Here is a 61,989-nt window from a genome sequence, read left to right on the forward strand (position 1 = left end):
TTTGGTGACATGATCACTGAGCTGGGCCTGTCCGCTGAAATGAGAGCAGACGCTGAGTACACTTTGCTGGCTCCTCTCAATGCTGCCTTTACTGGTGAGTCACAAACAGCTTGCTATACCATGTATGGCATCTCTTTTCTGCAGTTCTTAAAAGGTCTAAAGTGACAACTCCTCCTTCAGCAACAGTGTTTTCTTTCTTGCATTCTTCCTCCTAGTTTGTTGATCATTTTTAATTGGATATGGAGACATGTCCATAGAAATGTTCTTGAAGCGAGAGAATGTATAGTTCAGACGCACAATATAGGACAGCAAACAGTGGAAGTAGTCAATCATTTTTAATCAGAAAACTCTTTGCAATGACTCTACTTGGAAAGATTTTAAATCAAATTATACACATCACTCAAGAGTCCTAAGATACATTACATATGTCACTCCAGGCAAAATGAGGTTTCTGTCAAAGACAATCTCTCAGTGAATCGAGTCTTCAACAGAAGCAAATAAGGGTCTTTAAAATTAAAGCAAACAGACTAATTGTTAGATTTTCAGGAAATCAAGTTAATTCAAAGTATAAATAAATGTGTAGGTTACTGCTACATGTTTTGGCTACTGACCCATGAAGTTAGTGAAAGCTGTGGTGATGATGAGCAAATTTAGCAAAAATATCCCTTGCAATTGTGAATTGTGTTTATTTACACACGGGAAAATGTCTTTTAATTGCAGACGAAGTGATGTCCATGGATCAAAGCGAGCTTAAGATCATCCTGGAGAACCACGTCCTAAAGAATAAGTTTGGTCTTGGACAACTGTATAATGGCCAGCAGCTGGAGACTATTGGAGGAAAGACCCTCAGGGTCTTCATTTACCGCACGGTGCGTCATCTTCACCAAAGTCCTCCCCAAAAATGAGAGCTTTAGACCACTAGGCAAACACATCATCCTTTATGTCATACTTCCATTAATCACAGTATTTTAGAGAAACCCCATCAATCCTTTGGTTTTATCCTGTGGATTTTCTCTGCAGGCTGTGTGCATTGAAAATTCCTGCCTGATAAGAGGCAGCAAAGAAGGGAGCAACGGAGCCCTTCATCTCATGAGGACTATGTTGATGCCTGCAGAAAAATCTATGTTCGAGATTCTGACTGAAAACGGAAATTTTAAGTAAGTCCTGGCCAATTTTGGTAGAAGTGGATATTGGTGTTAAAATTAAGCATTTTCTCAACCACTTTTTATTTTCCGTTTAATTCACTAAGCACTCTTGGAAAAGAAAATAGTGCTGTCAGTGCAATTCATCAGCCCTCTGTGGTTTCTACACCAGCCAACTTTTTTCTTCTTTGTGCTGCAGAGTCTTTTTGTCTCTAATGGAAGCAGCTGGGTTGACAGACCTGCTCAGACAAGAGGGAGGTTTTACGTTGTTTGCCCCCAGTGATAAGGCGTTTGCTGCTTTGACTGAAAGAGAGTTGAACATGTTGAAAGGTACATCTGCTGTAATGACTCTACCGTTTATTATACCTCCCTCCAGCACATATGTTGGCAGTTGAAAATCACATAAATCCCTCAACAAATAATGTTTTGCCGTTGTTTATTTCAGGTGACATGAATGCACTCCAGACAATTCTTCTGTATCACTTAAGTAATGGTATCGTCATTGGAGGTGGCTTGGAGGGCGGCGTGACAAATCTTCTAAAATCTCTCCAGGGAAGCAATCTTCAACTAAAATTTGTAGGTATTTGGCGCTGAACCATTTTACCAAAGAAAATTCGACCTTTATGTATAGTTTTAAGGACAGCATATCTTAATAGTGTTCTGAATATTTAGCAGTTGTTGGTTTTGGTTTTGTTTTTTGTCGTTGTGGAAATTTCCATATTTTAGAAAATCTCATTTTAAATTGTGCTAAATTTTGATTAAATTGTGCCAACAGCAAGCTACTGACTTACTGTGGTGATTAGTGTTACTTTCTGTCAATCATACCACAACCTTCTCGTTTATGTATGCTTCAACTGTTTGTCTCAGGTGAATAATGCTGTGCAAGTGAATTCCGTGCTTCTCCCAGAAACCGATCAGATGGCCACAAATGGTGTTATTCATTTTGTCGACCAAATTTTATACCCCGAAGGTGAGATCTTTGTCTATTCAGCTTTATTAACATTCCCTTCCATTAATTTATATGTCAAGACATGCACATTTTTTTTTTTTTTTTGTTTTTTTTATTTTCTCCAAAAGCTTAATTGTGGTTAACGACCCCTGCTGTCTTCCAGACATCCCTGTGGGGAATCAGGAACTCCTTTCCATACTCAGGAAGCTCATCACTTACATACAAATCAAGGTGAATTAAGTTTTTTATCACAGCTTTAGTGTTTAAATAAGACAGTATGTTGGTTTTTGTGATGAAAACATGTGCCTTGAAGCTTTATAATGTACTGAACCTCTTTACTTAATTTCTCTTAGGATTGATTGTTTTTATATTATTCTGATACAACTGTTGTATCATATTTTTACAGTTTGTTTCAGGATACAGATATCAGGAAATACCTCTTACATTTATGAGTAGGTGATAATATTTACATATTATAGTACTATTTACATTTTTGAATTTTCAATGTCTTTTTTTAATAAATATTTTCTTTATTTCTTGTTTTAGAGAAGATCATCACACGTGTTGTCCAACAATGTAATTATGATTTAAAACCCTTTTATTGTCATGTAATTCATTTTTGTTTAAGGAGAAACCTATAATGCAACTAGAAAGGAAAGTAATCTTTAATTCCAAAATATTTTTTTTACTAAATAGCGATATTTTAATTTTGGTTAGAATTTTTTTGGCCATAATACTAATCCAACAGATATTTGGGCTTAACCTATTTTTCTTCAAGTTAGCCTAAATATTCTCCTCCAACACTAGTTAACACACTAGTGGTGTGTTAAATTTAGTACATTATTTACATTATTTACTCTCTGTTTTGATATGACTTGTTGATACAGAAGTTCTTAACACAGGAAGAAGAGGCAAACTATCTTGCCATCAATGTTATTACACAGGGTAAAAAATAAAAAAAAAGAATGTTAAAGAAGAGCTTGTGGTCTATAGCACAGGTTTTAAACCATGCTCATTGCAATGTGGACACATGGGTCAGTGTGTTTTTCTCTTGATGAAATCACTGACAGTATACATACAACAGACAAATGTGATTAAAAAAAACAGTCTTGAATCATTGAGTGAATACGATCAAGACGTCTCTAAGTCACATCACAAAGTATGTATGTTTAAAATTTTGTGGAAAGTAATCGGTGGAGATAATATGGTAAGAATTTGTGATGCCAAAGTTTAGCTAAGGTAATAGTTCTGATACAATGTCATGGCACTCAAACAAGCATAAATATATTTTCATCAAAGTTTATTGTAATCAAACAATCTCTTTTTTTGCAGCTCCTGAAGAGAAAAAAGTGATAAGGGTTATTGACAAGCCCACCACTACAATTACCAGGGTTATTGAGAGGCCCACCACTACAATTACCAGGGTCATTGAACCTTCTGTCCGCAAAATCACCAGGGTTACCAGTTCAGGCTCCAGGGTTACCAGTTCAGGCTCCACAAACATTGGCCTGGAAGGTAAATGGAACGTAGATGTTCAAGGACATTTACTGTAATTTTTAGCCTTTATCTTTGCAACAACGTGATAGTTAGAAAGTAGAGGAGTGTGACTGTTAAACATTAGATTTGTGACTTGTTAAGTGGTGTAATTACTCAAATTAAATAAAAATATATTTTTTTCCAACAGGAGTTGACCGTTCAGGGATTATTACCTTTGAAGGGAACCCAGACCTTGATGCTGAGCAACTTGCTGGACTGATCCAAAGTGAGTTTTATTATCATCTATAACTCACTAACTCAGAAAACTTGTTATTTATTAATATGGAGTGTGTATGCTTGCTTCCCTTTCATAGGAAGACCTAATGCAAGAAGAGTTGTAGGTAAAATAAATACAAATAATAAGGAAAAAAACAGATTTTACCCAATCTAAATGGAATCCCCAACATCGTCTTTGAGTTAATGTTGACTGTAATGTCATGTTTGTTCCTGCATCTGTGTCACATGATTGTATTGCCCTGCATCATATTTGTACTCTGTCCCATCAGTCCTTCTGGGTGTTTTTTATGGAATGGTTTGACTTTTTGAGAAATCAACTCAAAGTGCTTACTTTTTCCTTAAAATTACTTGGGGGAAAAATCATTTGTGCATGATAAATGTGAAGCATAGAATAGAAAATAAAGCAAAACAAGAATATTTAGTTGTTTAGGAGCAGGCAGATTAACTTTTTATATCACCCTATGTTGACTTGTAACTTCACTGGGAAAAGCAGTTAAAGCTAAATAGTAAGACCTACTGCCAAGCCTTTTTTTTTTTTTTTTTTTAAGACCTACTGCCAAGCCTTTTTTTTTTTGTTAGTCTACACAAATTGAATAAATACTAAATAAAGTCAGGGTTTACTGGTAGGTGCTTTCTGATGTGCACCCTGGCTGATTCCATCACTTTCCAGTTCATGAGCTAAGTTAAGCCAGTGGAGTACTGAATCACATTTTCCATGCAGATGCAGGGATCATATCAGTCTTTTTTTTTTTTTTTTTTGCTTTTCCTTAAACTCGGTGAGGAAGCACATGAGCATATTTCCAAAAAAAGTCAAACAATTTCTAATGTCATCTTTGGCTTCTTGCTTATTTCAACATGCTTGCCTGCACATTGCTTACCTAAATGTTAAGCTGACATTTACTATGTCTGTGCAGCTGCATTTTGTGCAACTTTTTTGTGAGGTCTGTCTGAGGTCCATAATTCATACAGGTTTTGAGGTTCTGCGGGGGCAGCTATACTCCCACCTTCTTGCTGTGCTGAGCTTGGTTCTGTCATGTGGAAAGAACTGAGATCAGACTATAAAGATTTCTGAGCTGCGACGCAATACTTACTGTGTTTCCCAGTTAAGCAAAGTTAAGTTCAAAGCAACGAACATTAATTCATTTTTTCCATTTATTCTGTTAGGTGATAACAGGAGGAGGGGAAGAAACTGAGAGTGGTCGGATGAGGATATCTTCCTGGTGAAGTTATACATGGAGGCTGAAACTGGTGTTTTACAGACGTTACATCTAGAGTGTTGTTTCCTGAATATATTGTGATAGCACTTGCTAAACACAAAGAACTGTTTTCATAAACTCTCAAAGTTTAAGGTGCTTTATTTGTACATAGATTGAATTTTTAAATTCATTGTATGTTAGCAGTTAAAATGAACTGAAATGAGGAAGGTTGTAGTAGTGAAAATCAAGTCAGTATAAAGGGACAAAAATATTGTTTCTAACTGTTTTGACTTTGATTGAGGTAAATGTTCGAGCAAGAGTGCTTAATGAGGGGCTTTGAGAAATATCTCAGTACGAAAATGGCCTAAACTATTTTCTCTTACTTCACCTGCTATGTAACTTTAACATCTCTGACTTTAAGTGGTTTAAGGTTTCATGTACATTTGGTTAGTGGATTGTGTCATTTGTAATGTTATGGATAAATCCAGGTATGCTCTCTTTTTGTTTTCCAAAAATCCTACAATAAAGTGCTTCTGTTGAGATAACTGCATTACCATAAAAGGTCATTTTTGTTTCCTTGCACAGTTCCTCAATTTGTTAATGTTATATAAAAGATAGCTTAGATCTAAATATTATGTCTGTCATTTGTATTTGTAAGAGCAAGGTCCTCTAAAGTTTAAAAGCGTTCCTGTTCACTGGACCAATTGTTCATTTATAGGTTTATGGGAGATTTCACCCACCCGTTTATCTAAATATTACAAACAGATGTAACACAGGGTGAAGTCGAGCTCCAAGAAAGAATGTTTCTTGAGAGTGGTATGCTTTTCCATGTGGTGTAACATATAAAAATTACATTCAGAGCTAAATTTATGGGTTGAAAGGAACATTCCTCTCCGTAAGCTCAAACAAGTAGAAGTTGCATCAAAAGACAAATTCATATGTTAAAACCATAAAATTCAAACAGTTCCTCAAATCTTGTCATTAATGTTAGCATTAGTAATTGTAAAGTAAACAACAAAACCACTTATGCTTATTTGCTTGTACAGTGGTAAAATCTTACTTAACAGCAGACCAGGTTTCATAGCAATTTTTTAAACTTGCAGACATTTGGATCTGGCCCAGTTCCTGTACCGTTTGGCTCACAAGCAGAATTCTTCAACTCAGTTTATGGTTCCTTGGATTGACTAGAATGGATAAAAACCTGAACAACTGCCAAAGGAAAAACAAGAAACATTTGGAAGGTACTGAAAAACAATTTTGCACACTGGATGCCTTATTTCTAGAGGATCAAAGCAGAATTGTAATTGTTCGATGCACTGAGCACATAGTTTAATGCAATCTCACTTGAAGAAGTTATAAAACCATTCACTAATGTGTTCTTGCTTATGTAACTTAATTTAAACAAATTCTTAAGTAAACTAGGTTTCTGTTTCTATGGACAGTGGTATAAGAATAATTTGCTTGTCAATAAATTAGCAACATATATAGTTTTAGCATTTTTGTATGCAAGACGAAGTACCATAACTTTTATTAAAAGACCACAATTCTGTAATTTGTTGAAAAACTACTTTGCATTTGAGGTTGTGCTCTTTCAGCTGTTAAGTTGTAAAGTAAAACCTCACTTGCTTCAAAATTTCCAGTGAATACTACCACATCGTGTTCCAGTGACACAGAGCTCACAGGCAACATTGCTGAATGTTTATATGACAATATACACAGCAAAGGTTGTTAAGTTTTATGCTATGTCATGCTATATTTGCTTGCCAAACAAACAAATTTGCTACATTTATTTTAAAAAGACAGAAATCATATATCCGCTAGAAGATTGGCAGTCATCTTCTTTTCAAAAGAAAAAATGTCTCTATTAAGTCTCTATTAATAAATAATTAGGAAATAAACTTCTTTTTCCCCCCTTTCTGAGGGTTTGATATGATATCGTTCCAACTCATTAAGCTGTCATCAACCTTTCTGGGAAGGCTTTCCAAGTTGTTTAAAAGTGTGTTTCTAGGAACATTTGACCAGGCTTCAAGCAGTGCATCTGGGAAATCACACAATGATGTTGGACGAGAAAACATGGCTCTCAATCCCCACTCTAATTTGTGTGAGTCACACTGTTGGGCCGAGGTCAGGAGTCTCTGTGTGGGTTAATCGAGTTCCTCCGCAGTAAGCATTCACATCCAACTCTTTGTGGATCTTGACTTGGGCACTGGAGGACAGTCATGTAGAAACAGAAAAGGGGCCAACCCCAAAATGTTTCCACAAACTTGTGAGCATAAGATTGTCAAAAAGGTCTTGGTATAATAAAAACAATAAACGCTGTTTTCACTGGAACTAAGGAAAATAGAGTCACACCATAATCCTTTTTGAGTCAAATTTTATGTTTGACACAATGAGGTTAGTGAAGTACCATTCCCCTGATAACTGGCAAACCCAGGCTCATCCATTGGATTGCTTTGCATCTAGTGGTGGACCTAAAGTGGTGTGGCACCCCAACATTTGTGTCACACTTTTTGATGTAAGGTTTGGATTCAGCTGATCTGACTCTGATTTCACACGACCTACCACTAAGACTGATCTGATGTTGTTTCCAATTAATTTCACTTTGTGAAAGTACCACTACTATGGAATACTTTGTAGAGTGAAAATTTCACAACTGTACTTATTACATAAATGGTATTTGAGTTTTAATGGTGCAGAATACCTTCACCCTATGAGTGATCTGTGGTTTCCTAAGTCGGTGTTAAAGAGATTATCTTGGATAGAGTTATTGGTGACCTGCCATATGGATATAAAAAAAAATAAAAAAAACTCTTGGCTCCTAAATGCAAACATGTACCGACAACGGTTTTGTGCCCAAGGAAGGAGGATTTTTTTTTTTTTTTTCTGCAGGGCTCTACTAAAATATAACTGAAAAATGCCAATAAAATAAAAGCGGATTTCACTCACTACACAGAAAGCTTGGAGATGAACATTATGAACTCAAAGGACCTGGCAGTTTTAAGTCAGAAGGATTTATTAACCTTGTATAGTTGCATAGCAAGTCCAAACAATTCACAGAGAACTCAAACTTTAAGCATAAACCACTGATTATATAAGAGATTGAATCTCTGAATTCACTGTACACAAAATGATAAGAAAGCATCTCCTGGACTATTTACATTACAATTGATGTGATCTGTGTTCTCAGTGTGTTTATTCTAGGTTTTCTGTGTTTATTTAGATCTGTGTTCCTGTGAGTCCCTGTGTTGTCCGGTCTCTTCCTCCCTTGATTATTTCCCTGGTGTGTCTCGTTCCCTGATTACCCTCCCTGTGGATTTAAACCCACCTGTGTCCTTTGTTCCTCGTCGGATCCTTGTTGTGACTTGTCTTTCACAGTCGTTGCGTCGCATTTCAGTCATCTCAGTAGAACTGTGAAGTCCTGAGTGTCTGTTCAGTTTAGTTAGTCGTCATAGTTGAACTGTAAGTCCTGAGTCGAAGCCAGCTCTCGTTCCAGCTGTTATGTTGCTACCGGTGCTGAGCTCTAGCTTCCCGCTCTGCCGTGCTGCCAGCTTCCTGGACTGCATGTGAGCTGAATTATCAATAAATCTTCACCTACCATCTACTACCTGGGTCCTTGGCGTACATCCCCACCGCACCCTCAACCACACATCATGACAACAATTCTACAGTTATTTAAGTTTTGCATACTTCTAGCATTTTATGTGTGATAAACACTGCTTTAATAAAGCAATTACACAAATGCACTATACATAATGCTTGGCTTTAAGCAGGCGTTGGGCTTTGGACATAGATTTTCCTTTTTACTCTATCACTATACCTACAAAACTAAATATGTTTTGGTAGATTTCCATTACACACGTCAACCAAAAATTATACATTATTTTTATATGTTTGTTTTTTTTATCTGAGGAACTCTTTACCTAATACCAGATGTTTGGACTTAAGTCATGTGACTAACAATTGAGAAAGTTTTGAGTCACAATTGTTGTGACTTGAGACTCAACTTTAGAATATCATTAAATACTTTGGACTTAACGGATTTTCACACCAAAGACTTGTGACTTCATTTCATTTTGAACCATTTTGCTTGCTTGCTATCTTGACGTGCTATCTTACCCCAAGAAGAAAGTGTTTTGTAATGGAACTGCCTACTCTGCAATTATGGTCATTTTGTGTTTTGGTGATTTACACGGTCTTTTCAGAGATTAAGAACTCTTTGGAGTCCTGCCAAGCTCGGTAACGACAGTGTTGTGAATAAGATTTTAAAACTCAATACTCTTTCCTGATTAAATGAAGTGTAAATAAGATTTGAAAAAAAAATGCTCACCAGCTGTTCTGTACAGTTCTTCAAAAGAGCCCAATGTTTGTCAGCACAAGACTTCCTTTACTCCCTGGAAGAGTTTACAAACTATGTCACAGCTGATATTTACCGAAGTGACCTCTGCAGGTGAAGCTTTCCTTTAGTCAAACACGTCATCAATAAAATCAAGTGTGTATAAGCAGTCATAAACAACATTCAAATATTTACCAAGTGCAGATTTAGACTTGCTTGCAAGAGAAATAGGACTCTTTTAAATGCAGGCCCTTAATGGATTTAACACTTTCCCATTTAAGGAGGAAGTTTCAGAACTCGGTAGACTTTGTGCTTTCTTTTCACATTTTATTTTAGTGAATTCAAGTCCCTGCTTAAAACTGCTTTTCCAACTCTCTGCTATGAGTAATGTGTCCTTTAAACATCCAGCCAAATTCAGTCAATCAGTCCAACACTTCAAAGTCCAAAAATGTACTTTCTCGCTTTTGTCTTTGTTAATAACTATCATTAGAAATCATTTTCCATCCATCCACCCATTATCTCACACACTTATCCCTAATAGGGTTGCGAGGGGTGCTGGTGCCTATCTTCGGCAGTCAACAGGCGAGAGGCCGAATACACCCTGGACAGTTTATGGCAGAGAAATCACTTCTTTAAAAAAAATGAAAGATAGTAGAACAGTGTTTTGTATTTCAGCTAGAAAACATGTCCTTAACAGATACTAACATGGCAAAAGTAAGCTGGTTTTTAGTTTAAACATTAGCTTGCTAGCTAACAGTTTCTTTGTTTTATAAAACTGAGCTGTCAGTGTGGGTAGACAGGATTTTTGACAGCAGGTGAAACTATAGATACTGTAAAAATGTGAATTTGCATTCTGCATCTTCAGCAATGTATCCATTACGCCTTTAATTTAGCAAAAACAAGCATACAAATTCACATAATTTCATTGTATTAATGCGTATTTTAAAAACTTATATACAGGACTAAAATAATATTTGATTTGACAATAGATATTTTAATGAATATATATTCATCTCTTTTGATTTGCTACATGTTTTAACATGGTGACAGAAGAATTTCATACTTGCAGCACCCTAAACCAATCACTTTGAAAATTTTTGTGAAGATTAAGAGACTCTGAATCTACATTGCTGCTCAATTTGGTTGAACCCAATCTTCTTTGTCACAAACATTTTTATAGATTGTTAAAAATTTATTAATTTCTTTAACCATTATTTTTACCAGGAAGTCCTTGAGCTAAATGTTGGTCAACAGGAAAACTGGTATATAGAGTACAAATTGTTAATAATGTGAGTCTGACATAAATCTATTGTAAAAACTATCTCACATCAGCATAAAAAACAAAATAATACATTTGGAAGTTTTATCGCTTTCAGCTGCAGTGTCAGAGGAATTAATGACATGTATCTGTATTCCCTGTATTTCTCAAACAAATACAGGAACATTTTTTCAATTTTCATAACAAACACTCTTGCAAAAGTGCACATTGCAAAGCACCTGTATAACAAAACTTTGGAAAAGTTTTTTTTTTTTCTTTTTTTTTTTCATTTCCATCATAGCCGTTCTGAACACATACAACATTTCATTGGACCTGACAACTTATTTTGATTTATAATCTATCAGAAGACTACTCCTGATGGAAGGACACCTGAGGATACAACATCTCTTCCTTCTTCAGTCATATATCACACTCAGGTTTAACATCTTTCATTATCTGGGCCAACCCAAATGCTCTGAAACATTATATAAGCCCTGGCTTGCAGGGCAGCTTGCGTGACATCATGAAAATTTAACCATTTCAGACCTTGCCTAGTCTTTCGTTCTACTTTGGTATTTTGAATGTATTTTTCTTCATTTTATCAGTGACATAATTATAGATTTCCTTCACTTTTAAGGCTGCCTTTTTTTCCCCTTGATGTAAAATCCTCACGCACCTGGCAGGTGATTTTCATGAGGGGTTTAAATCCAACAGAAAATTAGTTTCTTGTCTAAGCAGGAATTTAGAAAGTCAAGCAGTAAAATTCAAAGTGGACCATCATTTTCTGATTACAAGGCAGGAAGACAGCTGGGTGTTTGCATCTGGAATCAGATGGTGTGCCAATGAGTTGTCCACAGGTTTCAGAGACATTTATAGCCCGTCTCTTGGGGTATCAGGTGTTTAAGAGAGCAGTTGCTACCGATTTGCAAACAATGTCCCTGAATCAATTCCTGCTTGGATACGGAACACCTAGTTCTTTCCCTCTACATATGCACATTTTTTTCCATCTCTGCCATTACACCAATAAATCTGGACAATAAACGTCTTGGACTAGAATTTACAAAAACTATAAATCGATCTTTGAGTTTTATTATTGATATGGCACAGTGGAAAATACAAAATTAAATAAAATGTTTGTAAGCAATAAGTCACAATCATATTTTGATCAAATTTTCATGAAACAGCAATGTCTTACTCAATAACTATGTTTTTAAATTCAAAAAAGGATTCTGGGAAAATCCAACCCCCTTCAATTTTCTGACGATGATTTTTGTTAGGCTTCCGCGCATGAAAAGAGATGTTCATTGACCAGGTCAGGGTGGAGGTGATGTGGATGCCCAGGATGTTGTCCACATCTTCCGCCACCTCCTCCTGAATGAAGAGAGGTGGGTGGTCTGACCTCGTGGACCTTCCTCACATCTTCTATGACCTCTTTAGTCTTGTTAGTGTTGAATACCAGATTGTTAGACTAATACCACCTGGGCAGCCGCTGAATCTCTTTTCTGTGGTGGGTCTCGTCATTGTTTGTTGCAAAATTTGTTCAGAAGTGTGTTTGTGTGGATAATGTGAAACAGCGTACACAGCCCTGCGGTGTGCCTGTGGTCAGGACCAGCGAGGATGATGTTTGGTTGGTGAGAAATTCACCGACACAGAAGCACTCTGATGTTAAACGTCCCAGGTTGTAGAGCTTTACTGTCAGGTTATATTGGGTTATAATGTTAGCCCACAGATAGTAGTCTAACTATAGTAATTGTCATAATTCTGTAAGTGTGTCAGGACTGTGTGTAGTGCAATGTAGGCGGCGTCCTCTTGTTTAGATGGATTAAGGTTGTACTGCATTTTTAAAGCACTGTTATACCAAATAGGTCCTGTAAATTTTTGCCATCACTGCTCAACTTTCAAAGCAACATCCCCACCATCTGAGGAAACTAAGAATGGTGAGATTAAATGACTCATTCTTTTAATGGATTATTTTTTCTATAATCAGTCACTCCACAAACACGGTGTTCTGACTATTCCAGCACTACTTCTCACCTAGCCTGGTCATTGCTGTGCTATGCAATTCCACTCCACTCTGGGATTTCTCTCAGGATGCATTTCATTTCATCCTGGCCAATCAGTGTACAAAAGCAGTAGTTGTGAACATTGACATCTAGTTTCTAATGTGTTTTTGAGTTGCAGTCTGATTATGACTGTAGTTTTGCAAAGGACATAAATTTGCCTCGCAAAACCTGCAGCTCCCTTAACAATGATCTTGTTTGGCTTGGCACTTGGATTTTTGGGGGGGCGGGGGTTAACAGTACATGCAATTTCCGGCAATCGTTTAAAACTTCAACAGATTCCATGCCTCCAGCAACCAATTATTTCTCAATACCCAAAGGTCCAGACCCTCTGTAAGAAGGAAAGGGCAGAACAAGGGACTGGGTTTTACCAGGCTACTTTTCCCCTAACAGAACCCAGTTAGTCAACAACTTTCAATTTAATTTTCTTTTTTGCCTCTATGGTTTTTAAAGGTATACTTTAGTAACGTTTGAGTTATTTTTGAAGTGCTAGTTGGGGTGCATTCCCTGCTTCGGTAGTAACACAGTTTCCCACCAAAGTCCTCAGTTCTATTGCCCTGCTTGGGTTTTATGTTTTCCTTCTGCAACCAAAGTGGATCAGTTCTTCGTTACTCCCATGACAAACACTGCACCCAACACATTTCTTACTTTGTGTTTCTGATTTGTCTATTTATAATTTAACTGGCATAGAGTTCTGCGGAGGACTTCGGGTCCTGAGAGGGTTAGCGACGTGACAAGAATAGCACATAGCTTCCTGGGTAAGTAAAGAGGAAGCTCCAAGTGCACAGTATATGCAGAGCTTCCATCACTGTGAATGCCTCCAATATGGCTGCACATCTGGGACTTTTAGAATTTGATGATGTCAGAGAAAACACCATGTAATGACCAAGCCTCATATAACACAGACTTATCCTCAGAGACATCTGGTGCACTTAAAACAACTTAACTCTCAATATCTCTATAACCAAGGAAACCACAATTTTCCCTAAAAACAGCACAGAAATTTATTAGCCTAGAACTTTCTGACTTGGCCAGAAAGTTCTGGCAAGCATGCAATGCTTATCTTTTTGGGTTGGATTGAAAATCATTAAAGAAACAGTTCCTGCTAATAACATTTTCTGCTCTCTACTACCATGCAAAGGGTTAAAAAAAAGCAACAGGTCCAGCTCCACGCAGTTCTGACTTAGTGTTTCCTCAGGCAGTGAGGAACTTCAACTTTCCTGAACCCTCATTATCTGCTTTCCTTCATAAGGTATGTCCCTCACAGGGTCTTTCTTCACATGCTGCATTTTGTCTTAGGAGTGCAGTACGTTGCTTAGACAACACTCTGCAGCTACAAAAGCACAAGTGCGACTGTTATTGTGCACATGGGAAATGCAGCGAAATAAAACTGCAGATGTCTGCCTCATGAAATATTTTAGTCAGATTAGTTGTCATGAGATCAATACTGTAATTCACTTTAGAAATAGCATCCTGGCTGAGGTTGAGCATTTCAGAAGTCAAGATGTTGCAAAGTTCACCACTCTGAATGAGTAAGTGAACAATTAATATATCCATATTAATAATAAACGTTTTTAACTAAACATTTGTGCGTGCTTTTGAAAAACAATTTTCAAATAGGAATTTGGCAGCTCATCCATCAAGTATGTTTAAATAAATCCACAAAAATAATTATGAAGAGTTGAAAAAGGAATCTAAGAATTCCAGTTTCCAGTGGTCAGAGTAATGTGTTCCAAATGCTTGAAGAGATTTTTTTTTTTATTCGAATGATTAAAGAAGTGGATTATGTCTTTTTCCATGACCTTTGCGAGCATCAAAAAGCAACATGAGAACACAATATCATTTCTTTGAACGTTTAAATATGTGTTTTTTATGCCACATAATTTTTTTATTAAATGCAGAATTTGAAACGATTTTCAATTGTTGAATTTTATTTTGAAACACGTTTTAACTTTAGGTCAAATCAAATACGCTGACACTCAATATTCTTGTCAAAACTCTTTTTGTCAATTTCTAAATTTCTTCATTGTCAATATTGTCAGTGTTGCTGAGCACGTAGGTGGAGAGAGACATCTTATTTTCCTTCAAGATCAGTGAAATGATGGCTAGTAAAACTCCCAGTCTCCTCTTCCATCATTCTCCCAGAGTCATCAGCCACGTAGATGGGATTCCCTGAGCTTTTCTGCTCCAGATCCCCAGTCTGCTTTTTCTTCCACTCTTCTTTCCCTCTTTCTTCCAGCCGGTGGTTTCCAAAAACACAGAGTTATTTGTGTTCCTTTCTGTTTTTTTTTTTTTTTTTGTTTTTTGTTTTTTCCAAAACAGTAAATGTTAAAACTGAGAAAAACCTTTGAACATATGTATTTAATCAGATAGTAAAATGTGGAAGAACACACACATGTGTAAGTTTACCAGATAAACCAGTGGTGAGACAGTGTATGTTTGTGAGAAAAGCCTATGAACACAGTACAGATTATGTTTGTGCGTGCGTGCGTGCGTGCGTGCGTGCGTGCGTGTGTATGTGTAATTCCAAGCAAAATCTAAATGCACTTCAATGGCTTTTGTAAGTCTTTAAAAAAAATACATGGCTGTACAAATGTGTTTGTCTTTTCTTTGTCCTGCAGAAACGTTTTCAGTTTCATTATAAATGTGTCAGTAATAGTTGAATTTTCCTTGCCTTAGGGGACTTTTCATAATATTACATCAGAATTTGCCCAATTGAAAATATGGCTTTGTAGATTCCTAAAATTCTACCCACTGGCAAAGTAAAGCTTTCAAAGATGGGGACAGGTTAAACTTCATTTGAACTGTGTTTTTTTGGAGTTTGATTGACATTAGTCACACCCCTGTTCTTTTTTTTTTTTTTTTTTTTTTTACATTTGTTATATATGGGATAAGCTTTAAAAAGCCTTCTGTCCTGTTGACTTATGCAACACAAAACCAGTGATCATCTCAGTTTGTGGAAAAATTGATAGCAGTTAAAAATTCTGTGGAGCAGCACACCAAGAGGGAGATTTGTTGACTTTACAAGCACAAGTCTTTGTAACTTATTTTCCCCTTAAATATGAAACGGTACCGTGATGAATAATTCTCAGATAGCGCGATGGCATTTTAAAAGTATGACTTAGTACTCAGGGGTTTAAAATGTGCCTGGAAAATATTCCCCACATCATTACACCACAAACAGCTATTGCTGGACTTATTGAAGACAGGACAGAGCCATGTTTTTATGTTGGTAAAAACCAATACATTAAAGTCCATGTTACTTTGGTGAGCCCTATTTATTGTAGCCTCAGTTTACAGCTTTTGACTAACAGGACTGGTACCCAGTTGGTCATCTGCCACAGTGGTTCATGTCCTTTCTGGTCCAAGGTGTTGTGTGTTCAGAGACAGTACTCTGCATACTTGGTTTTAATGAATGGTTTCTTGACCTGCTGCTGCCTTTTTCATCTAAGTCCAGTTTGTCATTTTTCTCTGACTTCTGATATGGAAAAGACAAGTTTATCCACTCAAACCTCTCTCTGACTTTATTTTTCTTTACACCTTTTCAAACTATTCTCTGTAAACTCATGAGATGGTGTAAATCTCAGTAGATCAACTGTGTTTGAAATACTTCCAATCCTGTCTGGCACCAACAAGCACACAATGTTCAAAGACACCTAAGTCCTATTCTTTTTTTCAACTGTAGCATGTCTTCTCCTTGTACAGATTCCTAAATGCATTGAGCTTCAGCTATGTGATTGGCGATACACGTTGCTGCTAAGTTTAGTTTTTCTACTCTAAAGTAGAAAAATGCCAGATACATTTAGTCCATGAGACACTAAGTAATAAAATTAAAGGACAGAAGCAAAAGTATTTGCAAAAGTTGTTTGCTTAAGCATGAGACAGCTCATAACCAAATGCTTCATGTTTTTGTTCTGCCTTTCTGTCAAATTTGAATATTGTGTCCTACTTGTATGCACATGCCTCAAACTCAAATATGAAATGCAAACAAAGAAAACTTCTCATCTTCACAATTAAGTTTCAAAAGACAGGTTTTGTGTCAAAGTTTGCACATACTTTCGTCTTCGTGGTAAAGGTCAAACACTCACCCGAGTTAACAAAAAAAGTAAAGTTTTTGCTGGAGGCCAAGAATTTAGGAAGATTTACACAAAAAGAACAAGAGTTTAACCAGGAACATAGTTATTTGTAGAGGGGTTTTTTTTTAGGTTTGAAAGAAACTTTAGGCAATCATATCTTTATTTAATTCTACAGCAAGACATTTTATGTTTATCAACCACAAAGTACATATAATTTTATTTACAAATAGCAGGTTGAATATTATAATGTAGTGAGCACAATGGGATTACAAATATCAAACAACACATATTCATCAAATTCATTATATTATTAATACTACGTTTTTTGGTTTTTTTGTTGTTGTTTTTTTCAAACTTTAGTGTGAAAACTGATTGTTTCAATCATTGCCTTCAGGTAAGACATTATAGTGAATCCACACCTTAATGCAGCTGATAAATTCCTCCATCTGTGCTGACATGTTGAGAACATCTTCCACAGATTTAGCCAAAAGGCTTGTATCTCATGATCTGTCAGAGCAAAGAACACAAGACAGCATTACCCTGCTAGGATATCGCAGTGCAAGTAAATATTATGCTTCACTGTGTTTAGCTTCTTTTTATTTAAATGCTTCTGATGGAGAATGACCACACATCTAAAAAAATATATTTAATAATAAATCAGGGTATATTTTAATTGACATTTACAAACTTTGATGCATTTCCTTAACAGCACCTAATTTTACTATGTTTTTATAATATCTCGCATGAATTATAAATACTTCTTCGAGTTAAAAGCTTAATTCTAGTAAAACACTCGCAATGTTTCTCATCTCTGTCTCTTAGATCAGTCGTTGGCTGTCTCTGTGTTGATGTAGCAGACCCAGTATCTTTGGCCTTCCTCCTACATTTTCCTGTCAGTAATATTTTATTGTCCTGGGAAACAGCCCCAGCGAACCTTGCGTGTGTTTGTGAGTCTTCCATTCCTGGCTTTGTCATTAGAATGGCTCATCCTTAAAAGTTCTTTACATTTCGATAGTTTCTGTGTTCATTTGCAACATGCGCGGTACGACATTATCTGAAAAGCATCAGGAGATAGAATAATTCATAATTATCATGAGTTCAGATTTGATGTATGAGATGAAAGCCTGGTTCACAATAAAGTTCTTTGTGTGTGTGTGTGTAAAGCTCTGCTAAAAAAAAAAAAAAAAAAGTTTACACATTAAGTTGACATCAATAAAACAAGGTTGTTTTTAAACTTTTTAGTAGTATTCCGCTTTGCTGAGTTTAATTAATCAGCAGGGTGGCTCATGTTATCTAAATATATTTTAGGCATATTTATTGCACAGAAGATGTGTGGTTCAGCATAAGAGCCTTTCTTAACCACATGACTGCAATTTAGCAGCTGAGCAAAANCATGACTGCAATTTAGCAGCTGAGCAAAACACAGCCAAAAATAAAACTGCCACTCCCTTTAATTGTAATTAAGTGACTAAAAAAAAAAAAAAAAATCTAAGGACAAGTAAACAAGAAGAGAAGCAAGTGGAATGGAACGGCATGCTAGGGCAAAGTTTTAACCTCCAACAATGGAACCACCGCTGTTAGGTCCAGACTTAATAGATAGCATGCCTTATTTCACTACACATTGCAAGAGTGTCTTCTTCTGTTATTGATTTTAATGTAAAACCCCATAATAATGGCTGTTGCTCTGAAAGGATGCGCCTCCAGTTCTGAGCAGTTCTCCTCACATTGCCTCTCAAATTCTTGGTGCATGTGTTTGTCATTATGGTAGTCGTATAACCTCTGCCTTTCATTCTTTCGTTCTGCAGGTGCTCTTGACTAACCGTTCTAGGGTTTGTCAACATCTCCGTCCTGACAACCAGCAAACACTGATTTTTGGCATATGAAGGTCTTTCCATTTTGAGAGTGGATTTCTCTCTTTTCAGGGCATCACCTAAAACTTTTAATATGTAATCCAAATTCAAAACCATTTCAAGAAAATGAGAACAGATTTTTTTTTTTTTTTTTTTTTTTTTAAGGGCTGAGTTTGGCCTTGACATTGCAACTCAAAACTTTGCAGCTTGTTGGACTTGAAATAAGTTAAATTCCTCGGCTCCATATTTCAGAAGGGATCAATGGTGACATCCTTTTTTTTTTGTTAACCTTTTTTAAATCCAACTTTGTTTAATTTATGTTGGTGATGGCAATAGATAATGCATGTTCTTAATAAAAAAGGAGTTTCTAAACACTCATCTCAGCGATTTATAGTTCATCTTTAGTCATAAACTGAGCCTTGGAGATATGCAAATTTGTTCCAATGCTCATCTGCTTTTCCTCTCTGTTGCCTCTGCGTTGTGATTTGACAGTGATAGAGAGCTCCAGGCAGAGGTGCTTCTGGCCTAGGCAAGGCTGTCCCTCTGCACCCCCGTTCTGCCCCCACAAAGATAAACACATTCTCCAGGCAAAGACCAGCCTGCAAAGAAGTCAACTTCTTTTTTTCCATGTAACTCACTAGAAGCTTTACAAACTCAAACACAAAGAACTTGTGATTTTCTTCTCATGACCAGCCCAAACTCACTGACACACCTGCTAACGGTACATTATGTCATAGAAAGCGTCGAATTTCTTTCACATCAGAACAAAAATGAGGTCTCAGTTATGGCACAGACATTCAACTCACATTCTGTGAGCTGTTCTTCCATTATGAATTTGAACAAATCTTTCATATTGTGGAAAAATATGATGTGTTGGCACATTCTGCTAGCACGTTAGCAGAATGTGTTATTTCGACATTCTCCTAATGTCTATATAACACAATTACTGTGTTTGTTTCCATTAAATAAGAAATTAAAATAAAATCACATGCTTGATCACTCAATAAGTCATTAAAAATCATGGCAGGCACAAATGTGAACGGTTACATGAAATATATTCAGAATTCAGCCATGGTGCTCGCACTCATCATCCATCAGCCGAATCAGAGGAGGTGTCAGTGTCGTATTTGACGTTGGAGCGACAAAGCTCTGATGCTTGGGAGCAGTGATGCATGCAGCATTTTGGGGAAATTGTAGTTGCCTGTTTCACAGAAGAGTTATGGATTCAACACGTTCAAATGTCACAAGACTTTTTATGAATTCTGCAATGCTGTGGGAGCTCTGGTGGAGCCAGCTGCACGTTGTCTTGAAAAAGTAAAAAGCCTCTTACTACTTCCTTTGTCTTTTTCGTCAATAGTAGCATCCAGCTGCTGATCACGTGACTCGGGTGATGAACAAAAAGTGTCTCCATTGAAGCTTTGCGAAATATATCTGAAAATCCGTCTCATCCTAGTGCAAAAACTTTTAGTCAAAAATGGAAATTTACTTTTGTAAATTAATTTAAGCAATTTTATGTGACCATTTCTCCTCCAGTCCTACGGAAAGATTTCAGTTTACGCTTTAAAAACCTGATGTTCCTAAAAGAACTTTAGCTGCATTATAGCTACTTCAGAACGGGGCTGCAAGAGTGCTCACAAGGATCAGAAAGTGAGCTCACGTCACACCAATTTTAAATTCTCTCCACTTGCTTCTTGTCCTCGTAAAATGTTAATTAAACTTAATTGTATTGCTTCAATTCCACTCACCCGGTTTGCCACAGTATTATTTGGAAATGAAAGCCTCTTTATCTCAGTTTGTCTCTTCAGTCAGACAGTTTACAATCATTAACAGAACTGAATGCTTTTTGACTGTGTCAGAATATTGGCACAGGGTTGCTAGAGCATCAGCAACACAAGACTGATCTTAGGTCTTGTGTTTTTCTTCTCATGACCTGAGAGCAGTGGATTGATCTCAGGTCATGAGACGAGTTGAAACTGTGATTTACTGCGTCTGGATGTCAAGCTGCTGTACCTCACATGGTGTTTGCTGTATCTTTGCATCTTAGGCTCAGACGAATCTGCTACAGGGGAACAAGTCTGCACAGTATATTTGTGAGGTTTCTTCTCTTTGAACACAGACTGAAAAGAAGTCTGTGGGAGAACAATGAGGTCTTGCATTAATCGGAATCATGTGTCCATTATTTACGTTCTCCTCTTTGTCTGGTGTGTATTCATCTCATTCTGTGTGTTGTAATGATAAGTCTCATTCACAAATATTGTGAATACAATTTTTTTCTTGCATGGCAGCAATTACACGGCATTTGTACTGCACTGCTCCGCCTTGCTGTCAGCACAATTAGATTGCTGTGTTAAATGTAATTATTCTGAACTTCTCTGACATAACTTGCTTGATACACTGCTACCTTGTTTAATGTCGTCCAAGGAGCTTTAAATAGATAACGTACCACAAAGTGTATGGGTGTACACATGAAGTTTAACGACCATTAAAGCTGCATATCGGCAGTCTTTGAACCTAATGGGTCTCTTTCATGTCTGATGACATTTGGAGTTACCCATGCAGAGTTTTAAGAGGGACTGCATAGAATTGAAGCGTTTGATTTTTGGCATGCAAGCTGGAGCTGGTCTACTCGGATGATCTTCCTGTGCTCTTCATTTTCTTCTGACCCGTACTGTACTCTGGTTTCAAAGAAATGGCAAACTTAAAGCTGTATGGTCTGGCAAATTAATCCATTAATCTTTTTTAAGATTTCACTCGAGATCATGCTATATTCATCCTATGTATACATAGGATGAATATAGCGTACAGAAGAAAAAAATAGCAAAGAAACTGCAAGAGGTTAATGGCATTATAATCCATCCAGCTAAATAAATAAGACAATGAAAGTGCACAAAAAATGAACACAACACAAGAATGAGAGAATACTGTCCTTGTTAAAATCATTTTATTTGAAAAGGCACCAAAATGAGGTTTTAGTTATATGGAAAAACAGAGTCAACAAAAGCAAGGCAGTGGCAAAAACAGTTTTATGAACTTTTTTATGGTACTAACTCGACACTGTAAAAGCTAACAGTAAACATACGGAGAGAATCATCAGAGCAGCTTATGAAAATGAGGACATTTTCAGTGTCATTGCAAGTTCATATTGGGTTTTTTGCATAAAATTATCCAAAAGTAAGTTAACAACATTATTGCAATTTTAATTATATCTTCATCTGTAACCCAGTGTACGTTCTGAAAAAGGTCGACTCTGAAACTCCTGACAAACAACCGAGCACCAGCAGTACACTGCCTGCTCATCATTTAAAATTGGCTGCGTTCCTCATTCCTCACTGGGTTTCATCATCTGTTTCAGTAGCAGGCATTAACTGGAACAATGAAATCAGTCTTTCTTTAAAATTTAAACAATTTGCAGAGAGAATAAAGAATTAAAAAAGAGAGAGGACAGATAAAATAAAAAAAAAAATAGAAAAAATTCACTAGCAACGGCCAGCTGCATCTTCTCCTGTAAAGAGATTAGTGTCCCAACTGGCTGAGCTGAACATATGGTGCTCATATGTCAACTAACAGCAAGAACACAGTACATGTATTAGCAGCTTGTTTCACTTACGCACATTAACCATTGTTCTACTCACCATGAGAAAATGTTGTAAATTTACAGCTTCCTTTAAGATTCTTTTAAAAAGTCTGTTAAAACAGCCAACAACAGGGAGACATGCCATCTACTTTCTGTACAACAGTTTAATTTCATGCACATCAGAGTTACCGTATGTATGTAAATTTTAGAGAAATAAAATTTTAGGAGCTGCCTATTTTATTCTAAGAATATTTAAATTAGAATGTCCAATATTTGGCCTAAGAGATTTAAACCGGACACAGAAGTGAACTAAGGTCCTTCTGTACTCCACATGTGTGAAGAGCGTGTCCAGTCCCAGCTCTGTGGTATCTGCGCATGATGGATGTTGGAAACCTGTCAAAGTGAAGGCGAGATGAGACTGATGTTTATCACATTGCCTTCAGGCTCAGAGTATCTATCACAGGAAAAATCTGGTAACGATGAGGAAAGTAAATCAGGCACTGGATCAATTACTTCTAACACTTCAGTGGTTAAATATTCATGCTGCTTTTATTATCCTGGTCAAATTGATGTCTATCTGCTTATGAAAAAGTCAGTTAGTAGTCATTGGAGATAGCATTATTTTATAAGCTTAGAGTAAATATATTGATGTAATTTCTCTAAAAGGTTTGGATTTACTCAAACCACAAGCCTTATGTTGCCCATGTTTGACTAGACATCCTGATTTAAGATAGGATTTGGCACCCTCTACAGATCTTGAAGGCAGTATACACAAAGCTTAATTGAGGTGAATTTCCACTCTGTGAGACAATAAATGCCATATTTGTCAAACTCAAGTTCTAAATCCCGCTCGCCAGTTTTCTTTTTTGTGTGGACCTGTAGAGTGATACAAAAACAACCTTCAAAAAACAGCTGTGTGTTTAAATACTATCAATCAAATTAAAACTGTTTTTTATCTGTACTGCCAAATTGCATCTATGTAAAAAGATGTTCAGTATTATTTATTTCGTGAGACACTCATTGAATGCAGAGGCAACAATTTATTAATATTTTAACAGTTTGTTCATGGGGTTCGTCAATACATTCTGTATATTTATGATCTTGATTGGTATGACCTAAAATGAAAATAAGTTTGACATCTCTGATAGACTATTTCTATTTTATATTTAAATATAATTTCAGTGTCTTCATGTGTTTGCCATTAGCACTCTGTAATAATGGCAAGAAGCAAATCTGTTAGAGATAACTCTGCTTCATTGAAATAACAAACGAATAGTGCTGCAGTTACATGTAAGACCGCAAGAGGGCAGTGATTGAATTCAGGTCAAAAGAGTACTTTAAGGCATAAAGCGATTTTATTTCCCGAAAAGCTCAGTTGTAAATGTTGAAGTGTCTAAAAATAACATTCATTACAGACCACAGAACAAATTTTAACTGAGTTATCTTCTGATTTGAAGTTTATTTGAAAATCTTTTCTGGTGTTCTCACGCAGCTAATGAATCGCTGTAATGTTGAAAGGCAATTTACAATCTAGTGTTTGACTGGCACTTCCTGTTTATGGAGAGCCATTTCAGATAGTCAGGACCTCTGGGAATCAGAATAAAAAGTCTTCGCAACCCGAGGATGTCCTAAAATGTACACCGTAATAGAGGTTTGACCACATTCAACTTAATTCCTGAATAACCAGCTTTGACATCAGTGAGGCATTCAATGATATTAAACCTGCAGGTCCATTCACTTCCGTCCATCTGCGTTTCAGGCATTTATTCTGAAAGTATTTCCCTAAAACAGCAAAACTAAAAAAAAAATAAAAAAAAATAAAACAAATGGTGTGTTGCAGTTAAGATAATGACCACAAGATGGCGGCAGGAATCAGAGACTAACACCCTTTACAAGTTAGCCACTTTTGCCACAACAAATTTTGTATAGAGTCGTAAAACCTTGTATAGTTAGTTTGCTTGCTATAATGGTTTGTGAGAGAGAAAAAGATGTCAGATGGCAATTCAACTCATAGTGTTACTTTTTGCTGCCTTTCAGTGGTCACAATGAAGAACTGCGAAAATAATCACTTCTCGATTCATGGGACTTCAAGTACTTCCTGGTAATACTTTCACAATAAAACCACAGTTCCACTAGAAAATGTAATGATAACGTCACTTTTCCAGTCACTGCAGTTTTGCTTCGAAGGGTCATGGGTACGTGTTGCCACATCAAAATACAGCTCTTTACTGGTGGGAGTCGTCAAACAGCAGAATCCACTTAACTTTAGCGACCAGGTGTGTCTGTTCGAGCTAATACTATTCAGTACCTGAAATAAAAGACAGATAAGACGACGGCTAGTTGCTAGTTGAGCTGTTCACAGATACTTGACCCGCTAAGGTAAGAAGCTGCGCATGCTAATGAAGTCACTCGGATATATTAGCTGTCAATGTCATGTAAACAGAGTAAGTGCTGACTTCTTAAATCCAGGCCTTAAAGCCTATTTTGTTTATACTGACATGTTAGTTGTAGTGGGCTTGAGTTTAACCACCAGGATTAGCATGTTGAGACCCTAATAAGAACATTTTAGACATTTATATAGCATGTGTCGCGTAGCTAGTACCAGTGAAGTATTGAGCAACTTGTTGCCTTAAAGTAAAGTTTAAAGGTTATCTCATTACCATTAGTGCTGTTGCTTGCTTGCTTGTTTATGCTTCTAAAATGTCTGAAATTCCTTGTGACAGAGGGTATGGAGAAGGCCAAACAAGATGCATTTGATAATGCCAGACTCCAAGTGATCAAAGATGGCTATGAAAGAGGGTTTGAGTGCATCAATAAAGGACTGTCGGCAGATGAAGCTGGGGAAAAGTCTCAGGCTCTGGAGTTCTACAAACGAGGCCGACAGCATCTTCTCAGGGGCATCAGCGTGCCTTCTCGGGGCGAGGAGTGTGTTGGCAGCTCCTGGGAATCGGCCCGGCGAATGCAGCAGAAGATGCAGGAAACGCTGAACAACATCACCACACGCCTTGCCATGCTGGAGACCAGTTCTGACCTCGAGTCTGCACCCACACAGAGTTCCAGTGGTGCACACGTGTCTTCTGGAGGTCTCTATCCAAAGCTCGACACCAAAGCAAAGCCAGAAAGACCAGCCCCGCCATGCCTAGCCACAGGAGCTGCAAGAGGCGTAGCTGCGAGCCATACTCCGGTGGTTCCAGCTGAGCAACCACCAGCTTACTCTCCTCAGGCTGCTGATGGCCATGTCTCTATCTCTTATGGCACAGAATCAGGAGAGATGTCAGTGGTCGGGGATGATTTCTATAGTCGTACGTCTACTTCCTCGTCATCTCCTCAGAGTGTGGGTGAGGACGGGGAAGAGCTGCTTTACATCCCTAATGGTGTTCAGATATTCTTTGTCACACCCGAGGGGCAAGTAAGCGCCCCATCATACCCCGGCTACCTGCGGCTGGTGAAGTTCACCAGTGATCCCTCGGACAGGATGCCCAGTAGACCGCCAGCATTTCTGCAGGTAGGACAGAACGCCATCTTTATACAGAGCCTCAGATAATGATGATTATAGGCCACCTTCGTAGACCTGTGTGATGCAACAGGTCTAAACGACTTACTGCTGTGTCACCGTCTGATTTTAGTCCATCTTGTGGCCTGTAATCTGACTTTAAGATGGACTCCAGATCTGTTTGACTGGGGTAGGACATTGGTTTGTTAATGATCAATATTCCTTGCCTTGTGTAAACAACCATGCGAGTACCTTAATCCCATTGACTATGATGTCATCCAGCAGAGAATACCAGGTCAGGATTAGACCCGTCGCACTGTTCCTAATCACTAAATGCTTTGAATCTGGGTTTTAGAGTTTTGATTACTGGTACATGGCATCCAGAGACAATGAAAAGGAATAATGCATTTAAGCAAAGCTTGGGCCTCTCGAGCCAACGTTATTGGTTTGTTTTAGTTGTTGTTTGGTCTGTCAACCACTATATTGATTTGTTTAACGTGGAGGCTGTGTGTACACACTACACCCTGATAAGACAAACTAATCAAAAGTATGTCAATAAATTAGTTTATAACTGAAAACACAGATTGAGCCAGGACAGAATAAATGTAATGTGTTAAATTATATTTTGCTGTTTTTTTTTTTTTTTTTTTTGTCTTCCTGCTGGGTCATGAGCCTGAAATTTTCCTCTTTACTGGGGAATTTCCCCGTTGTCCTTCTGTTACACTCTGACATCAGCGATTCACATGAGTGAGGGGGAATAAACCCTGCTTATCCTGTTATGCTGTAACCTTGTTAGACATGCAGCAATCAGAAGACAGCAGTGTTCTCTAAATCAAGTTTGAGTAAAGCCCTAAAAACAACCTCTCCCTGTTAATATTCTGTGTAAATTTGCCCTCCGTTGTGTTTTGTCATAAATGGAGGCAAACCACCATCTCTTGTGTCACTTCCAGGTGTTTTCCTAACTGTCCTTTTCGTCATGACAGGTGTGTGACTGGCTCTACCCTCTCATGTCTGTGAACTCTCCAGTGCTGGAGTGTAACACCGGAGTTTTTATGTTTCCGGACATGATGGCGCCGGCACCGGGTTACTATGTCGGGGTCGTGTTGTCATCTGAGCTCCCGGCAGCAGACCGAGCCTTGTTTAAGAACCTGCTCTCTCAGATGACAGACCTCAGGGTTCAGGTCAGTGTAATGGCTGCATCAACACCATTTGATTATTTAAAAATGTATACATATTTTCAAAATACATGCACAAATCTGGCAAGGTCGCATTTCTAGATGTGTATCACCAACTTGCTGTCATTTATTCCTGTTGTGCTTCTCGGTGTTGAAAGTCACCAGGGAACATTTACACAATTTGCTTTTAGCAAATCCTCTTGTGCTGCTGGGAGGCACAGAGAGCTATTCTAGGAAACTGACGCATAACTTGGACACACAACAGGATAACGGGCATTTAAAATGTTCTCATCTCTGTACTTTGAAAGTCAACACTTTGATCACTAGTTACAATTTCTAGCCCAACTCTGAGCTTTGTTTACCATGCATCTGCTCTAGCTCACTGGCAAGCTAAGTGTGTGATGGCAGGGAGGGAAGCACAACCTTAAATAGCTCATCATCAAAGATACCTCATCAATATACCAATGAAACCCTGCCAAAAACTGGCCAGCAGTTAAAAGAAGGGTTTTATTGTTGTAATGCTAATAAAGACTTTTTAATTGGGCATAAATATACTTGCAGATTTTTATAATGATGTAAATGAAAAACAGTACCTTTTGACATATGCCTTTTTCATTTTACAAACAACCTTCTTGTTCAAATACAAAATAAATTTCTAATGTTTTAGTCATTTTTTTTTTAACGTATCAGTATTGGTTCGATAAATAAAACCTGATTGCTGCTAACAACCAACATTTATTTTCATCTTGTTGCCATTTGTTTCTGAAGAGGGAGGGAAGGAGTTTGGTCATGTGACAGTGAGGCTACACAAGATTGATGGGAGTTTAACTGAAGCAGAGGAGCAGTGGTGTCAGCGACGTGGTCATTCCACCCCCCCCCCAAGTTGACGAAAGGATAATGAAATGTATAAGAACATTGGTTACCAGCCATAACGGCAATATTCATATAGGATGGTGACACTGAAGCAAATTTTCATAAACTTCTTCACCACTGTATCCCTGACCTGCCATGTTCCTGGGTTTTTATGACTTTGTTCACTCCGAGGTCTCTTCAGAACAGCTGGATCTGTACTGATATTAAATTACTCGCATTCGGACTCTATTTACTAATGAGGTTGTGACTTTTGAAGGCAGTTAATCTCTCTGGATTTTATTTAGGGTTTGGTTATACAAATACCACTATACAGATTGTCTGAGTATGCATCATTACTTTGCATTAGTTTATCACATAAAATCCTAATAAACATTAAAGCCTGAGGGTACTTTGGAAGGAACGTCATAAGACTATGAAATATTTGCATTTTTGGCATTTACTTGACTCTTAATGGAAAAGAGCAAAATATTTTTTTGTTGTACTCGGGACATGTAAAGTCTGCTGACCGAAGACGATTCCCAATTTTTCTGTAAATCACGTTAACCTAGCAAGAAACGCCTGGTCCTACTTACTTCTGATCTGGCGTCCCTCCTGAAGTTACCCCTGCCTCAGCAGAGAGGGGATTTGATACTGGCAGGTGAGGAGAATTAATCAGGCATAATGCTCTTATCTGCAGCACTTCAAACAAGCTTAGAGCCTCAGCTGAAAGACAAACGTCAGTTCAGTCTTTGTGGAAGGAGAGATGCCGCTTCAGAGTAATGCCAGACAAGGTCGTGTTCCTCGAATGCAGTCAGGGTAGATATCTTCTCTAATGGATGTGGTATCCTGTCAAAGAGTAAGCTCTTTTTATTATTTTTAGTACAAGCAGAAGACTTGAGATTTTCAGCTCCAACTTTGCTCTGCCTTTTTTTTGAAAACGGCCGTCTGTTTGGGGTGGACAGATGGCGCTTTGTGATGAGAACCCCAGAATGAGAGGAGCTGTTGTGTTCTGTGACGCTCTCTGTGTTCTATACTGGATTAACTGAGAGCCAGATTTCTTTTTCTTCCAACGAATTGGACTGAAAACAGATTATTTTCATACAGCGTTTGGTCGTTTTTCAGTTGCTTACTAATACATGTGTGTGTTTGGTCAGGCCCCAGATGAAGCTGCAGACTCTGTTAATCTCAGTCAGAAGGTATCCATTGCTGCACCTGAGGAGAGGGAGAGACCACCTGCAGCTGATGAGGCGGCGTCTGCAGAAACCGAGGAGGAGAAATCTTTGCCTGAGTGGAGTGAAAAAGTGGCGAGTGGGATCTTAACTGGTGAGGTCATGTTCTGTCCTTAAATTCCAGCATCTTTTATTTGTGTGAAATTTCAATGCTCAGAAGTGCATCGAGGCAGACCCTCTTTGATCTCCTTAGGTGCTTCCTGGTTAAGCTGGGGTTTGGTCAAAGGGGCTGAGTACACAGGCAAGGCTATACAGAAAGGGGCGTCTAAGCTCAGGGAACACATCACTCCAGAGGACAAGCCCACCGACGTGAGCCCCACCGTGACCAAAAGCCTCTACGTGGCCAAGCAAGCAACAGGAGGCGCTGTTAAAGTCAGCCAGTTTCTAGGTGACTGATACGACTTCCTGCCCGCATGTTTTTTATTACTGACCTTGTGTGACCGGTGGGTTTTGTGGTGAACCTCTAATTGAGTGGCGCTCTTCCTGTGCAGTGGACGGTGTGTGTACTGTGGCTAACTGTTGGTCGAGAGTTGGCTCCTCATGTGAAAAAGCACGGTGGCAAACTGATTCCCGAGTCCATGAAGAAGGACAAAGACGGGCGCTCGAACATGGACGGAGCCATGGTGGTGGCTGCCAGTGGAGTGCAAGGTAAGGTCCAACTACACTTCTGTTACCTCTAAGGAGTCTATAGAATATTCTTTGAAAGTATTAATTGCCTTTTAACTCATTCATAGATATTACTATGTAACATTTCAACAACAAACCTTATTGTCATTGTATTTTTTACTACAGGGAAATGCAAGATAGGACACTATTGTAAAGTAGAAGGAAAAGATGCATGATTTTTAAAGCTGTTTTATTTTTTGCTAATTAGTGTCATCTAAAGATTACTATAGTAATGCACCATTTTCTGTTACAGAAAAATGTAAAAAACATCAAAATGTAACAAACATCAGTACATTTACTATAACTGTACTGATGTTTGTGGTTGACAAAATGTTAGCAATAGGTTTCCCAGGCAGTGTTGGCGGATGAAGGCGTGTTTGCAGTGTTGTAGCTCCCATTTTCCTGTTCAGTTTTGAATTTAAACAATCAGAAGGTGAAGACTTACCGAGTCTTGCTGGTACAAAAAGATCCAATCGGCTCCATCTTTTTGTACCAAATAGTTCTATAACATTACGAAACCAGATTTAGGCTATTTATTTGGATCCAACCATTGTAAAGGTTTGTTTTTGCTTGGCTCATTAAAAAAAGCAAGAAAAGTGTCATTAAGAATATAAGAAAGGTTTTTTTTTTTTTCTTGTTACTAGGATTCGCAACTGTTTGGAATGGTTTGGAAGCAGCTGCTAAGGACATCACCACAAATGTTGCAGCAGAAACAGTCACCACCATAAAACATAAGTAAGTTTTTGTGAAAAGGATTTTCTCCACCATTCTCTCAGTTTACTAGACTTTTTTTTCCCTTTGTATGTTGCAAATGACCTCTTGCACAAGAGAAGCTAAATCAAACGCTCACTTGTATTCCTCCTCAATTTGCTTTACAGATATAGAGCTCTACAAAACGTCTTTGATGCATCTAATGAGAAGAACAGTAATTCTTTCTAACAATACACAGCTTTTTAACTTGTTCTGACACTAATTAAACATAGTTCCCCTTTCTTCCACAATCAACTTTGCAGTCCTTTTCAGCAGTGATTCACTTTACTTCCCTTCCACTTGTGCTTATTCTCCTCAGTATGCTGCTTCACTGATTTCTGGTTGACTGAAATCTCTCCATTCTCTATCAATTGAAGTTGGGTCTTATACAAATTAATTATAACCATTTCAAATTTCTGTTGTAAATTATGAATACACACTCGATACTGGAGTTTTGCTACATCCTTTCGGTAATACTTTATTTGATGGGGTGTGCATAAGACTGACATGACACTGTCATAAACATGAAATAACACCTGTCATGAACATGAAGGAGTCTTTATGAATGTTGTCATGAAGTGTCATTCAGTAAATGACACTTTTAGTGCAAAGTTGCTTTAAAAGTGCCAACTTTACATTAAAGTCATTATTTCCAAAATAATGCAAAGTTGGGACTTTTAATGGATTTTAAAGCAACTTTGCTTTAAAAGCGTCATTATTTACTGAATGACACTTTATGACAACAGTCATAGACATTCATAAAGACTCCTTCATATTCATGACAGGTGTTGTGTCTTGTCAGTCTTATGCACAGCCCGTCAAATAAAGTGTTACCCATCTTTCTACTTTGAATAATTTTGGTTGTATTAAACTATTCTAAGATTCATTAAGCAAGATGAGAATTTTAAAGAGCTTCAGCATTAATTTAAGTATTTGCCTAATTTCTTTTCTGCAGAAAACTTCTGCTAATAAAAATTTTTGGTTTGTGAACTTGCTTGGGTGTAATTGTAAAGTGGAACTCCTGCATGGCATATTTTCCTTGCACTCCATACTAATTAATTCTCTTATCTCTTACTCTGACCTCTCACCCAATTTGACTCTGCTGCCAACTTGGAAGGTACGGCACAGCAGCGGGACAAGCCACGGACAACGCTGTCAATTCTGCCATTAATGTCGGTATTACTGCCTTCAACATTGACAACCTGGGGATCAAAGCTGTGGTTAAAAGAACTGGGAAGCAAACGGCACAGGCTATTTTGGAAGACTACAAGCTTCAGGAAAAGCCACCAAACGGGAAGGAAGTGGAGAAACTCACCAAATAGCTGTTGATATCCTGCCTCGTTTTCTCAACAATGCCTTAAAACTTATTTACTAATCAGGTCTATACTTAATACTCATTATTTATAAGAACATGCTCTATATTTGCTAAGTAGCTACTGTGATGTGCATACTCTACACGATGGTATGGCTTTCATGCACTTTAAACATACAGCGGCTGGATCAACATCCAGAAAGTGGAAACCAAAACTTGAAGCACATTGATATGCTCTCCATATTTAAATTAAGGGCAATATTTTACAAATGGGGTAAATATTTAAAAACCTCGAGTATTTTTGTGTTATCAGATTAAATTGGTCTATAAAAAAAATTTGTTTAATTTTGATCACATATAATGGTTTTGTCTGTGGAGTTAACATTTTATCTCTTGGTGTGCTTAGAAACAATGTTAAGTCTAACATGCTGGATAAATTGTAACTTTAACATTTCTTTGTTTTCATTTGTCTTTATTTAATCATCCTTAAAGAAGATTCCTACATTCCACTAAGGAGATTAAAATATTGCCTAACCTGATAGTATGAAGTGTAACTATAAATTCTGATATTTGTATTAACCTGCAAGCTGTAATACTGCCTTTTGTTGTGCAATTTTACTGAAGAATTGTCTTAAAAATGTTACTTTAAATGATAATAAAGGTTTCTTCTGTGTGTGAGGTGAACAAAACGAGTAATAAATTGGAAATTAATTTGTGTGATCCTAACTTGGTATCATTCCCCCATTTTGTGAAACTGTATCATGTTGTCTCCCTTTATGGTCCAGTGTTGCTTTTGGCTGCCAGCTGATTAAAATCTTTAGATCAATAATGGCACTCTTACACTTTTCACCTGAAAAACCTCAATAAAAATATTTTGACAAATGAAAAGTATATTTCCACTTGCTACTTATTAGTCATTATCAAACAACTTTTCCTCAAAATGTTAATGATATTTAACATTTTAGGTGCTGAATCAATCAATGACCAATGAGGTCACTATGGTCTAAATCAACATTTCTCAAGGCACAGTTTAATTCTTGTGGAGTTTCATCACGACAATCAATTTGGTTAGAAGTCACCTCACAAGGCATTTGGCTTAAAGATGAGGGTGCTGGTACCACATGACTAAAAGATGACCCTCTAAAAGAGGGTCAGTTGAAATGAAGTCCTGAGATGCAGATGGTTTGTTTAGGAAATGGTCTTCCATGATTTGAAACGAGGCTGATAGAAATTGATCCTGGCGCACTGGTAGCATTTGTCCCCATGGAACAGTCGATTTGTCCAACAGTATTGGTTGGGCCTGCACTGGGTTGAGGCTACCAGCTTGAACCAAAAGTTTGATCCATCAGAGAACCAGTCAGTGTGGTAGATGGCCACTTTTCTTGCAGATTCACTGAGTCTTCCAGTGATGAGGGCTGAAAGAAAACACCAGGTTAAACATGGTATGTACAAAAACATTCCTCTGGACTGATGAAACTCATTTAATTAACCAAAAAATATGTTGCTTGATCTTGTTTTTCAAGGAGTGTAACATTCACTTTTTCATCTATAGATTTTAACATTGGTCAGCACTTTGTCAACTATGTTCTTCCTAGTGAAAATAGCCTTCCACAGCAGAACCTCAGTGCAGCTAACATTGCAATTTCCATAAGACAGATAAGACAGTAAGCACCTGCTGACTTTTTGACTGACAAAAAAAATAAATCACTCCAGTATCTCCGGCATCTTCATGCAAAGCATGAGAATACACACATAGTAATTAAATGTATTCCTAGTGCAGTGTTATGACTCTACTGCCTTGGTTAATCTCAGGATTACAATGATGACAGATAGTGTTGCTTAATTTTGTTTTAGAAACCAGGAAGAGTTAAACTTTTTGAATTGTAATAAAAACACATTCCTAGAACCTTAATAGACGTCTTGTTTGTGCTCAGTGTTGTAAGGCCTAAGCACTTCTGCAGAAACAATACTTTTCTGACAGCTACATTGAGATTCAGTTTAATTAATCCAAACATCCTTTCCTGGTGTGTCTAAAAGAAAGTCTGCTTCTTGCCCAATAAATACAATTGGAAGAGACTCTTAACCCAAACTCTTGGTTGAGTACACAGGCACTCTGAAGTCAGCTGCTGCTATAACAATGCAATGCAAGAATCAAAAGGCAAATTGCCTTTGCCTATTATTAGTGCTGTTAAGCTCAACAATTATCATTTCTGGATATTATAAACTTCATGAGTCAGTTTAGCCTGCCATACAAAAAGTAATGACAATAAAGAGAGAAAGAGAGAGAGAGACAGAGACATGATACTAATGTTCAAAGAAACAATCTCTTTTTTTTCCCCTTTGCTGTTGTTGGTTAATAACCTTTAGATGTTTCGCCTGATCAGCAATTTGCCGCCTTCAAGATTCCAAGGATTTATCAAGGCTCTTGAATTAAAGCCAAGTCCTAATGTTTGTGTTGGCATAGTTGAGCAAACAATATCACTAATAAAAGTGGAGCTGGATCCAAAATCTTCACCCTTTTGAAAAGGTTAATAAATATATATATTTTTAAAGTCCTAGTTACCCTTGAGAAAATCACTCACCCGGAGATAAGAGAGCCAGCCGTCACGTGCTTTTAACGTGACAAGAATCTGTCTGATGAAGTTAATTAAACACATCACCTACACCTGTGTGAAACAGGTAAAAGTGATTTGTAAATGGACGGTGAGTTTATGACATGCGCTCCAAATGGTAAGGATTTCAGAACTCCTCTTCAAATCTGAAGTATTACAGAGTGCGCTTAGCTTTAAATATTTACCCGAAGAGATGTCTGTCATCAATTCACAGACCCCTTTTAAAAACGAAGTACGAAGTCATAGCGAAAGCAGATGTTTGTGTAAAATGCCAACCTCATTCTCGGCTATCTTCGTCATTAATTTGACCTATACTTATCTTTGTTTTGTTACATACACAGATTGTCTGCAACTTTGGGAATAAATTGAACAGTTATTTATCATGTTTTTTTTTTTTCATCATTCATATGTTTGAGGAAGATGCATGGAGGAAAGTTGGACAATTTAAAAAAATATATAAATCAATTGAACACATAAAAAATATCAAATCGTATACTTTGAGAATATTTGCAATATATTAATTTGATGAATACGGCCATGAAAATGTTTTGCAGTTATTGAGAACGGTGTTTCCCTTTTCACTCGTGTATAGTACGTGTTGTGACTTAATGATGAAATTTGTTAAATCGAGATAAATTGATTATGAAATTATCAGAGCAACAAAAAAAAAAAAAAAAACGAAAAAGAAAAAAATGCGGGAAAGAGTGGATTTAATGGAAATCAGGTACACTAAACTGATTCCCAGTTTAGTCATTTACCCTAGTGTACCAGTTTAGGTACACTAAACTGTTTAGTGCACCTAAACTGGTACACTAGGGTAAATGACAATACCCTTGAGGGTAAATGACCTGTATTCTGTTACGCTTATGCTTCAACCAGTGTACCCCAAAACGCTTCATGCACAATCATGCACGCATGATTGTGCATGAAGCACATCATGACAGTTTTTCTTCTATGCATCAACTCACAATGTTAAGAAAAACGGAGGAGCGATTGGTATCCCTTTCTACTATCTTATCTACACAATGTTACTCTGTTTAATCCTCATTTTACTGTATGGCTTACGTGACCGCGCATCCTGCGTTTGCGCGCTCTGTCATAAACGTGCGCGGGCCATGCTGACGGCACGTTCTTGCAGCGGTCTGCTAAATCACCGCAATGGAATAAGAGCAGGGGAGGGTAGAGGACACCGGCTGCCCTGCCTCCAGTCTGCATGTGAGCACACACAACAGAACAGACACAGCGGGACGGCTAAGGACAATCACAGGCCAAACAAAGGGACGTATGCTTCCTCCAAGGCATCGCATAAATAAGAATATTTAAGACTTCCGCACAGACCCTTTTTGCCTACCTCTGTATCCTCACCTCCAAGGTAAGGGACTGCAATGGAATTAGATTTTTTTTTATTTATTTATTTTACCATTTATTTTCTATTCGTGTTTAGTTTACTATAATTTTTCTTCTGAAAAATAATTTGGGTAGTTATGTCCATTTAATAATTGTCTAAAATATGTATTCAATTTTAAACTGTTTATATTATGAGACACCAGGGAGCATTAGATGGGTGTGACATGCTTCTTTATGTTTACTAGGAACAGTTGCAGCATTAGAGCTTGCACAAATCGGAATGAGAATATAGCCTGTCACAAAACATGGTTCTAATGTGGTGGGTTTTAGTCAGTTTCAGATAAAGGATTTTTATTTTTTTTTTAAAGATTTTCTTTTTTTGTTTGTTTGTTCCTTTTTTATTTTAGGGTGTAATTCAGCAGTCATGGACCTGGAGCATTTTGATGAGCGGGACAAGTCTCAGAGATACACTCGAAGGGGCTCCAGAGGGAATGGTCTCCCTAGTCCAACTCATAGTGCTCACTGCAGCCTTTACAGAACCAGGACACTGCAAGCACTGAGCTTAGAAAAAAAGGCCAAGAAGATTCGTTTCTACCGCAACGGTGACCGCTACTTTAAAGGGATTGTGTATGCCATTTCTCAGGAGAGATTTAGATCACTAGATGCTCTCCTTGCAGATCTCACTAGATCTCTCTCAGATAATGTCAACTTGCCCCAAGGAGTGAGGACCATATATACTGTTGACGGAGTAACCAAGATTACCAACATAGAACAGCTGGTGGAAGGTGAGTTTGTGCCCTTTTGTTGTAACTTTGTTTAAAAATTTTAATTTATATTGAATCATAGGCAAGTTATGTCAGCTATCTTAAGTGCAAACATTATAGTCCAACCAAGTCGGAAAGTGCATGATGTAAACAAAATGGCACGGCCATCTAAGAACATGTGCTCATACTCGGCTCTTTATTCAATCATTGTCACATTTTAGCATTATGTTTCATACTTGTATTTTAGCTTTTCTATTCCAACTTTCTGCAGGAGAAAGCTATGTTTGTGCATCTATAGAGCCTTTCAAGAAACTAGACTATACGAAGAATGTGAATCCCAACTGGGCAGTTGGCGCCAGGACTGCAGCTTCTGTCCGCGATCCTTCTTCCCTTGGCAGCGCCATGGCTGGATCCCCAGAAACCAGGGAGACCAAAGACTTCATAAAGCCCAAACTGGTGACGATTGTCCGCAGTGGAGTCAAACCTCGCAAAGCTGTTCGGGTCTTGCTCAACAGGAAGACGGCACACTCCTTTGATCAAGTCATGAGTGACATCACAGATGCCATCAAGCTGGACTCTGGGGTCGTCAAAAGGCTATATACTGTTGATGGCAAAATGGTAGGTGTTAATTTTCTCTTGTTCTGTAAAACTCAAGTTTTGAGTTTGTTCATTTAGTTATTTTATATACATTTGCAAACTGGGTAAAACAGAGATATCTTTAATGTCACAAAAGCTTAGGAACCCTTTGGCATCAATGGAGTCATTCTTTTTTTTTTTTTTTCTTGTTTCCGAAAAAATATTTTACTTTATGACGGGTTGTGTTTGTACTCAGTTTTAGTGCTCTCCTTGCCTACAGTGGATATTCAAATATTTATGTTGCCATCATCTTCAAGATTGTAAAATGTTACTCAGAAATATGAGTCTGTCATTTCAAGTTGAAGAGGTTGCACATTGACCCTTCCGGTCACTGGAATCAATCGTCTATGAAACTTCAGTTTTGATGATCGACATTAATAGGATTATCAAAAACGTAAATTTCATTAAACTTTATCAATATTGTTATAAGTTCAGCTAGCTATATGTTAGTTCTGGATGTTTTGCATTTAAAGTCGTATAAGAAAGTCCAACAACTAAGTGCTCTGTATTGTAGAGTACTCTTATGCTTTTTTTTTTTTTTTTTTTCCATCTACCTTCTAAAAGATTAATTGCTTGAATGGGAGTAAATGGCCTATGTGCATTAGTTAGTTCCGCTTTTAGTTTTACCAAGGTATGATCTATGGGAAATTGATATTTACAGTACTTGAATGACGTGGGGATAAGCTTGATCCATTCTGATTTTCTGAATGGACCAGTAGTCCAAAGCTCAGTACAGCTTTGGACTACTGCTGTACTGAAGGTTTTCTGGATGTTTTTTTTTTTTTTTTTCCTGTCATCCCTCTTGCAGTTTCTTTCTTACTCAAAGACGGAGCACAGTACGTTAAAAATCACCTGGGAATAATTGCTAAATGTATTACCAGAAATGGGTTTCTAGGTCTCCATCCCATATCCCTACAACAACAGAACACTGTTAGATGGAACCATGCAATCTGATTTCAGATTAGTCTCCTAAATATTGAAGTATTTCCAGAAAAGTACTTTTTGCACAATGGTTATTGACATGTATTTACATTGCTTGATTAGCCAGCCACAGTATACCCAAATACTACTATTGAAAGCTCTTGAAATTATAATATTCCAGGAGGTTGCCTGTTTTTAAGGGAAAGGAATGTGGCAACTAATAAAAAGCTTGATTAAGCATCCCATAAAAATAGTAACTCCTTTAAAATTCACTTCAAAAACTCTGTCCTGTGTGCTTTCTGTTTTAGCTGTAACACTGGGATGAATGGTTTCTTGAAGTGGTTGCTAAGTAACAGTCTCTGCAGCAGAGCAGTGAGCATGTGAGTTAGTGGCAGGATTCATCTGCGTTTTACTTTCTGCCGTTTTGTACATATGGCAGCATGACTGTGTCTGACGTTAATGTGTTTAGTTTTTGTTTTGCAATGCCATAGAACATACTTGGGGACACATCTTTTTAAAGTCAGGAGTGAACTAAACCATTGAACTTTATTGTTGCCATTAACTTGAATGTCCCTGACATACACTTGTTCAATCTTTTGGAAACAGCAATTCAAAGCATTTATCATCTAAATGTGATGAAGACTCATTTCAGAAGTTCAAATGGAGCAGTGGGGTAACTCGACTTTGAATATGGATTGGTTGTTGATGCCAGATTGGCTAATATGAGCATTTAAAAAAACTGCTGAGCTATTGGATTTTTGACATACGACCATCTCTTAAGATGGTCAGTCAAGAGGGACTGACTGTAAATGGAGAAGATATCTAGTGAGCAATAGTTGTGTGCTCACTGGATGTTAGTGGCCAGAGGAAAATTTACTTTTTTCTTTTTTTTTGGACACATTTAAAAGGAAAATGTGGTTTAAATGATTACCTGTTCTAACCAAAGTAGAAAGAATACCATATTGGAGCACACAAAGTGGAACAGATGGGCTACAGTAGGTGATGGCTACTTTCAGTAAGATCAAGCACCATGTCACAAAGCTCAAATCATCTCAAACTGGTCTCCTTGTCATGAAAGGGAAGTAAGTGACCTTTACAGTCAGCTGATTTTAAACAGGTTACCTTTAGGTTGGAACAGCAGATTTTCATTATGGATATATAGTTGACTGCCACTCATTTTCAAGAAGGATGTTTCCAACATCTTTTATTTCCTAATCCATGCCAAGAAGAAAAAAAAAGGCAATTCTGAAGGCGATAAGGATTCCAACCAGGTACTAGCAGGTTGTACCTAGAGAAGTGGGTCATTCCCAAGAATCGCCCTCCTCAGTCCCAAAGAAACTACTTGTCTTGTATACAATTATGATTCTTTAAGATTTTTTTTCTAAGTTTCTCTAATGGTGTGAGTACTTTGTGGGTTTATTACACTGTTTAGTAAATTTGATCTCTGCCATTCTGTGCTCTTTATTCAGTGCTTGCTTTGTCATGTTGTGCCAACAGATGGCCAGATGATCACCCGCTGTCATCAAAGGGGGAGTTTTCATGGTTCTTTAACCTTTATTAAACAAACGGGTCATACTTTTGATGCATACNCCCCTTTGCTGTTGTTGGTTAATAACCTTTAGATGTTTCGCCTGATCAGCAATTTGCCGCCTTCAAGATTCCAAGGATTTATCAAGGCTCTTGAATTAAAGCCAAGTCCTAATGTTTGTGTTGGCATAGTTGAGCAAACAATATCACTAATAAAAGTGGAGCTGGATCCAAAATCTTCACCCTTTTGAAAAGGTTAATAAATATATATATTTTTAAAGTCCTAGTTACCCTTGAGAAAATCATTCACCCGGAGATAAGAGAGCCAGCCGTCACGTGCTTTTAACGTGACAAGAATCTGTCTGATGAAGTTAATTAAACACATCACCTACACCTGTGTGAAACAGGTAAAAGTGATTTGTAAATGGACGGTGAGTTTATGACATGCGCTCCAAATGGTAAGGATTTCAGAACTCCTCTTCAAATCTGAAGTATTACAGAGTGCGCTTAGCTTTAAATATTTACCCGAAGAGATGTCTGTCATCAATTCACAGACCCCTTTTAAAAACGAAGTACAAAGTCGTAGCCAAAGCAGATGTTTGTGTAAAATGCCAACCTCATTCTCGGCTATCTTCGTCATTAATTTGACCTATACTTATCTTTGTTTTGTTACATACACAGATTGTCTGCAACTTTGGGAATAAATTGAACAGTTATTTATCATGTTTTTTTTTTTTCATCATTCATATGTTTGAGGAAGATGCATGGAGGAAAGTTGGACAATTTAAAAAAATATATAAATCAATTGAACACACAAAAAATATCAAATCGTATACTTTGAGAATATTTGCAATATATTAATTTGATGAATACGGCCATGAAAATGTTTTGCAGTTATTGAGAACGGTGTTTCCCTTTTCACTCGTGTATAGTACGTGTTGTGACTTAATGATGAAATTTGTTAAATCGAGATAAATTGATTATGAAATTATCAGAGCAACAAAAAAAAAAAAAAAAACGAAAAAGAAAAAAATGCGGGAAAGAGTGGATTTAATGGAAATCAGGTACACTAAACTGATTCCCAGTTTAGTCATTTACCCTAGTGTACCAGTTTAGGTACACTAAACTGTTTAGTGCACCTAAACTGGTACACTAGGGTAAATGACAATACCCTTGAGGGTAAATGACCTGTATTCTGTTACGCTTATGCTTCAACCAGTGTACCCCAAAACGCTTCATGCACAATCATGCACGCATGATTGTGCATGAAGCACATCATGACAGTTTTTCTTCTATGCATCAACTCACAATGTTAAGAAAAACGGAGGAGCGATTGGTATCCCTTTCTACTCATATCTACACAATGTTACTCTGTTTAATCCTCATTTTACTGTATGGCTTACGTGACCGCGCATCCTGCGTTTGCGCGCTCCGTCATAAACGTGCGCGGGCCATGCTGACGGCACGTTCTTGCAGCGGTCTGCTAAATCACCGCAATGGAATAAGAGCAGGGGAGGGTAGAGGACACCGGCTGCCCTGCCTCCAGTCTGCATGTGAGCACACACAACAGAACAGACACAGCGGGACGGCTAAGGACAATCACAGGGCAACAAAGGGACGTATGCTTCCTCCAAGGCATCGCATAAATAAGAATATTTAAGACTTCTGCACAGACCCTTTTTGCCTACCTCTGTATCCTCACCTCCAAGGTAAGGGACTGCAATGGAATTAGATTTTTTTTTATTTATTTATTTTACCATTTATTTTCTATTCGTGTTTAGTTTACTATAATTTTTCTTCTGAAAAATAATTTGGGTAGTTATGTCCATTTAATAATTGTCTAAAATATGTATTTAATTTTACACTGTTTATATTATGAGACACCAGGGAGCATTAGATGGGTGTGACATGCTTCTTTATGTTTACTAGGAACAGTTGCAGCATTAGAGCTTGCACAAATCGGAATGAGAATATAGCCTGTCACAAAACATGGTTCTAATGTGGTGGGTTTTAGTCAGTTTCAGATAAAGGATTTTTATTTTTTTTTTAAAGATTTTCTTTTTTTGTTTGTTTGTTCCTTTTTTATTTTAGGGTGTAATTCAGCAGTCATGGACCTGGAGCATTTTGATGAGCGGGACAAGTCTCAGAGATACACTCGAAGGGGCTCCAGAGGGAATGGTCTCCCTAGTCCAACTCATAGTGCTCACTGCAGCCTTTACAGAACCAGGACACTGCAAGCACTGAGCTTAGAAAAAAAGGCCAAGAAGATTCGTTTCTACCGCAACGGTGACCGCTACTTTAAAGGGATTGTGTATGCCATTTCTCAGGAGAGATTTAGATCACTAGATGCTCTCCTTGCAGATCTCACTAGATCTCTCTCAGATAATGTCAACTTGCCCCAAGGAGTGAGGACCATATATACTGTTGACGGAGTAACCAAGATTACCAACATAGAACAGCTGGTGGAAGGTGAGTTTGTGCCCTTTTGTTGTAACTTTGTTTAAAAATTTTAATTTATATTGAATCATAGGCAAGTTATGTCAGCTATCTTAAGTGCAAACATTATAGTCCAACCAAGTCGGAAAGTGCATGATGTAAACAAAATGGCACGGCCATCTAAGAACATGTGCTCATACTCGGCTCTTTATTCAATCATTGTCACATTTTAGCATTATGTTTCATACTTGTATTTTAGCTTTTCTATTCCAACTTTCTGCAGGAGAAAGCTATGTTTGTGCATCTATAGAGCCTTTCAAGAAACTAGACTATACGAAGAATGTGAATCCCAACTGGGCAGTTGGCGCCAGGACTGCAGCTTCTGTCCGCGATCCTTCTTCCCTTGGCAGCGCCATGGCTGGATCCCCAGAAACCAGGGAGACCAAAGACTTCATAAAGCCCAAACTGGTGACGATTGTCCGCAGTGGAGTCAAACCTCGCAAAGCTGTTCGGGTCTTGCTCAACAGGAAGACGGCACACTCCTTTGATCAAGTCATGAGTGACATCACAGATGCCATCAAGCTGGACTCTGGGGTCGTCAAAAGGCTATATACTGTTGATGGCAAAATGGTAGGTGTTAATTTTCTCTTGTTCTGTAAAACTCAAGTTTTGAGTTTGTTCATTTAGTTATTTTATATACATTTGCAAACTGGGTAAAACAGAGATATCTTTAATGTCACAAAAGCTTAGGAACCCTTTGGCATCAATGGAGTCATTCTTTTTTTTTTTTTTTCTTGTTTCCGAAAAAATATTTTACTTTATGACGGGTTGTGTTTGTACTCAGTTTTAGTGCTCTCCTTGCCTACAGTGGATATTCAAATATTTATGTTGCCATCATCTTCAAGATTGTAAAATGTTACTCAGAAATATGAGTCTGTCATTTCAAGTTGAAGAGGTTGCACATTGACCCTTCCGGTCACTGGAATCAATCGTCTATGAAACTTCAGTTTTGATGATCGACATTAATAGGATTATCAAAAACGTAAATTTCATTAAACTTTATCAATATTGTTATAAGTTCAGCTAGCTATATGTTAGTTCTGGATGTTTTGCATTTAAAGTCGTATAAGAAAGTCCAACAACTAAGTGCTCTGTATTGTAGAGTACTCTTATGCTTTTTTTTTTTTTTTTTTTCCATCTACCTTCTAAAAGATTAATTGCTTGAATGGGAGTAAATGGCCTATGTGCATTAGTTAGTTCCGCTTTTAGTTTTACCAAGGTATGATCTATGGGAAATTGATATTTACAGTACTTGAATGACGTGGGGATAAGCTTGATCCATTCTGATTTTCTAAATGGACCAGTAGTCCAAAGCTCAGTACAGCTTTGGACTACTGCTGTACTGAAGGTTTTCTGGATGTTTTTTTTTTTTTTTTTCCTGTCATCCCTCTTGCAGTTTCTTTCTTACTCAAAGACGGAGCACAGTACGTTAAAAATCACCTGGGAATAATTGCTAAATGTATTACCAGAAATGGGTTTCTAGGTCTCCATCCCATATCCCTACAACAACAGAACACTGTTAGATGGAACCATGCAATCTGATTTCAGATTAGTCTCCTAAATATTGAAGTATTTCCAGAAAAGTACTTTTTGCACAATGGTTATTGACATGTATTTACATTGCTTGATTAGCCAGCCACAGTATACCCAAATACTACTATTGAAAGCTCTTGAAATTATAATATTCCAGGAGGTTGCCTGTTTTTAAGGGAAAGGAATGTGGCAACTAATAAAAAGCTTGATTAAGCATCCCATAAAAATAGTAACTCCTTTAAAATTCACTTCAAAAACTCTGTCCTGTGTGCTTTCTGTTTTAGCTGTAACACTGGGATGAATGGTTTCTTGAAGTGGTTGCTAAGTAACAGTCTCTGCAGCAGAGCAGTGAGCATGTGAGTTAGTGGCAGGATTCATCTGCGTTTTACTTTCTGCCGTTTTGTGCATATGGCAGCATGACTGTGTCTGACGTTAATGTGTTTAGTTTTTGTTTTGCAATGCCATAGAACATACTTGGGGACACATCTTTTTAAAGTCAGGAGTGAACTAAACCATTGAACTTTATTGTTGCCATTAACTTGAATGTCCCTGACATACACTTGTTCAATCTTTTGGAAACAGCAATTCAAAGCATTTATCATCTAAATGTGATGAAGCCTCATTTCAGAAGTTCAAATGGAGCAGTGGGGTAACTCGACTTTGAATATGGATTGGTTGTTGATGCCAGATTGGCTAATATGAGCATTTAAAAAAACTGCTGAGCTATTGGATTTTTGACATACGACCATCTCTTAAGATGGTCAGTCAAGAGGGACTGACTGTAAATGGAGAAGATATCTAGTGAGCAATAGTTGTGTGCTCACTGGATGTTAGTGGCCAGAGGAAAATTTACTTTTTTCTTTTTTTTTGGACACATTTAAAAGGAAAATGTGGTTTAAATGATTACCTGTTCTAACCAAAGTATAAAGAATACCATATTGGAGCACACAAAGTGGAACAGATGGGCTACAGTAGGTGATGGCTACTTTCAGTAAGATCAAGCACCATGTCACAAAGCTCAAATCATCTCAAACTGGTCTCCTTGTCATGAAAGGGAAGTAAGTGACCTTTACAGTCAGCTGATTTTAAACAGGTTACCTTTAGCAGATTTTCATTATGGATATATAGTTGACTGCCACTCATTTTCAAGAAGGATGTTTCCAACATCTTTTATTTCCTAATCCATGCCAAGAAGAAAACAAAAGGCAATTCTGAAGGCGATAAGGATTCCAACCAGGTACTAGCAGGTTGTACCTAGAGAAGTGGGTCATTCCCAAGAATCGCCCTCCTCAGTCCCAAAGAAACTACTTGTCTTGTATACAATTATGATTCTTTAAGATTTTTTTTCTAAGTTTCTCTAATGGTGTGAGTACTTTGTGGGTTTATTACACTGTTTAGTAAATTTGATCTCTGCCATTTTGTGTTCTTTATTCAGTGCTTGCTATGTCATGTTGTGCCAACAGATGGCCAGATGATCACCCGCTGTCATCAAAGGGGGAGTTTTCATGGTTCTTTAACCTTTATTAAACAAACGGGTCATACTTTTGATGCATACTGGATGTTTCTAAAATTCATGAAATATGTGATGGTGAGGAGATTTTAGTTCATGCTTTATAGTTTATTTTTACATGTTGACAGTCTGGCAAGGCCTTAGCATTCCCACACTTTATATGGGTTTTATATTTTTCAAAAGGAATATCTAAGCCAGTGGGGAATGTCTTGTGCATGTCTAGCTATTTAGACAATGAACAACTTAATTTTGTCAAACTCTTATACAGTTTGACTCAAACCATCCTATTTAGGAAAAGTGGAAATGTCTTTTAGCATGAGCTCTTTAAAAATGTTAGTTTTTCCTAAGTGTATCAACTGAAAATCATTTTGTTTTAAAGAGTAAAATGCACAACAGAAAGATGGTAGCATTTCAAAAAGCAGAGCTGATAAAGGTTGTGTGTATGGGTTGCAAACTCAGAATAGTGTCTTTTTTTATGAATAGAAGCATTTATTGGTCATATGTCACCAATATTTTTACAGTCAGACTTGTCAGAAATTAGGGTGCAACAAATTGTACATAATAGACTCTTGTGAAGTGCAGCTAGATTGATTTAGAAACGATGCTAAAAACAGAAAAATCATGCATTTATCTGTTTTATTTTATTTATTTTTTTTAATGGGTGATTGGTGCTCACTGACATTTCAGAATAGAGATACACATTTCAAAGGTCTTCAATCATGAGACATTTTCTTTGCTTTCACCTTCAGAACAATATTGTTTTGACATTATCAGGTATGGATGTCAGAGTTGTTTTTTTTGTTTTGTTTTTTTTACACGATCCCAGGCAATAAAGGGTAATTACACTGCACATTTTAACGCCGTATCACCCAGAGATGGGACCAAATGAGTGTTTTGCTAGTCAAAAGTCTTTCTACTTGAGTCCAAAGGTAGGCTTACAAGTCCTGAGACGAGTGCGACTTGAGTCTTGAAAAAGCCATTTGACCAATTTAAACTGAACAATTAATACTTTTGAAATGTCAAAAGCTAAAATCAGTTGACATAAAAACATTAACCTCTATGGAAAATAGGGTATTTTCTTTGAAGAGTAGTTTTTAAGAATCCTGTTTTAAATCTCTTTGACAGATCACATGTCTTCAGGACTTTTTTGCAGAAGATGACATTTTTATTGCTTGTGGTCCTGAAAAGTTTCGCTATCAAGATGATTTCAATTTGGATGAAAATGGTAAGTAGTACGTCTATAAGGATTTGAGTGGGCTAAATGTGATATTGACTTTCAGTTCATAAACATGTTTAAGTATCTTTGTTTGTGTCCTATATAAATGCTTGGCAAGCTAAAAATTTTTTTCTCCCCATTTCCCAGATAATTCTTTAATGCGTCTTTTATTTAGCATTGTAATATTGTGTTCCCTCTTCTCACATCAAATCATCTTGCACTAACTTGTGTCTAACTGTTTTTCACTGCACTGTAGATTGTTTTATACTAAGTTATGTTGTGGGAAAGTATGTTAACCTTTGCACAGTATATTTGCTGCTTAAACACAGCTCAGAGGTAATTTAATCTGGTCTGAGGAGATTTGCTGGAAATATGCCAACCTCTGAATGCAGATGATATTTTCACTGACTGATCTAGTTCTATACTTGGAATGAGGTGTGTGTGTCTGCAGGCAATACTTCTTCCCCTCCATTTTTGACCTAGTTTTGTCCAGAATCTTTTTTTCCAGATTCCACTTCATGTCTCAGAATGATTGCTTATTCTAAATAGAATCTTAATCACCTTGAATGGTAAAACACATTTCATGCTTTGAATGTATTTTTCCTCACCAGAATGCAGGGTGACAAAGTCGTCGTCATATGGCCGACTCCCCACAGTTCATGGTCGTTCCTTGCCGAGAACTGGTGGAATGTCTCGCAGAAGCAAGTCTCCCTCACCTGCCGGATCAGGTAAATGTGTGTTTATAAGTTTAATAATTAAAACTTGAACTTCCCATGTTTTGGTTCCTTATCAGTCTTTTTTTGCCGTCTTAACAGCAAATGGCACTGCGGGCAGTACGCTTTCTACACCTCGTTCTGGAAAATCTCCAAGTCCCATTTTAACCAGTCCTGCTAGCCTCCGAAGACGACAGGTAATAACAGCCAAAGTTTGTAGAATGGAGAACTACTTATGTGCTGTCGTTGAATATTTACTTTTTTTTCTTGTCTTGAGCTTATCTTGTGCCCATAGTCAAATGATTTCTAAACCTTTTGTCTATGCCATATGTCATGCTTTGAAAGGGCTCTTTTGTCTTAGATTATCAGGTTTCTGTTGTACTATAATGATACTGTTGCACTTTGCTGTTTTCTTTGTTACATGTACGATGGCATAGAAACTGCATCCAGAGATGCTTATTTGTCTGAAATGGGCATTTCATAGTTACTGTTTATTGTATTTTCATCTGTGCGGATCAACATTCATTTGCTTTAGGCACTAAAATATTTGGGATAATATATTACAGCAGTAAGGTTTTGTGTAGACCCTGGAATGTTTTAAAATGTTGTGAATTAAGACGGTGAATATTAGGGGGATGTAATTAAACAAAAATGTTTATTTATGGACGTTTAAAGAATTTGGGGCCTTTTTTTTGTTGTTCCCTTGCAGGTTTTGATTGGCCTTTTCTTAAATTTTCTTACTTTTTTTTTTTTTTTTTTTGTTGTTGTTGTTTTGCAAGAATCACATATACCTGCAGATTTGCAACATTGTTCAAATTACAACCATAATGCAAAGGGATGCCAGGGTGTAATTAATAACAGACATAATTTTTCATGCTCTGTGAATTTGTGTGCAACTTAATTTGTATATAATGTAAATTCTCTAAATTACAATTTCATTTATAGTATTGTAGTTAAATATTTTCCTGAAATTGTCCTCTATTGCTTATTGGGGTCTCGTGTATCAGTTCTGCATCACGTTTTTGTCTTTTCTGTGTTTGGACTCGATGTAATTTGAGTTTTTGAAGCTTTTCTTCCTAAAGCCTTTAGAAAGTGTTGCCATTATTTTTTATGATGTGATCATTTGGGGATCCCCCCTCCTGTTTTTAGGGATCCCAGTACAGTGGCTCTTCACTCTCGTTAGCCTCTACCAAGGTATGCAGCTCCATGGATGAAGGAGATGGTCCCAACAGTGAAGGTGGGGTAGTGACATAAAAAAAACTACACATTATTCCATATGTTTCAGAAATTATAGATATGTTTTCTCACTCAGTTGAGCCAGTGGAAGAATGTTCCCCAGTTCCTACCTCCATAGCAGACAGATACAAAGTTGGAAGGATTTTAGGGGATGGAAACTTTGCTGTGGTTCGTGAATGTGTAGAAAGATCAACTGGAAGAGAGTACGCTTTAAAAATAATCAGCAAAGACAAATGTAAGGGAAAGGTAGGCATTTTTCTTTCTCTAGAATCACATCAAATCACAAAATTCGTGCTAATTTGTCGTTCTTTAGTATTTTACTTTGTGTGTGTTTGGGGCACAGGGATTAAACATCTTTGTGAAACTGATGTTTTAAATGCTGAATTATTCTTAAGTTATGTGCTTTCCTTTTCTGCATCATTCAGGAACACATGATACAGAGTGAAGTGTCCATCCTGAGGCGTGTGAAACATCCAAACATTGTCCTCTTAATCGAGGAAATGGACACCCGCAGAGATCTCTATCTTGTAATGGAGCTGGTGAAGGTACTTTGCATTTCTAAGTTAAATAGATTATAGGTGAATACATCAGTAAATGTAGGTTCAAAGCTACTTTCCTGAAAGGTTGTATTGATACATGTTATGTTTAGAATATGATTAATCACTTTCAGGAAGTTTACATAATCATGTAGTAATTATTTGCATTTTAAAAACTTTTTATCCAGGGAGGAGATCTCTTTGATGCCATTACCTCCTCCAGCAGATACACAGAGCGAGATGCCAGTTGTATGCTGTTCAACTTGGCAAGCGCCATCAAGTACCTCCACAATCTCAATATTGTGCACAGAGACATAAAACCAGAAAATCTCTTGGTAAGTGGTACTTAATAAAGCCTGTCTTAATGCACATCCTGAGGAATAAGCATTTATAAAAACCTTATCCTGCTTTGAGAATGTGTCACTGACTGTCTGCTGGGCAGCTGTCAAGTCAGCTTTATTCCACATGGATGTGTCATCTATAATGTAAAAAATTGTGGATTAAAAATCTTTTTAAATCGTTATGCAATAATGTTTTCAAAGAAAGAAATCTGGGGTTTTAATTTTAAAAAATACACCTGAAATAGACCTAATTTTGGTAAATGTATCTTTGTTTTAATTTTTTGGATTGAATTGCTGGATTACCTTTTTCTCATCCAAGCCTAAAATAAGTTTTTGTTTTTTTTTCTATGCTGAAAATTGTTTAGCTCAATATCTCTAAACCAACAAGTTTGTTTTTTTCCCCTTGATTTAACACTGTAAAAACCTCCAGTTATTTGGAGATGTAATGCATGAAGCTTACAGTTTAACCTCAGATAATGTTTCTGTCAAAAATAATCTTTAAGATTCGCTTTAACGTTTCAGCGCAGCTTATCTGTATATTCTCACAACTGGTATACAGCTTTTATTGGCAATGCAAAATTAAGTATAAATATTAAACGTGCTTAGAAGCAATATTTTTTGTTTTCAGTCTCACCAAGTAGGGGCTTTGCTCATCATTTTTGCCCATTCTTGTCACACAGGTGTACGAACATCTAGATGGTAGTAAATCTCTGAAACTGGGAGACTTTGGCTTGGCTACTGTTGTCAATGGTCCTCTTTATGCTGTTTGTGGAACGCCAACTTATGTAGCACCAGAGATTGTTGCTGAAACGGGGTAAGGTCGAATGTGGTTTGTGGGGCCAAAACAACTGTAATGTATGTTTTTCTTCAACCTGATGTTTCATTTTGTAACTTCAGATACGGCCTCAAGGTTGATATATGGGCAGCGGGCGTCATCACTTACATACTGGTCTGTGGCTTTCCTCCTTTCCGTGGGTATGTGCTTTTTATTATTATTATTACATCAAGTAAAAATAATCACTAATTGATGTATGCTTTTGCAGTTGTGAAATGTTTTTTTCTCCCCTTTTTTTTTTTTTAAACTGTGCATTTTGTTTTTGCAGCAGTGGTGAAGACCAGGAGGCCCTCTTTGAAGAGATTCTAAAAGGTCATCTTGAATTTCCAGCACCATACTGGGACAATGTATCTGAATCTGCCAAGGTTGCCTGGAAGTTGACTTTTACCATGAATATGCTTCACAATCTGTCAGACCAGATTTTCTCATTATGTTCCAAGATATTTATGGGTAACACATTTATCTCTAGGCTCTGATCACTGGCATGCTGCAGGTAGTTGTGGATCAAAGATACACAGCTGTACAAGTGCTGGATAATCCCTGGGTCAATGTAAGTTCAGTAAATCACTGCAAACATGTATTACCGAAACTCAAGCTAAGTTGCTAAGCAATGTCTGTATTTTTCAGGGTGACAGTCTGTCAGAAAAGGGGCACCAGCTTGCTGTGGCTGGAAAAATCAAGAAGCATTTTAATTATGGACCCAAGCTCAACGGCACTGCAGCAGGAGTGTCAATAATTACAGTAAGAACTAATTAGAAACTCAATGCAAAGTTTGCTTGTAATTTTTTTTTCCTCAGTGAATGCGTTTTTTTTTGTTTTGTTTTGTTTAGTTTTTTTTTGCTGATTTTGATTTTTCTTTTTTGCTGCCTTGCTTTGCATGCTTTATCATTCAAAAAGGAAACCATTAGGATTCAACGTAGTCCGAAAGTAGGCCTCACGGTGCAATTAAATTTTTAGCAGAATCTTATTTATTTTTTGATAAAACAAATTTCTCATATCACCGATTACAGATATTGCCTTTAGGGGATCACTGCTTGTAGTTGAAAAGACTTGACTTTTTTAATACTGCATATAAATAAAAACATAGAAATTCCCATTTTCACTTGGATTGGATTTCTTATAATTATAACATTTACATTTTGCATTATCAAAGTGATTTTTTTAGTTGAAAATGAAGTAGTAAACATCGCAAACAGCTTTTGGCTAAATATTTTGTTAATAAATTCCATAAAAAAAATAAAATTTCCCCCCTATTTCAATGTAATCTTAAAATGTATAATCCACCCTACAAGTTCATAGAAAATATTATTCTTGTTTAAACATAAAGGACTTCACTTAAAACGTTGCTCTATCTACTCTTGATACTTCCTCCCCGTCCCCCCATCTGTGAAAGCCTTGATATTAAATGCCTCTGAAATGTAAACTTACTGACAACCCAAAGTGTGTGTGGTATATTTTTCTTTTTGGATTGCGGCTCTTCTTCTGACTATATATTGTTCTTAGCTCCATGTGCTTTAAATTTGAATTAAAGAATCAGTTGAATATTATGGCATTTCTACTCTGCAGCTACTTCGTTTCCCTCTACCACAGCAGCTCCACTAGATCCTAGTCATGCTACCATGTGTTTTTCTTTTTCTTTTTTGCCTCATGCTGCCATCCTGTCTAGCTGGACTGTCGGCACTGTTGCTTCAACATCCTGCACATAAATTATGCTTATAGTCATTAGGTGTACAAGATGTTACTTTATAGGAAACTACTGAATTTTTCAACTGCTTATTTATTGATGGAAGAGATGCTGAATGGTATTTTTTTCTTATGTAGTGAACAATTTGTGAGTTTTCATGTGAAGTTGTAAAATAAAGAAAAAATAGATTACTTGTAATTCTTTTGCCAGTGAAGTAGTAACTTTAATAGGAAACTAAAGTTGGACACCTTACTGACAATTTGGCCAGCGATGCTTTGAGTTCAAGGTGATCCACTGAGTTCATCTCCCTCTGCTTTACTGGACCAGGACTTAACCATCCAGAAGTCAGGGTCTTTGGATCACAACCAGAATCCAGGATTGTGTTGGATAAGGTATGACACAGCAAAGTGCTAAAGTGCAGTGAGTGCTTCCATGGCAAAGTGCTGGCAGTCTCCATTTCCCATTCCCCATGGATTTGACCCACGCCCATCATCTTAATCATTTTCATACCTCATCAGTTTACCTCATCTCATTTGGGCTGTTTGGGCTGCAGCTGTTCTTCTTCATGACACAGTTTACTGTGATATTTTCTCACATTACACTAAGTTACCTTTACAATAGAAACTGAATTTAATGATTCAGAAAACCTTCTGAGGTGATTTAAATTCTGTTTGCAAGAAGCGCTGTCAAGTGTCACAAAAACTGTATTTCCCCCTTATATCTTGTGTTTTTACATTTTTTGTCACGCTTAAATTCTTTAGATCATCAAACTATTTTTATGGCATACTTGAAAAGCAGTTTTGAAAGTAATTACTCCATAAACCTGAGTGGTTGGGTTTTTGTCACACTACATAACCCAACTTTCTAAGCCAAACATTCTGCTTAAGGATTTCTATTGGAGTGGAATTTCTGTTTTTAATATTTTCTACAATATGTCCAGAAGCAGCAAAGTGGCTCCTGGATTGTCTACCCTCTGTGAGTAACTTCACAGAATGAAGAATAAACTTTAACATGAACCTACAGTTTATTAAATGAGACCTCTTGTTTAACACATTTTATTGTATTGCTATGTTTAACTGCTGAAGCATTTGTGCCATTTGGAGATCAAATAAATGTATAATAAACTCTATACATTGTAACTGGAAGCATTTTATCCTGTTCTAACATTTCTAAATGTTTTATGGGATGAGGGGGATTAACAAAGTGTCTACTTAAACTTTGCTAATTGATTTGTTTTATTATTAGATCAGCTGTTATGATCACTTACTTGGTACTTATTTTATGTATTAATTTATTGGATACCTTTTACTTGGAGTCTGAATATGTGGTAGTTTTACTCTGGACTACAATTTGTAGGTAATCTACCTGCCTCTAGCAAATGACTTTGCTTCTCTTTCCAGCCTGATGGATATCAAGGATTTCCTCCATGTCTTGCATTTCTTTAGGTTGGGGAATTGTCTTTTTTTGGATAATTTAGCCCATTTTGTGTTGTCACTGGTTCAAATTAAGTGATTTTTTTTTATTTACATGTCTGCAGTGATCAGGCATTGGTGTGGCTAGTGAAATAAAATCAAAGTGCTATAATTTTGCAGATCATGTTTCAGCAAGAGGGTAAATTGATTCACAGAAGGCTACTTTAGTTTGGATATGTTTTTTTTTTCCCCTCATACTGAATATCATTTGAAAACTGCTTTATGCATTCAGATTATCTTTGCCTTTTTAAAGTTTGATCTGAAACATTTAAGTTTTATAAAATGGCAAACAAGACATTTGTAGCTCCATAGAGGGTGCAAACATTTTTAACATTGTGCCTGATTAGCTAAGCACCTTTTGTTCTCTATCAATTTGTCACAATTTATTTTGTTTTACTTTTAACTTACCTCTGTGATTTGAGAAGAACCTGATATATACTACTGTTTCACCCCCTCTTAGACCACGCCACTTGATAAAGAGAAGCAAGTTTTCCGAGGAAGACGCCACCAGGATGTAAAGCTTTCTACCCAACTGTTGCCCAGCAGTGGTGCCACCACCACCTCAGAGATGGCCAACCCTGTCATCTCCCCAGAGTTGGAAGAATTGTCTCCAAGTTCAGCTGACACTGTTCTTTCACCCACTTCTCCCTTCTAATAGGTGTCCAGAATCACACCAGGTTCCTATTTGGAAAAAGTTTGGAGAGATAATGGGTCTCTGGTCCTTAAATGTACCCATTTTCTGGTCACTTTCTCAATTTAAGATGCATTTGTAAAATTGAAGGACAGCCCAATAAAATGAACACAGCTAGACAGCATGCAAAAAATGTAAAAGTTTGTCTAATTTGGCCTATTTATTCAGACAGTAGCCTTCTCTCATTTTTTTTTTTTTTTCATTTTTGCTTTAAAAACTGGGACTAGCAGGGGCACTGCAATCATTTCACCATTGATGTAGTTCTCTTAAATTTTAGTTTGGGTTGTAGTTGTACTTATCCAAATGGTAATGCATGAGTACAAAGATGAGCAAAATCCACATCTGTGTATATGATCAGTTTGCTCAGTGAGTAAGTACACCATAATGGAGTAGAGCTGGTATTATAGTTCAACTATAAGGGGGGGAGGGGGAAGATGGCGATTAAAAAAAAATTCAAATTAGCTGATTGGAGTCTTGTGGAAATATTTTTTTAAGCCACAAATACAGCTTCAATTTGTTCTTGAAAGGTAGCATCTGAGGTAGTTCACTAGGGCCCCCTCATGGTTACAACATAGTACTGCCTAAATTTTCACAAGAACAAGTTTATTGAATTCTTGCATTTAAACCCATGTTTGATACGTTTCATACATATTACTTTCAAAAATTTCAATTCAAATATCACATTATTAGCTTAATATCTTGCAGCGTTACATTTCTTGAAAGCATGGTGCTTTGGGATCTAAAGATGTGACTCATAATTCCTAAACACATTTGACAAATGCTGCTCATTAAATCATTCTGAACTGTAAAAAGACACCTAGTACTTCTATTAACTTGTCTCACAAAGGAAATTAGTTTTAATAAACTAGTTCTTGTAATGGTGGTGGTGCAGATGAATCTCAGTGGAGCACAGTATGTTGAAAATTGCACCTTTGTCAAGGCATTGCCTTGGCACACCTGGACTCAAGTGCAATTAGGTGCACAAAGCGCACAATACTAAATGTCCATTTTGAATGCCAAAACAAATGTATTTCTAACAGACAACTGACACGCCTCCCTATCGGAGTTAAATGGTGCAACATGAGTTACTTTTCACACTTAAGTGAATTGAACAGTGCTTCCACTAATAGTCATTTTAATGTGATTTATGCAAGTACTTTTTTTAAGACCTGTATGTTTTCTCATTACGTGATTAATTTTGCTCAGACAAAAGTTTTGAATGTTTGTCTTCCAGGCTCTTTCCTGCATGTGATAAAGTGCATACTATGGAACTATTCTGCTCTTTTGCTGTAAAACAAAAATGAACAAATTCCTGCAATTGTTGTTCTATATGAATAGTTTGCATTATAGTGTCTGTCCATGGTAATTGATAAAATTAAAACACATTTGTTGACATTAATGTAATGTCACCAAAGGACTTTTTTGGGGGAAGTACCAAACAGCACAAAGAAATCAAGTTGGTGAAGAAACGTTTTTATTAATGGTGAATAGGTTTTCCTCGTGTGAAAATATTTAGGTGCCTCATGACTTGCCACCTGAAAAGTATTACTGTATTAAACAAAGCAACAACAAAAAACTTTGTTCTGAAAAAAAACAAAAACCTGAAGAAAAACATTTTTAAACTGCTGATCATGTTCAAACAGCAGATGGCAGCATAACCAAACACTATTCCAGAAAAATCCACCCTTTGTATTTCAGATTTACAATTTACATTTATTTAAAGAAACACTACATAAGTTCACTCAGGTCCATATTTTTTTTTTAATGCAGTTACAATCTCCAAATATGTTGCATTTAAATTAAAACATATGAAAATGACACTGCACAACTGGAATATTAAAACACTGCATGAATATTAAAACGCTACATGGAATTTGACTGCCGTATAAGTGAAAAACAGATTGTTTTTTGAAATGAGTTTTATGTGAACACATGGTAAACCCAGTGCCGCCTTAATATCTTAGCATGCAAAATTATAGCTTTAGGTAGATTGGTTTTATGTTAAGACCTGTGCTTAGAAACAAACCAAAAGTTATTACTTTGCATATTTTTGTTCATACAGATCGACAGATAATGAGCAGAGTAATGCTTTAATAGCTTTAATCAATATACTAAAATAGAGCACTTTATCTGCATCAATAACTAATGTCAAGTAACAGAAAACCTTCCTTAAATCTATTCTGAAACAAAATATTGCTTATGAGAGTACAGATTGACGGTAAGTGCAGTTTATGAATTAACATGATAAAAACATTTGTGCAAAAGAATAAAAAATACAAAGGTTTTAAATAACAGAACTGATGTCTAATGCACCATTAATAACATGGTCATTAAAATGACATTTTCAAAATGTCAGTTTTGCTACAAACGGAAATCAAAAGATACCATCTAACAAATTTAGCATTTCATTTTTTGAGTCATCTTTTGAACAAAAAATGTAAACTAATAGTCCTACTTAAAAACAAAACAAAACAAAAAAACAAAAAGAAAGGCAATGTCACATTTAAATGTTGCTGGCATATTAAAAACATTTATCACAAAGGACACAAAGATTACATTAAAACTCACTTTTCCATATTAACGAACAACAAATATATGAACATTTAGTCTTTTCACAAACATACAAATTAACCTCTGTTTAGGTGCACACAGCAACTTTACCCATGTTACTAACAAATGTTTAAGGTGATGACTACAATAACTCATGGCTTGCACAATGGCACCTCTCATTTCATTGGCTTGTCCCACAGCATTTAGATATTAAACCTTTACCGCTAACAAAAATCTTATGCCACCAGCATTTAGATCTTTCTCTTTACACTTTTCCCAAATATCTGTCAAATGTGTGAACAGCTGATATGTTGCTTTACTTTTTTCCAGTTTAAAAGGGAAACATTTAGAATTTAACATCTGTGCATACATCACCTCAGTTTCTCCATAATCACAACAGTCCCACTTGTCTCAGTTCGAGACGACAGCTGGTGTTAAGGTACAATAATAAAACAATGTGTCCAGATTGTACAGCAGCAGATAAATCAGAATGTGGTTGCCTCTGAGGTCAGATGAACATAAAAATATTTGATGTTCTCCTGCTGATTGATCCCTTCTTTGCTATTTGGATCCTCTTCTGCTCATCACAGTCACAGGTTAGCAGGTTTTGTTTTTTCTTAACCTTTATGTTGGAAGTTTTCATCTGGTCAGTACCTGTTTTGATGCTCATAGTGCCATCTGTTGAAATCTATGTTGAATGCCACAATGCTGCCAGATGCCATGCCAGTGATCAAAGTCCTAAAGGGTAGCAGAAGGGAATAAATATACTTTAAAACATGTAATGTAGAGCATATGGAGAAACATGCAGAGTAAAACTACTGGGTTACAGCTAGTTGTTCAATGTCTTTCTGCAACCTCTGTGTCCATGTCTGGCTGGAATGTACTGAAGCTGCTGATTTATCAGTTTAGCCTCTTACTGCTTCACCCCAAGGCTCTGAACGTTGAGGCATTGTGAATAGTCGCTGCAGAATGGTTCTTTGTAACTCATGTTATAAACCCCACTTTACTTTTGCATTTACTTGCAGTGAACTCGTGAAGGCAAAGTTGTGGAACTAAGTAAAGCAGCAGCTCCTTAAAAGAAATAAAAGGTAAAACATCCTATTTTAGAGCCGAAAAGCATGAATCAAATCTACCGTTCCAAATTGTTCTAAAACTCGCTTTTCAGACACAAAAAGACACAAAAATTGACATCTGCTACCATATAGTATTAAAATTATGTGCAGAATATCTTAAAGATGCTTGGTATATTATTGGCAACAGAAAAAGAGGTTATGAGCACTTTACTCCTCTACACATGACACATCAACACACCAAGTGAATTGGGTAAAGAGGGCAGATATTTCTTTACTGAACTATTTGATGAATTAGAGACTGGATTCCAAACAGTCACATGTTAATACTCAGAATTTAGGCATTTGAACCAAATGCTAGAGAATGTTCAAACTTTTATCAAGGAACCTGTTGTTGCAAATGGAACCATAGGGGAAACAAGGGAAACGTTGTGTCCTCAGTAAAAGAGCAGAATTTCTAAACTAATTTCCAACTATTTACAAGTTTTGACACTATTGCCCCCTTTTGGACATGAGGAAAAATGACATTTCTGAGAAATTTGGCCCACAGTTGCATGGACCTGAGTCCAGCATAAAGCTTCTGCTTTATATGCATTATTCTTTGCACTCCCAGTTAGACAGGATTTGCTCTCAACTTTTCCCTGTTCTATTGTTTTCTTAAATTAAAAAGATTTCTTCATTAGTTTGATCATTTTGATGCGAGAGAAGTCAGTAATTTGCACAAAAAACTAGGAAAGTTTTTCAGTTTATAAAAGATGGAGCATCTTAATGAAACCTAGAACAAATCTAGGCTTCCTGTTGGATACGGTTGACATTTTTTTCTATTTCTCTAGCTTTGAATACCAACGGCTATCATCGTCTCTGTAGAGAGAAGTATCAAAACATTCCTCATGGGTCATATGACATGTTTGATAGTAGGATTTAAATCTGTTTTAAAAGAAACTAAAACAAAAGTCATCCTCTGAGGTAAAATACCATCATGAAACTGCCCAAACCTAACCTTTGATCATGTGATAGATCCACGGCTCGGATGCCTGCATCACAGCCGGGGTAGATGTAGAGTTGTCTAAAGTCACAAGCTTGCCACACTTCCACCACACCGTTGTCTCCACCTGTCACAAGGTTGTGTCCATCACTGCTCAGGAGAATTGCCTTAAGGAGGGATACAGAGAAATTAAACACACCACCTTAGGCTTATCAAAAATTGTGGTTTTACTGCAGAATGTAAAATATGCAGCTAAATAGTTTTGTTCTTTATAAATTTAATCCCTAAAGTTGAATAAAGAATGTACACAATGAGAATAACAAAGAGGTCATGTGTTTAGTTTTCTTTTTTCCCTTAGTCATTGTGAAAATGTATGAAGGAAGAAAACATGATTGCATAATCCTATTTGCCCCAGATATGAATTGCTTTGTATGTATGTAAGGACATTTTCATTGAGTATGCTAATGTCAACTTTCTTTACCCTGGTGGAATCATTGACCTCCATCTGTGCCAGCAGTTTTCCATTTATGCTGAAGTTGCAGAAGCGGCCTCTCTCGTAATAGATGATGCAGTGACCCTCACTGGACACTGAGATGAGCCGTGGGCACTGATAGTTGTCTGGCCCCTCTAGGGCCCGTAGAAGGTCCCCGGTTATGGTGTGGACCAGACAAGGACCCTCTGTCAAACCCAAACACAGTGTGAGGTACCTGTACATGTTTTAACAAAAAGAGCTGGACATATTTCTCATTGTTTTCAACCGGTCAGGCTGTGAATGCAAATATTAGTATACTTATGTTTATTGCACATTTCAGCAACAGCCAGTGTTATACAAGATAAAAACAAATATAATTATGAAACAAAGCAACAAACATTACATTTTGTCCAATGCCACCATCAAAATTATTATATTTAATAATTATCAAATATATTAATCAGTTATTAATCAAAGGCAACTCTGAACAGGTCAGGTGTAAGTCTTATTTTAAGGGAACTCAGTGTTTTGGCTGTTTTACAGTTTTCTGGAAGTTTGTTCCAGATTTGTGGTGCATAGAAGCTGAATACTGCTCCATGTTTGGTTCTGGTTCTGGGAATGCAGAGTAAACTAGACCCAGAAGACCCGAGTCTTCTGGAAGGTTGATACAACAATGTGTTTTATTTTTATTTTGGTTTTAGGTTGTATTAATATTAATTGCCCCCTGAGGGACAGATAAAAATAAACTAGCCTTTAAGGCTAAAACTGGCATATAATGTGACGTAAATTGTCCTTTTTTAAGTAAACAACAACTCTTGATTGTTCCTCTGTATGTCCAAAGATAATAACTTAAGTTTTTTTTCTGTTCAGCTGTAGATGGGCATGACACATCCACACATTGATTTGTCCCAAGCATTTCTTCAGTGCTTGGATGGGCTCATAGTTATTTGGTGACATTGTAAAGTAAAGCTGTGGATCATCTGGATAATTATGGTAACTAATCTTATTACAATTTATAACCTGAGCAAACAGGACTATATAGATATTAAACAGGAGGGATCCCTGGATTGACTCTTGGGGTACTATGTATTTAATTACTGTCCACTCTGATGAGAAGTTACCTAAGAAATCCTTGTTCTTTATGCAAGTCAAGTACTGGTCCAGATAGTCTCATCCAAATCTCCAGCTGCTTATGTCATGGTCAGCCATGTCAAATATTGTGCTGAGGGCCAACAAAACCAGCACTGTGGTTTTTCCACAGTCTGTATTTAGGTGGATGTCATAGAACACTTTGACGAGGGCAGTCTCAATACTGTGGTAAGCTGGAAAACCGGACTGAACGACGTCAAAGCAGTTGGCTGAGAGAAGGAAGCTGTTTAACCGTTGAGACACTGTCAAAAGTTGGCCTGTAATTCTGCAATAGCAACTTGTCCAGACTGTTTTTTATCAGTGATTTGCCAACTGCTGTTTTTAATGCCCAGTGGAAAACACCTGATAACAGGGATGAGTTTATTGTTGTAATAAATGTACTGTTTGTACAGTTTGCTTGTGAATTAGTTTTGCTTTAGAGCCACATTTAACACATTTCTGGTCCTCCACTTTTCCATGATGACAGCTACACGGATAGACAAAGAAGAACACTGACCTTTTGCTCCACTGATGACGAGGCCCAGCTCTGCGCAGACTGACACACACACAACTTCCTGGTCATGACCAGTCAGAACTGCTCGTGGTGCTGGGTAGTCGCCTAAAGGACGAGACATGTGGACCATCAATTAACTAATTAACAGGCTCAGTTTAACAAATGTTCTGTTCGGTTTATTAAATAATACAGTTCTGTGAAACTAGTTTTATAGATTTAATCTAACATTTCTTAGCCAATAAGTATAAATAAAAGCACAGGGACTGTGACATACATCTGCTGGAAGGAAAGTCCTATGAATTGTTATGCAAATGCAGAGATGGCTTGATTCACTCCCATGCGCCTCCTGATTGATGATTGCAGGGGCAGAGGTTACTGAGGGGTGATTCATGGCACCTGGAGCCACTGACCTGGTGATCTTGCTACATAGGAAAGTAATCTGTCTAAAAATAACCTGATCACAAATTAATTTTTTAAAAAGTTGTACTTAGCAGCATGCAATGAAATATGAAACTAAATTAAATAACATATGATGTTACACATTTCGGTGGTGGGGAGGGCGGTTCAACTTTGCTGCTTCTATTGGCAGCCAAAAAGAAACGATGTTGGCAATGACTGAGCATGTAAAGAGGGTTGATGCCCGGCTGCCCTGTAAGCACTGTTGCAGCAAAAAGGTTCTGGGTTCAAACCCTGACTCTAGTTCTGAAGCTTGCAAGCTCACCCAATTTAGTCATGGGTTCTCACTCCAGATAACTTTCTCCATCACAGTCCAAAAAAAAAAGGCAGTTTAAGCGAATACTCGAAATTGCATTATGTATAAGTGTATCCACGCATGGTTGTGTATCTATGTTGCCCTGTGATGGAGAGGCATCCTGTCTAGTCTAAATCCCAATGCTGGCCTCGTGACTGAGACAGGAACTAACCCTGTACAAAGCATTGTCTCTCTAAAATAAATATTGCATTAGTTAGGTTTTTAAAAAGACCCCACAACAGATGAGAAAATAATAAAATTCTTCATCATTTTTGCCAAGACTTGTGTAGCAATGCAAACAAACTGTACCAATAAGCAAAAATGATGCTGGAGGTCTGATAGTCTAAGTGTATCTGCAGCCACAGGATCTGAACACTTTGCACTCACTGTGCTGACAATGACCTCTTGAATGTACCAGAGTATTCCAGGGTGAAATGTGAGGTTATCTGTCAGACAGATAAACATTGGGAGAACTTCATTCATAAACATGACAATGATCCTAAACACAGCATCAATCCAACTGAATGGCTGAAAAAGAAAGGGAAGTACACTATTGTACATTATGTATTGATTTATATATGATGCTTGTTTTGAGGTGGGGTATTTTTATTTTTTTTTAACTTTTGCTACTTTGTCTTTTAGTTTTTAAGTAATTTTATAATCACGTGCTGTAACATTAATTGCCCATTTGGGACTTGAATAAATCTGGATCTGAATTTAAGTAATCTCTGTGAAGGATTATGCAGATGTGTTTTAACCAA

General features: G+C 37.1%; 5 protein-coding genes across 15 annotated transcripts in view; 4 read left to right on the forward strand and 1 right to left on the reverse strand.

The window, feature by feature from the left end:
• Nucleotides 1–5,616, forward strand: part of postnb (periostin, osteoblast specific factor b) — a 12,775-nt gene extending 7,159 nt beyond the window's left edge. The window contains exons 9-21 of one of the 3 annotated variants that reach the window (XM_007568634.2): nt 1–94; nt 721–869; nt 1,021–1,157; nt 1,342–1,472; nt 1,588–1,718; nt 2,010–2,112; nt 2,255–2,322; nt 2,498–2,543; nt 2,638–2,667; nt 3,424–3,606; nt 3,776–3,853; nt 3,942–3,968; nt 5,029–5,616. The exon at nt 1–94 is cut by the window's left edge and continues 41 nt beyond it. In XM_007568634.2, coding sequence (XP_007568696.1) covers nt 1–94; nt 721–869; nt 1,021–1,157; nt 1,342–1,472; nt 1,588–1,718; nt 2,010–2,112; nt 2,255–2,322; nt 2,498–2,543; nt 2,638–2,667; nt 3,424–3,606; nt 3,776–3,853; nt 3,942–3,968; nt 5,029–5,057 — 1,206 coding nt within the window. In that variant the 3' untranslated portion in view covers nt 5,058–5,616. The remainder of the gene's footprint in view (nt 95–720; nt 870–1,020; nt 1,158–1,341; nt 1,473–1,587; nt 1,719–2,009; nt 2,113–2,254; nt 2,323–2,497; nt 2,544–2,637; nt 2,668–3,423; nt 3,607–3,775; nt 3,854–3,941; nt 3,969–5,028) is intronic. The other 2 variants (XM_016679985.1, XM_007568635.2) reach the window with 2 other exon arrangements.
• Nucleotides 5,617–24,416: 18,800 nt separating this feature from the next.
• On the forward strand, nt 24,417–32,572 carry LOC103149456 (spartin-like). Its single transcript, XM_007568636.2, is given in 9 exon segments — nt 24,417–24,590; nt 24,935–25,716; nt 26,688–26,885; nt 28,886–29,054; nt 29,154–29,348; nt 29,452–29,476; nt 29,478–29,608; nt 30,271–30,361; nt 31,494–32,572. Coding segments are annotated over 8 exon segments (1,791 nt in total). The 5' UTR covers nt 24,417–24,590; nt 24,935–24,939; the 3' UTR covers nt 31,699–32,572.
• Nucleotides 32,573–34,312: 1,740 nt separating this feature from the next.
• On the forward strand, nt 34,313–37,101 carry LOC103149457 (serine/threonine-protein kinase DCLK1-like). 3 transcript variants are annotated; one of them, XM_007568640.2, is made up of 4 exons: nt 34,313–34,418; nt 36,055–36,249; nt 36,325–36,432; nt 36,683–37,101. In XM_007568640.2, exons 1-4 carry the CDS (start codon nt 34,385–34,387, stop codon nt 37,084–37,086), a joined length of 741 nt encoding a protein of 246 aa, XP_007568702.1. In that variant the 5' UTR covers nt 34,313–34,384; the 3' UTR covers nt 37,087–37,101. The 3 variants fall into 3 exon arrangements, with proteins under 3 accessions (XP_007568702.1, XP_007568699.1, XP_007568701.1); XM_007568639.2 differs by adding an exon at nt 35,439–35,672 and having other exon boundaries at nt 34,316–34,418; nt 36,055–36,432; XM_007568637.2 differs by having other exon boundaries at nt 34,315–34,418; nt 36,055–36,432.
• Nucleotides 37,102–39,851: 2,750 nt separating this feature from the next.
• On the forward strand, nt 39,852–54,180 carry LOC103149458 (serine/threonine-protein kinase DCLK1-like). 7 transcript variants are annotated; one of them, XM_016679966.1, is made up of 17 exons: nt 39,852–39,953; nt 40,972–41,204; nt 41,587–41,964; nt 42,215–42,561; nt 46,160–46,259; nt 46,862–46,984; nt 47,066–47,160; nt 48,113–48,200; nt 48,276–48,445; nt 48,625–48,744; nt 48,924–49,070; nt 49,757–49,890; nt 49,974–50,051; nt 50,180–50,276; nt 50,381–50,461; nt 50,539–50,652; nt 53,528–54,180. In XM_016679966.1, exons 3-17 carry the CDS (start codon nt 41,604–41,606, stop codon nt 53,720–53,722), a joined length of 2,250 nt encoding a protein of 749 aa, XP_016535452.1. In that variant the 5' UTR covers nt 39,852–39,953; nt 40,972–41,204; nt 41,587–41,603; the 3' UTR covers nt 53,723–54,180. The 7 variants fall into 7 exon arrangements, with proteins under 7 accessions (XP_016535452.1, XP_016535454.1, XP_016535453.1 ...); XM_016679968.1 differs by lacking the exon at nt 40,972–41,204 and having other exon boundaries at nt 39,854–39,953; nt 41,587–41,781; nt 41,857–41,964; XM_016679967.1 differs by lacking the exon at nt 40,972–41,204 and adding an exon at nt 51,923–51,987 and having other exon boundaries at nt 39,854–39,953; nt 53,528–53,671.
• Nucleotides 54,181–55,832: 1,652 nt separating this feature from the next.
• Nucleotides 55,833–60,622, reverse strand: LOC103149461 (neurobeachin-like). Its single transcript, XM_016679969.1, has 4 exons — nt 60,481–60,622; nt 58,845–59,041; nt 58,379–58,530; nt 55,833–57,046 (listed from the first exon to the last, which is right to left on the reverse strand). The coding sequence occupies exons 1-4, from the start codon at nt 60,605–60,607 to the stop codon at nt 56,956–56,958; spliced, it is 567 nt and encodes a 188-aa protein (XP_016535455.1). The 5' UTR covers nt 60,608–60,622; the 3' UTR covers nt 55,833–56,955.
• Between the last annotated feature and the right edge of the window lie 1,367 nt (nt 60,623–61,989).

Source organism: Poecilia formosa, unplaced genomic scaffold (assembly GCF_000485575.1).
Source record: "Poecilia formosa unplaced genomic scaffold, Poecilia_formosa-5.1.2 Scaffold228, whole genome shotgun sequence".
NCBI lineage: Eukaryota > Metazoa > Chordata > Actinopteri > Cyprinodontiformes > Poeciliidae > Poecilia > Poecilia formosa.

Bases quoted from the DNA above. Each gene is read 5' to 3' on its own strand.
- LOC103149457 (XM_007568637.2), top strand. From the start codon at position 34,385: ATGGACGGTGAGTTTATGACATGCGCTCCAAATG. The intron at 34,419-36,054 runs GTAAGGATTTCA...TTTTTATTTTAG, and splicing joins TATGACATGCGCTCCAAATG to GGTGTAATTCAGCAGTCATG. The intron at 36,433-36,682 runs GTGAGTTTGTGC...AACTTTCTGCAG, and splicing joins CATAGAACAGCTGGTGGAAG to GAGAAAGCTATGTTTGTGCA.
- LOC103149458 (XM_016679964.1), top strand. From the start codon at position 39,920: ATGGACGGTGAGTTTATGACATGCGCTCCAAATG. The intron at 42,562-46,159 runs GTAGGTGTTAAT...TCTCTTTGACAG, and splicing joins ATACTGTTGATGGCAAAATG to ATCACATGTCTTCAGGACTT. The intron at 50,052-50,179 runs GTATGTGCTTTT...TTGTTTTTGCAG, and splicing joins GGCTTTCCTCCTTTCCGTGG to CAGTGGTGAAGACCAGGAGG.
- LOC103149461 (XM_016679969.1), bottom strand. From the start codon at position 60,607: ATGGTCCACATGTCTCGTCCTTTAGGCGACTACCCAGCACCACGAGCA. The intron at 58,531-58,844 runs GTAAAGAAAGTT...TCCCTCCTTAAG, and splicing joins AGGTCAATGATTCCACCAGG to GCAATTCTCCTGAGCAGTGA. The intron at 57,047-58,378 runs GTTAGGTTTGGG...GCTACCCTTTAG, and splicing joins GATCTATCACATGATCAAAG to GACTTTGATCACTGGCATGG.